Here is a 72,089-nt window from a genome sequence, read left to right on the forward strand (position 1 = left end):
TTCTTGCTAAACGAGTCACTTTCTAATTAGAAAAACAAACAGGACGTTCTAATGAGGGGTTCCGGAGTGCAGCGAGCCCAGGCGCTCTCTGGCAGCGGGGCCGGGGCTGTGCCTGTCCCTGCTGTCCCCGTGTCACTGGCCAGGCTTTGTGCCGCCGAACCCGCCGTGTCCCCACAGCCCCTCACCTCCCCCTTCCCAATTAGCAAATTGAAAATTAGCAAAATACAGCCCCTGCTTTGCACTTTAAATTTAATAAGAAACAGAGACATCTCTCTCTTTCTTCTGCTGTTCCTCCCTCTCCTCCAAGAACAGAAGGCTGCTGGTGAAAGGAATGAAAATCTGGAAAGAATTTGGGGTGGACTGGCCAACCCCCTTTCATTTCCTTCAGATGTTTACAATCTAGCACCTTTCTGAAGACAAAGATGGGAAAAAAGCTATTTTTTCTTTTGACTGAAGGGTGAGACAGGGGGGTATTAAAAACTGATCAATGTAATTTTTTTCACAGAAGTATTTGCACATCTGTGAAATAATGTAATTTATGAAAAAAATCTTTTTATATGACATCCATGATTATAGCCTGATCTGGAGAATTATTCAAATATAAAATTAAATACTCAAAAACTCGCTGCACTGTGGATGACTGAGCTTTTACCAGCTGTGCATCACACTTCTCTAATTCTATTAAAAGTATAGAAGTAAGGCTTCCCAAGGATGTCTGAATTCCTTGTAAAAGGAATGTTACATTTCTAAATGCTTTATGATCAGTTGCGTTTTGTTTTTTCTTGATTATCATCCCAGTTGTTGGATGTTTTATCTGACTGTACCAGAAAAAAGAAGAGAGGAGGAATGCATACCCGTGGAGAGTGCTCTATAAATTATATTGTATTTTATTATCACAGGGCTTTAGGAAAAATTGGCCCTTAAGAAAGGTTAAAAACCTTTAAAGTGAATTCTTCTGTTTGGTTAAAAGTACTTTTGATTTAATATGATCCATCTGCAATCTGGGCCCGGCCTCCTCCCCCTTGGGGAACGGGGCGATGCCCGCGGGAGCAGGACAGGGCAGCGAGCGCTGCTGCACAGGACAAGTCTGGGTCACCCTGTGCCAGCTTCCCTCCCAGCAAGGGACCAGCTCCCTCTCTCCTCACACAGCAGTTCCCAGGTTTTCAAACAATTCATCCAGGGGAAAATGAGCGGCCACAGGAGCTCCCGGGGGGAGTTTCACAGCCCTGCGTCGCTCCGCAGGAACAGCCTTCCAAAGGAAAACTTCAATCCTATTTTCCAAGCTTAAACAGAAGCTCTGGTAGGGATCCTGCACTGCTTGGACATTATCCACAGGTTACAGATAGAATCACCGGGAATCCACTGTGCCTTCCCATGCCACGAGCCAACATTAAACTCAAAGGGAAAATACGATTCCCCAAAGCAAGCGAAACGCCGCGGTACAAAGCAGCCACCGAAAGAGCCCCAAAATAGGCCACATTAGCAAAAGCCACTTGGAGTTTAGCAAAGAGAGAGACAAAATAAGGGCTAAGCCATTGTTTCTGCTGCCGAAGACAGACGGACTTTAATAACACTTAACAGAATGATGCACATTAACGATCTCAGAAAGCACTTCTTATGCCTCATCCATCATGCGGAGGGGAAAATGAAGCCTTCGACAGCATTAGGAATTATTCTAGATCTTGTCAGTAATTCGCAGCTTCTCGGTAGTATCGTAACACAAATTTGTGTGGATGAGACACTGACCATTAATCTAAGGGGCTTTTTTTCCCTCGCTGCAGCGTGTGGAGAATGTATCAATTGTTTCATGGAGAAATTTCACAGCTGAAACCTTACTAAATAAAACAGGGGTGAGGAAAGAGATATAGACAGAAACATAAACAACTGCAACGTGGAGACAAATCATTATCTTTAAAACAAAACCTACCATAAAATCTCCATATGTGTGTTCTGTGAATGGGCAGTGAGCAGCCTCCTGCTCTGAAAATCCTCAGAAAATGCTGATTATAAAGTTATGTTCATACATACAAAACACACTTAGATTTCATTTTCTGGGAGGCTTTTTTCCCTTTTTTTTTCTAGAGTATAGGCAAAAAAATCCCGATTTCTCTTCCCAAGAGAGCCCTGTATTTTTTACAAATAGTAGCAAAACAAATTTCAAGACAAAATGCCACGCAACTAAATAAACAACAGCTTTTGGCAACCTCTTCCCTAAGTCGCAAGCTGCTGTTCGTCGTGTGATAGCTGTTGCCACTGGAATCTCTACTACAAAGGAAAAGGTCCATAAATATTTGTACAGCAAACTCCACAGAAAAAAAGCCTCCCCGAGTGAGCTCAGAATTCATTTCTATACGTGCGATGTAAAGATGAAAGCTAATGAGTTCTGTGGAGTTTATGATAAATTAAAAGTGCGGGGCTCCCCGCCCCAGCCGCGTGTTTACACGGATCTGATCCGCTGCTCCCCAACAAAACACTTGTCAGACAGAATGAGGCGAATTCGCCTCCGGATGTGGAGGAGCTGGATTGTCTCAGGGACAAAAAAAACAGATAGGATTTGATCAAATACTAATCAGGCAGAAATAATGTGGTATCCTAAAACACACCCTATTTTATCTCCAATGAAATAGTGACATCTATCCAAAAAGTCCTCAAAAAAACTTGGGTTTAGGTAATATATTATGATTGCAGCAGATAGGCAGGATTAAAATCAGGCTTGATCTTCAAAGAGAATAAGAATGTATAGTTCTGTTTACTGCACACATATTTGTATATAAAAGATATGACAAATATTTCGAGTTCTTTAGAAACCTGTATTTCTGTATTTTGAATTTCCACAGACCAAGTGCTGAAAAAGGGATTTGACAGTCCCAGGTAATAGAGGCAAATTAGAGATTAAACTCATTAGAAATTATAAACACTCATATAGTCTGTTAAACCCCCTGACAAAACCTGGAAATTAGAAATCCAATAACACAGCATCAATAGGGTCTTTAACGGCTGGACAGATGTTTAAAGTGCGCGATGCTTGTGTGAGGAGTGAGATGGAACAGTCGGAATCGAGGTTTGCATTAAATAACACGGCATTGATGTCGGATCAGATCATTTATGAGAACTGGTTTGATCCCTTTTTTTGCCATTAATTTCCATTCTCCTGTTACGGTCTAAATTTGTTATTCATTTTGCATAGTATTAAATGTTTTCTTATTTGCAAATATGCAGATGAGGGAGGCAGCTCAGGAAGGCGCCGCACAGAGCAGGGCTGTGTCCAAGGGGCCACTAACCCCTGGGGCTGCCCTCCACATAGAAACACTTGGAAAATAAAATATTATCTGCAAGTTTTAATTTTTTTGGCCTAATTAATTAAATCACAGAGGGAAATACTGTGAAAACAATCACCTCACTAAACAGAACTCAATAAATCCCAAGGAATGGGCACTGGGATAGCAAAAGCAAAATTGTTTGCGTTCCTAATGTTGGGTCTGACCTGGAAAGGATAACAAAAGAATCTGGCATGAATATGTATTTTTTTTAGGGAGTGCTGCTGGTAAACAGACCGAAGAAAAGCGAGGGGATTATTTTAAAATAGTTTCTCCTAAACTCTCAATATGTTTAATCTGATGATATGAAAAACCATCCATAAAGCAGAAACACAGTCAGTCCCTACAAAAATCTGCACAGAGAAGTGGAAAAGATTTCAGCAGAAGAAAACAAACAAACAGCAGAAATCCAGCAAAGCTGCGGCATCTCCCCACGCCTGCCTGCTCTCCAGCGCTGAGATAAAGACCCAATCTGCTCATCAAACACCTCCGGGCTCGGCCATCTAATAGGAACAAATTGGCAATGACTGCCCAAGCAAGTAACACAGGCCCACTGATTTGTAGATTGATACTGATGCCTAATGATCCCCTTGGGCAGATCAATAGCAACAATCCTCATCCCTGCCTTTCTTCTTTATTGGCACGGCGGAGCGAGCAGGGAATCATGTGTGCGCTCACGGCTGCAGGTGCCGGACGAGGCCCGGGCACCCCAAAGGGCCCCAGTCCAGCTCTGTCCTGCTGTGTCCAGGGCTCGGCCTGCCCACGCTGCCCCCGGCAGCCACACCACCCTGGGCACGCTGCCCTTGGCACCAAGCTGTGCCAGGGGTGCCCCAGAGCGCGGTGCAGACAGGACGGGCCTCTGCGAAGGAAAGCACAGAGACCGGGATAACAAGAGAAAAGCCAACAGCGACCAGCTGGGCTGTCTGAGAGCTGAAGGCCAGAGTGGCATTTGGGTGGCAGAGCCACGCAGGACACCGGGCACGCTTTGGAGAGCAGGTTTGTCCTGCTGGAACTGGCTTACACTTCTCTCCTGCTCCATCTCTCGCCTTTTCCCTCTTCTCCCCTCAGCTGACTCCTTGTCTCTTAGTGCACTACACTATGATCAATCAGGCACTATCAGCACAGGGGTTTTATTCAGTTACCCTGGAGTCACTTTCATCTGCTTCTTTCAGCCCCACGCCTCAAAAGAATTAGGTATTTTCTATTTATTTATCAATCTAGTGAATACGGTTATCCCATTAGTAGATCCTTTTAAAGTCCCTGGCAGAACCTAAGAAAAACTAATGGAGTTTATTTGCATTTGTTTTTTTCCCCAGTGAATTAATGCCAGTGATGTTCTGCAGAAGCACACATGGTCACTGCCACCTCGGGGTGCTGGCAGACATCCCCAGCAGCACTCCACTCCCCTGGAACTCGCTTTCTCCACAAAACAACCACATTTAAACCCAAGACGTGATCAGGCATACCCAAATCACCAGGTAGGCAAACAGAGGGGAAGGAAAAATGTACCACAAAGTTTGTTCCTCCTGAACATGAACCATTAATTTTGCATTAAGGTGTGTGTCGTCAGCACTGCGTCCCCCAGCCCGGGCGCACAGCCGGGGGTGCTCCCCGCCAGGCGCAGGGAGCGCAGGAACCGATTTTAAATCCTATTCAGACTCGAGATCTGCTTTGTTCAGCAATCACCTGGCTACTCTTATTCTTCGTGGCTCTTTTATTAAAATGTGGATAAAGCAAAAGGCAAAAGATAAAATTAAATTCCATTGACTGTAAATTTCTAAATCATCCCTCCAATAAAGGATTTTCCTTTAATAACAAAAACGCCTTTCCCATCTTTTTGCCGATCTCGCGTATACTCGCAATAAAACGGGGCTGCGTGAAAACCTTTGTAACCCGACCCTTCCAGCGCATAAATTAATCATTTTCCAAATCCTGTCTTTTCTTTCCTTAAGTTCCCGGGCGCCGGGGTCGTGCCCCCGCCCAGCCTTGACCATCGCAAAATTCAAACTCCCACTAATGATGAGTGTAATCATCGCAATCACCATCACCATCTTCACGGCCAGGAAAGCCGGGTCCCGTTGGCCCCTGACATCAATCAGCGCCGCGGGGGGAGCCAGCCCGAGCCCCCCGGCAGAGATCGCGTCCGCTCCCCGAGCCTCGGGGCCACCCCCGCTCCCATCCCGGCCTCGCACCTCCGCCGCTCCCAGGGCGGGACGGGACGAGTGCGGCGGGACGGGCGGGCCGGGGCCGGTGCCCCCAGGTCCCCAGGGCCCCCCCGAGAGCCGCGGGTGGGAAAGAAGGAGCAAGCGAGGGAGGGGAGCGAGGGGAGGGGGAGCAGCCGCACGTGTGACGCGCCCGGCCGCGCATTTGCATATTCACATCAGCGCCGCGCCCACTTAAACAGCGCGAGGCGAAGGTGTCTCCTCCACCCACCTCCACCTCCCACCACCCACCTCCCACCTCCCACCACCCACCTCCAGCTTCCCCTCCGCTACCGGCCCAAAAGCGAGGGCGCGGGGGCCCGGCAGGAGGGTGGGCGCACGCTGCCTTACCTCCGCTCCCGCGCTACCAGGGATTCCCCGTGCTTCCGCCAGCAATTTTGGAGAGCCATCCTTCAAGGGTTTTTAGTTCTGGCTTTCTCTCTCTTCCTCCTCCTCCTCCTCCTCTTCCCGTGTTGTGACTGGGTTTATAAAAAAATAAAAAAAGACAACTCCATGTAAGCTCGCAGCCAGGGCACGGCGAAGTCTGGGGCTCCGGGGGGAGGGAGCAGCGGAGGGAGGGTCACAGCTCCATGCCTTACAAAAGGCAACCCAAAGCCTGAATATTTTTTTAATATCGTACACAAAACGCCGCCGCACACGTACACGTACCGCAGGCCCCAGACCTGGCGCTAATTAGGTTTTTGCCCCAAACTGTGGAGGTTCAGCGTATGACACGAATAAACGCCAGGGGCCGGGAGTCAGGAGCCCTCACCTGGGCCGAGGTGAGGCCTCACCTGCCCGCCGGGGTTTATGGGATTTATGGGGCGCGTCGAGAGCGGGACCGGGGCGAGCCGCGAGCACGCGGCACCGAGCCGGGATACTTCAACCTTAGCGCTGTTCCGGGGGATTTTTACACAAATTAATTTTACTGTTTCACAGCTCCACTCACAATGGGGGAAAGGAAAAAAAAAATAATAAAAGAATCATGGGGGTTGTGTATCCCTTGCAAACGTCACGGAGCGGCGTGGCGTGTGCCGGGCCGGGGCTCCAGGAGCACGGGCCTATTGTTCTGAGGACACGGCTTTTGTGAGCCGGGCAGCTCGGCGAGGAGGAACGGGGGAGGGAAGCCCTTGCACGAGCACACCGTGCTCCGCTCTTTCACACCCTCGCCTTAGATGTTTGCTGAAAACACACGGTGCACACGTGTGGCACTTTTTTCCAAACGTGTCATTACCGGGAATGATTAAGGGCTTCGCTGCTTTCCAGTGCAAGGTCTCAGCTTGGATTGCTGACTGATGGCTGAATTCCCCCGTACACCTGGCAGCATGATTTTAGTGCGAGGATGGCTGGGGGAAATGCACTTTCCTGAATGTTTTTTCATACGCGGAATATTTAGGAAAGAGTCAAATTTAACTTTGCGACTGGCAAAAGCAAATTTGCTCCTAAGCCGAAGCGTGGCGAGCGGCGTTTGAGCCTGGAGAAGGTTTTAATGGAGAAGTTCCAAAGCCCTGGAACAGGCGTGGTGTGGCAGAAGGGCTGGGATGCTCCAGCGCACCAAGCCCGTGTGCGAGGGCAGACAATGGGAGCTGGAGGCGAGCGAGGAGAACAGGGGGCTCTGGCCGTGCCCCCCGGCCAGGAAAGCAGGTCACTCCTTATCAACTGGGGAAGCAAACGCCAAAACAAAGCGTGCCGCTGGATTTTGACGAGCCAGACACTCTTTCTTCAGACACTCTTGTAAAAAATAATTTCCCTGCCTTTGTTTCTCCTCTTCTCCTTCAAAGCGAAGGGAAGAGCGGGCTGCTGTGTTCACACTGGCTTTCCAAAGGAAAAAAGATGATTTTTAAGAATCTGCCCACCAAGCATGAGTTACTTGTTCTCCCCCCTCCAAAACGAAAAAAAGAAAAAAAAAAAATCCTCAACAAGACTCAAAGGATTCCTGAAATAAAGAAGAAAGAAAAACATCCAAAACATTAGACATAGAAACATTATATTTCAATATTATCATATGAATTAAATGTAATCCTTGAAGCGACTCATCCCAGGGGTCACATATTAGGCCATTTTTTTCTTTTTTTTTTATTTAATAGAGGTCACCCAGGCTGAAAAGCAGAACCCAAATGAAAAGCATCTTCAATGTGGTTATAACATGAGCTGGACGAGGTCAGGCAGTGTCTTGTATGGCCTCATAAAAAATACATAACCAGACAGCCTAATAGTATTTCTTTGCATTCATTTTTGGATGGGAGCTGGCGCTGGGGGAGGGGGCCGGCAGAGGGCCACGAGCGCCGGTGCATTTCCATAATGGGCAGCTTCTCCTACCTTCAGTTAGGGGAAAATGAACATTCGTTCTCACACATCCCTGGGTGAGCTCACTCGGAAGAAACATCCTACACACAATTGCTGTGGCCCTGGGAAACTGAGAGAGGAGAGAAGCATTGCCTGTCTCTCGTCCTCTCTCTCTCACACACACACACACACAGACATACACACAGTGCGCACACACACACACACACACACACACACAGTGCACACACACAGTGCACACACACACACACACAGACATACACACAGTGCACACACACACACACACAGACATACACACAGTGCACACACACACACACAGACATACACACAGTGCACACACACACACACACAGACATACACACAGTGCACACACACACACACACACACACAGACACAGTGCACACACACAGTGCACACACACACACACAGTGCACACACACACACACACAGTGCACACACACACACACAGTGCACACACACACACAGTGCACACACACACAGTGCACACACACACACAGTGCACACACACACAGTGCACACACACACACACACAGTGCACACACACACACACAGTGCACACACACACAGTGCACACACACACACACAGTGCACACACACACACACACACAGACACACACACACACACACACACACACACACACACACACACACACACACACAGTGCACACACACACACACAGTGCACACACACACACACACACACACACACACAGTGCACACACACACACACAGTGCACACACACAGTGCACACACACACACACAGTGCACACACACACACACAGTGCACACACACACACACAGACATACACACAGTGCACACACACACACACACACACACACAGTGCACACACACACAGTGCACACACACACACAGTGCACACACACACACACACACACACACACACACAGTGCACACACACACACACAGACATACACACAGTGCACACACACACACACACAGACATACACACAGTGCACACACACACACACACACAGTGCACACACACACACACAGACATACACACAGTGCACACACACACACACAGACATACACACAGTGCACACACACACAGACATACACACAGTGCACACACACACACACACACAGTGCACACACACACACACAGACATACACACAGTGCACACACACACACACAGACATACACACAGTGCACACACACACACACACAGACATACACACAGTGCACACACACACACACACAGACATACACACAGTGCACACACACACACAGTGCACACACGCAGACACACACACACAGACATACACACAGTGCACACACACACAGACATACACACAGTGCACACACACACACACACACAGTGCACACACACACAGTGCACACACACACACACACAGTGCACACACACAGTGCACACACACAGTGCACACACACACACAGTGCACACACACACACACACACACAGTGCACACACACACACACAGTGCACACACACACACAGTGCACACACACACACACACACACAGTGCACACACACACACACAGTGCACACACACACACACACACACAGACACACAGGCACACACACAGACACACACATGTTCACTGCAGACATGTTACAGTCATGTTTAATTGGGAGTGCAACCACCTTGGGCTTGCTTTCATCAACACTGCCTTATGGGTGTTGTTATTTGTCCATACACACTCCCAGGCTGATTAATTTGAATAATTTCTCTTCTGAAGAGCAGCAGAGGAACCCCCCATTCCAAGGAGTCCCTCTATCCACACTCACCAGGGAGGGGTTTGCCCACCACCAGGATTTACACAGGTTTTGGGTGGGAGAGGGGGCAAGAGAAAGGCAAGGAGTAGAAGGGAAAGGGAGGGGTGTAAATAAAAATAACCAGTGCTAAAAATGCCGGGTGAGAAGAGAATCTGTAAATCTGGCTTCCCTTCCCCCTCCCCAAATGCCGCCTGGAGCCGGGTGACCCTGCGGGGAGCGGAGCCGCAGAGGTGACCCGATGCTAACCAGCCTGTTAGAACTAATAAGGTGTGCGCCTAAGCCAGGGGCTGACACTGGGGCATTGTGGAAATAACTCTCCTTGTTATTGCCCATCCTCAGCTTGAAATTTACTGCTCCTTTGCATTATTAAAGAGACAGCTTGCGTGCGCGATGGGGGAGAGGCTGGGCAGGAGGAAGAACCGCACACGCTTTTTTAATGGTATGTTTGTGCTCTCTCTAGTCTTTAGATTCAGATTCGGAGCATTAAAGCATGCTGGGTTAATAGGTTGTTATTTATTATTTGAATAAAATCTGGTTTAGAAAAATAAAAAAAGAATATTTTTTCCCCCACTATGGCAAAGGGTCAGAAAAAATAAAAGGTGTGAAACATCTCAGATAAGATCAGGCTGAGGCCTTGTGGGACAAACCCTGCCCCAAACGTTTCCAGTAGCACTGCTCCACATTTTCATCAGATGTGAGCAGAGCTGAAAACACCCGGCATGGTGGATAAAGGGACTGCGTGATGGAAACACAAAAGGACCTGCTGCACTGTGGGGCCATCAACAGCAGGACCGTGTGGAAGGGCATCAGAACACCTGAAATCATTCCAGGACTCTGCATTCTGTAAATACATTTTCAGATCATTTGCTATCTCGGGGTAAACACATTGGAAAAATCTACTTTGTCTCAATCCCTGCTCCTGCTGCTCCTCCACAACACACACCCTGCACCCTCTGAGCTGATCCCCACAACATTCCCAGGATAACAGGTGAGACTCCCTGGAGAGGGTCTCTACCAGCTCCCTGCTGGGGTACACACACCAACCCCACCATGTACACCGAGATGCACCTGAGAGATCAGATTTTACAGAAATGGAGCTGAGCTGCTCTTTCAGATGCTTTTGTGTTCTCTGAGTCAGTTTTTATGGACTGGCATTTTCAACTTGACCTTTGAGAGGCTGCAGAGCCCATCTGGCACCAGCAGGACATAGCTTGCAGCCGCTGCTGCCAGGGGAGCCCCTACCAGAATTAGGACTCAAGTATTATTAATTTTCTGCAGCAAAGCAGCTGAGTGCACATGGGAGACATTGCTGAGAACGGGGATCAATGATAAATAACGTCCTCAAGGTAAATACAGAACAGGATTGAGCCGTTCATGGCAATTGGCCGAGCCAAGGGTGGCTTCTCTGGAGCTGAGCTGAGGGGGTGGGTGGTTTATGGCCGGAGATTCCACAAAATCAGCTACTTAAGAGCACATGAGAGCCACAGCAATTCTTGAGCTGTCCAAGGCAACTGGATTGTCCTGCACGTTGAGAGGGATTCTTGTGAAAGGTTAACATGAGCAGCTGCTGGAAGACAGAGGGACTCAGCCCTGGAAATGTGATGAGATACATGTAACTGCCATTACACACTGAAACAATGTCAATTATATACATATATATATAGTCCTCAACGTTCAGGACCAGAGGTGGGGTGTGAAAAGAGACCCCCAGAGCACACCAAGCTCTCCAACGTGTCCCACAGCACCTTGAACAGGCCCCATTGTGAGCATATCCATGGCTTCTGTCCCAAACCACCCTGTCCCCATCACAAACAGCCAGTCAGTGACATCAGTGCACAGAGCAGGTTGAAATACTCACTAAACATCATGGGAACAAATTACAAACTAAAAGCTTCAGAGCAAGGGATAACTGCCAGGTAAAGCAAGGAAACAAAATCTAGGCTTTTGAAAGCATCAAATATAAACAAGGAATTAAAGCTGATACCTGACAAAGAGGTAGAAACAAACCAGAAGCCTTGCTGCCCCCTCCCAGTTATTCCCTTTCTGGCATCCTGATTTTGTGAATCATCCAAAGCAGCCAAACAGATCCTATCAGCATCTCAGATATTTCCAACTCCTCTGTCCCAAGGGATGAAGTAACTTTTATCAACATATTATTACATGGCTGGACTTGCCTATGCTGTATTTGATCATTTTTGCATACACGCATTTTTAATTCTATCCCTCCTATAAGGAATAGTAACAGCAAAAAGCATGATGCTCCACATTTGGTTGGAATATCCAAATGTTTTAGGGTAAAATCAGAGGTGTGGAGACAGAGAACTGTGTTAAGCGGCTCTTGTGCTCAGCCTTCAGGTGGTAAAGCTTAAGTAACGAGAGCATTTGAACCGTGACAACACTCTACTGGATTTAAAAATACAATTTTCAGAGCTGATTGCCAAACTCTGATCTCAGGAGCATGCCCATTTTTTTCAGTTCTACCAGCTGATCCCATATAAAGTACTATTTCTCCTTAGAAACCCAGGCAAAGTCAGGCTGCCAGAGAGGGGTGGCTGGATTGGAGGGTTTTTAATCCCCTGCAGCTCTCACAGCAATGTCCTCCTGAATGGACATCAAAACCACACTTATAAAAACAACAGCCCAAATTATTCCCTACATAGCAGGCTGTATCAGTCCCCCCATAAGGCCCTGTGGCATTTACCTGCCTCACTTCTTAAAACTCTTCAAGGATTCTCTTGCTATTTTGGATTCTCTGGATTATAATGGAATCATAGAATCACAGAATGTTTTGGGGTGGAAGGGACCTTAAAGCTCATCCTATCCCATCCCTGTCATGGGCAGGGACATCTTCCACTGTCCCAGGGTGCTCCCAGACCTGTCCAGCCTGGCCTTGGACACTTCCAGGGATCAAGGGACAGCCACAGATGCTCTGGGCACCCTGTGCCAAGGCCTCCCCACCCTCCCAGCGAAGAATTTTTTTCCAGTATCTAATGTAAATCTACTCTTTTGCATCTGAAAGACATTTCATTCATATGTTATTAATCTAAAGTCTGCTTCTCCTGCCTTTGTGGTGTCTAACACTTGGAATTTTTGGCTGTGAGACCACATTGTCTGTATGGTTTGTACTGGGCACAGAGAAGGTGGAAGGTGCTGGGTGTTACCTGCCACTGAATTCTGCTCTGGTTATCAGTATATCCTGAATGAGCAGGTTCTCGTTCCTAAATCTGTAATTCCGTAATGTGCCCATCTGCAGAGCCCCAAAAGGCAGGACCACGAGTAGGAGGCACTGATCCAACAGCCCTGTGCTGCCCTGGACTCCCTCAGGCTTCTGCCAGAATTCTGGTTCTGCCCTCCCCTGCTCCCAAATATCCCAGCAGCCCAGAGCCACCTAAAACAGCTGCAAAAAACCAGAAAATCCTACAAGTAATCCTGCCATTTTATTATATCCATACCAAATATACAGGTGTATTTTAAGGCATTCTTTTGGGAAACAGAATAACCATATGTTTTGTACAGAGCAGGACTCACCTGCTCAATTTTCTAAGCTGTATCATTCTCAGTTATTGAAAAGCAGCTTGCAAAGCTTTTAGCACCCAAAACCTAATACTTAAATATATGAAGGCCTTGCATGTGTCCTCTGAAAACTTCTGAAGGGGTTTGGGATTTTTGTGCATTTTGGTTTTAGTGCACAACTGGTACAGATGGCCAAGGTCTCTGTGGTGCAAGAGTTGTTTGTGCCTGGTCATGCCACCTGCTGCTTCCCCGGCTGTGGATGCTCCTCAGTGCTCCTGCAGCATGAGGGCAGTGGTTCTCCCCAAGACTCATCTGCTGCAGCTAGTTAAACTGAAACTCCACAAGGTAGTGAGTGAAATTTTAGCTCCTCAGAGCCCATTGAGTTTGGCTCTCTCCTTATAAATACACACGGTCGGTTACGCCAGTTCAGGTGTCTGTGCAGTGAAACCCTGATCCGGGCTGTGGTGTCTCAGTGCTTTTAGAGTGCTAAGAATAAGAATGTGGTGGCATATCCAGGACTACACTGCAGCCACAGAAATGTAAGGTCTCCGTTTTCAGCCATCTGAATGCTGCCAAAACCATCTATTCAGAAAAACACCCAGGCAGCGGTCCAGGACGGGTGATCGGGGAAATGCTTCCTCCTCTCCACTTACAGCCAGCAATGCTGCATCCGTGTGGAAAACAGAGCAGGAAAGCAGAGATCACAACTGGGATTTCAACCCCGCAGAGAACTGAATTAGGAGTGCGAGCTGCAGAGAGCAGTCTTTCAAATGCAGCTGTTCCCAAGGGAAACTGTGGCTTGGAACGCATGGAGGTGAGAAGGGCGAAGCCTTGGGGAGATCGGTGGGAGCAATACCTGCTTCAGGAGAATCCTCTGCCTTACAAGGAGCTCCTGCCCGAGCAGCTGTCAGCTTGCAGAAGGGCCTGGAGAAGACCTGGATTCCCACCAAAGGACACAAAATGAAGCCTATGAATCATTAAATAAATCCCCAAGTCTGGCTACAGCTGGGAGTGATGTGCAGGAAGATACTGAATTTGCCTTGGTGATGAAATTTGCTCCTTTTTCGGCCCATTCCAGGAAGATATTTCAGAATCTAAAGACTTTGTTGTTAAGGGAAAATAAAAAATATTCAGCTTTTTTGTTAAGGATCATGTTACAACTCCAAGCTGTCATAAGCACAAAAATCTGGTTTCTGAACATCAAAATAAAAATAGAACCTCATCCCCCATCAATGGTCAGTTGATGCAGAATAATGGCATTAATTTTTTGTTGCTGTTGCTTAAGAATTTCAGAATCATATAGTCAATATTGCAATTTAAGTATTAAGAGATTGAATGAGTGTGCTTATCTTTCACAATTGAGATCTAGAATAATCTACATCATCTCAATATTAGTGTCACTATTGTTTCTTAAAGGCTGTGGGTGTGGCTCTGCACTGTAAGAGGTGCAGAGTCATTCTGATTGGATTTCCTTCATGAGTTGGGGCTTACATTAATAAAAACCAAGGCATGAACTTTAAACATACACAGTTGTAACTCCCCAAATGCCCTTAATTTGGAATAAGGACATCTTTATTTTATTTCATTTAATGGTTCTTAAAGTTAGGACCAAGAAACCACTGCCATTAGTGGAATTCCTTAGTCACCTTGCACAACCACACAGAGCTGACTCATTCATAAATTTTAGTGTTTAATGGAATTCTAGAGACTATAGTTAAAGAGCCAGTGGTTTGGAGAAGTTAAACTAAGCCAAAAAAGCCAATTATTCTGGATGGAGTGACCATGACTAGAACTATAGTGGTCCAGGAGGTGTAACCTTCCTGCATCAGCTGGGTCTGAACAGCTCAATTCCTCCTGAAGCTCAATGGCTTTTGTGTTCCTAAATCAGACATTTTTGGAGAGACACACATCCAGTTTGAAAAATACCAAAATAAAAGTGACAGAAATAAAAATATCCAAAATTAAATGGGTGAAAATTTGGGGTATGAAGCTATGAAACTGAAGCTACATCCTTCTGTCTCCAACTTGCTCCTCACCTCCCTCTGGCTGCCCAGGGACTGGATATGTATGACATAGGGAATAAACAAAATCTCTTGCAGAGGGATCAAGAAGGGCATTGTAAGAACAGACAGTCAATCAAATATTATCTGCAACTCTTGTGCCACATCTTTAAACAAGAAAGCACAAAGCCCATTCCCTTTACTGGCAGCTTACTCGTGTAAGTGCCAGCTGACAAGTCTCAGGCACGATGAAACAGATATTCCTACTAACTCCATGATTATTCCTGGAACTGTAAATACAGAGGGTGTTGGCACTGTGACTTTAACGAAAACCACAAACTACACACGCGGCACAGACGTTCTGCTGCACAGTTTAGATTTAATCTCCACACTCGTGGCATATGGTGCAGGCAGTTTTTATACAAAGACGTGGAAGTGTACACAAAGAAAATGTACTCCAAAATAAGGCAGGGCAGACCAGCCCTACCCAGGGTACATTTTTGTTCATTAATTGAAAGAGAACCAGCCCAGCCCAGCCCAGCTGCCCCTCAGGGACTCCCCTTCCATGGGACCTCCAGCAGGGTTCCCGTGACCACGGCTGCGACCTCTGGATCCACACCCATGGCCTCAGTTTGGAAGAGGTGATCTTGGAGGAAGAACAGCTCAGCTGGCTCCAGTTAATTATACCTTAATTAAGCTTAAGAGAAGTTCTTTTTCTGCAGAAGAATTAAAAACCTCAGCTGGTTTTCAGCAGAACTATGGATTTTGCCAGGTGAGCTGAGCTCATCTCTCACTTAGTCGATCACAAACTCTGTTTGTGATTCCGATCCCACCATCGGCACCGCCTTTGCTCTCTGCAATGCCTCTGGGAAGGAATTATCCCAAATGTCACCATTGCTCTACTTGATATGGCCAGCTCACTCTCTCAGCAGGAAGCAACAACAGCTGGACTCTCAAATAAGATTTTGAATTAACAAAATTTAATTATTGGAATTAAAATCAATCTCTTCACATTTTTGTACTCTGCATTTCATTGTTAAATTCAGATCTGAAAAGTTTCATTTGCTAGTTTTATACTCTCCTTTTCTACCCTGCTATTCAGAAAGGAGAATGAGTTTTTATAGAAGGCACACAGAATAAAGGACACATGGTTTAGCACCAAATAATTCCCATCTGGAAGTCTGAAGCCAGGGCTTCAGGAACTTTCACCTTTTATTTAACCTGCTTATGCCGATTACAGTTCCAAAGTATGTGGACATGGTATTTCCTAAAGCTAAAAAAAGCACTGAAAACTGATCATAAGGAAGGATTCAAGGGGGAAACAACCCAAGCACAAAAGAAACATATTAAATGTCCAAAAAGACAACTGGACAATGAAGAAAGGTGACAACTTCAGCTGAAAGGCATTTCAGTTTATCAGTGATATAAAGTCAGCAATTAAAACAGAAAACCCAGATGACAAACATTAATGAGGGCAATAGGTAACGAGCAAAATAAACCAGCAGCTGTGGGCAGCAGAATGTGAGTGGGGGAGACTGAAGAGAGCAGGAAAATGGTTACAAAGTTGGGATATTCAGCTTTAAATTGTAGTGGAACACATACAAGTCATAGCTCTGATGTAAAACCACAATGAGATGATGATGATGATAAACTGGAAAATATGAAGTAGATAATGTAAAAATCTTCACAGTTCTTACTTCAAAGGATGGATTTTTGAGAAAGTTACCAAGGAACCATGAAGCACTTGAGGTTCGCAGTGCTGAACTCTGGTGAAATTAAACAAGGCTTTAAGGAGGGAGGAGGAGAATGTTGGTCAGTTCTGGGCAGAGCAGATGTTCTCCAAAACAGCTGGCTGAGGGCAGGAGGCTCTGCAGGGTCCACCTGGGAGCAGTGGCTGGTGGGCAAAGAACTGATCACTATATGAAGAACACAGACCAGTGTCTGCAGGGCTGGGCCAGGCACAGATTGGGGCAAGAGTTTAAGAATCCTGAAGATAATAATAATAATAGTAATAGTAATAGTAAAAGTAATAATAATAATAATAATAATAATAGAAAAAACATTTTTGATGGTTAAGATGACACAGAAATCACAGAATCAGAGAACTACAGAAGGGCTTGGGTTGGAAGGGACCTTAGAGCTCTTCTCATCCCACCCCTGCTATGGGCAGGGGCACCTTCCACTGTCCCAGGGTGCTCCAAGCTCCATCCAGCCTGGCCTGGGACACTTCCAGGGCTCCAGGGGCAGCCACAGCTGCTCTGGGCACCTGTGCCAGGGCCTGCCCACCCTCACAGAGAATTCCTTCCCAATCCTGCCCTCTGGCACTGGGAAGCCATTCCTCGTCCTGTTGCTCCAGGCCCTTGCCCTCTATGTCTTGTACTTTACTGTAGGAAAACAAAGATCTGGTGGTGAAGTTAGAAAATTACTCAAATGAGAATCAGAGGATACAATTCTTACAAGTGTGATTAATCCCTGTGAAATGTTTGGGGAGAAGGGCTTGATTCTCCGTGGGACAATTTTAACCACAAATTCAGTGCCATTCTTGAGCAGAAGCCCAGTAAATATCTAGTTTTGGACTAGAAAAATCAGTAATTAAGAAAAACTCAATTTCTAGAGAGGTTGGGCAGCCCAAGACTTCTTGTGGCTTCATTCTAAGATGGAAAGGGAGAGAAGAGAGAAGAGAGAAGAGAGAAGAGAGAAGAGAGAAGAGAGAAGAGAGAAGAGAGAAGAGAGAAGAGAGAAGAGAGAAGAGAGAAGAGAGAAGAGAGAAGAGAGAAGAGAGAAGAGAGAAGAGAGAAGAGAGAAGAGAGAAGAGAGAAGAGAGAAGAGAAGAGAGAAGAGAGAAGAGAGAAGAGAGAAGAGAGAAGAGAAGAGAGAAGAGAGAAGAGAGAGAAGAGAAGAGAAGAGAAGAGAAGAGAAGAGAAGAGAAGAGAAGAGAAGAGAAGAGAAGAGAAGAGAAGAGAAGAGAAGAGAAGAGAAGAGAAGAGAAGAGAAGAGAAGAGAAGAGAAGAGAAGAGAAGAGAAGAATGCCATCAGAGTACCCTAATCAAACCCAACCATTTCAGTGTCAGGGTACTCCTCTGCCCTTCTTGGCAGTAAAGTACTGCTGGCCACAAGTGCAGGGTCTGGAGCATTTCTGCCGTCTGAAGGACAAAACGAGACTTTTAGCATGTTTGTTTTGAAGCACAGTTTACAGCAAGGATTTGGATGGAAACCACGTCCCTGTGCTGGAGAGAGGAGGAAAGGCCCAGCAGGGAAGAAGGCAATGAAGAAATCATTGCACTAGCCCAAGTCAGTCGTGGGCAGGGCAGCACAAAGGAGGCAGGTGTCCCTCAGTGGGGGCACACACAGGCACAACAGGAACACCACGCAGGGCACAGACACACCACACACGCTCTGCCTTCTCCCCAGCCCAGCTGCTGTCCTTGCCCCTGTCCCAGAGTGCCCAGTGCCATCCCCAGCAGATGCCAAGGCCTTGCACAGAGCTCGCACGGGACAGGACGGCCCCTTGCCCGGTGACCCCCTGCCACCAGGCAGCTTTTCCATCCCTGCCCCTTGGAACACGGAGTGAGAGCGCACAGATTTGAATTCATTTTCATCCTTATCAGCTCTGAAAGATGGAAAAAAAAGAGAATTGCTGAGGAGCTTTGTGCTTACAGCCGCCACGCAGGTTGGCTGAGGACACGCTGGTAATGTCTGCTGGAATATCTCTTTTTAAATGAAGAAAAAAGGCGGGGGGCTTGGAAAACAGGTTTTAGTGTCCCAATGAAAGCACGACAGCAACAATTTATAATTTTCTGCTGTCCAGTTCTCTCCATATTTCTCCCTGGCTGCGCATCCCTCCTCTCCCCCCACATCCATCCTCCATTTCCCGCTGGCTCCTCGGCACGCGCTCCAGCCTCCTGTGAAATGGTGGCTGAAGAGGGAAGGGAGGAAGAGAGGGAGGAAGAAAGGGGCTACGGTGGGGAGGGCAGGGGAAAGAGAGAGATTGAGAGAGACAGAGAGAATGTCAAAGCTCAAGTCTGGCATTTGCCTATTTAAATTCAATCACGCAGCCCTCGCCGAGCTGGAAATGGATGGCCTGCGTTATGAATTTCTGATCAGACGGCTGATAGGTTATGAGCGGGGACGTAATCCCATTGAGGAAGGCTTTTTCCCAAGCAAGGGCAAGCAATAACTGCCCTTCCGAGATGGCTCTTTGCTTTGCCCTTTTTAATTTTTTTTTTCCCTTTTCTTAAAAAAAAAAAAGTCCAAATAAGCATTTTTATGATGATAAATGTGTAATAATGATTCATTCTGCCTGCGTCTGAAATGGGAGATGCCTTGGTGAAGCAGACATGCGCTCAAAATAAACTGCCATCTTTTTTCTTTTTTAAACCTAATTAGAATTCTTGCCTTCGCTCAGCTCAGTTTGTACCAATGCTAGTGATCTAAAAAGAAAGTGAAAGGAATGAACACGTGCATTGAGCCCGGTATTTTTAATACCCTGCAGGGTTTTTAATGTTTTATAGTTTGCCTTTTTTAACATGATGTGTTTACATGAAAGGATACCAAAAAAATTTTCTTCAACTGGCAAGAACTTCTGGCACACAGTGAGGCACGCCAGAAATTAGCTCAGAAGATGATGCTTTCTTACCTCTACCCACGTGACGTGGCCATGCTGTACTGAACTGAAATAGATGAGGACACTGGCAGATTTGCAGCAGCCAAATTCACCAGGCAGGGAAAACACAGAAGCCACGGTGGTGTGTGTCTGCCCCAGGACCTCCACAAGCTCACACACAACTTTTGTACTCATCAAAAACAGAAAACAGGGAGTTTGCTATTTAAAATGCAGGATCTATGTGCTGAAACAACACCCATCCCACTGTGCAGGAACTGGAGCCAGGCCCAGGGAGAAAGACAGGGGGTCAGGACTGCACTGACAGGGCTGGAGCTTCTGAAAATAACCCAAAGAGAAAAAATACATCCTGCAGGCACAGAGGAGGAAGGGAAACACCTCAGTGCTGGTGCTAAGCAGAAACTTGCTCTTGGAGCAGCATCTCTAAATGTGTTTCAAAGTGCAAGGAACGTGGAATCACAGAACCCCAGAATGGTTTGGGATGGGGGGATCTTAAAGCTCACTCAAGTCCCATCCCCTGCCATGGCAGGGACACCTTCCACTCTCCCAGGCTGCTCCAAGCCCTGTCCAGCCTGGCCTTGGACACTTCCAGGGATCCAGGGGCAGCCACAGCAGCTCCAGGCAGAAAGAGTCCCCTGGGACCTGGGATTTAGCAGCCACCTCCCATCTGGAGCCAAGTTTAGTCTCACAAATGCAGCTCATTCAGAAGATCACAGCTACCAAAGTATAGACTTCTCATGGTTTTCCTCATTTTGCTCAAATCCTGGATCATCCTCTAAAGAGCAGAGTGCTGTGGGGAGTCTCCCAGGTGTGCTGGGCCAAAGCACCACGTCCTGCTATAATCCCTCCTGTGCCACCAGCACAGCCAGCATGGGCTGGTGGGGGAGAGGCTGGGACAGCTGCTGACACAACAGCCTGATTTTCTCTTTTAGGACATTACATTGGGATGAATCTGCCTCTGCCACCGAACTGCCAAAGCTTCATGAAAAAGGAAAAATTGTTAAGCAGATAAAACAAAGTGATATTTTTACCCTTCTGATGACATTGTAACTGCAGAATTTCTGAAATTACACATACCTAAAAGGAGGGTCCCAGGAAAACCTTGCACTGTAAAGGGTTGTTTTTCCTGAGGGACATAAAAAGCTAATGATCCAAGTGGTTCCCAGCTTTCACATACCTCAAATGGTTAATTTTGCTCAGTATCCACCACAAATGGGCCAGAAACCTGCAGCTGATAATTATGAAATACCGTGGCCACAGGGGAGTTTCCTCCCCAGCACCATTGGTTAGGGATCATCTTATGTCCCGGAGCTGTCATAGTTTGATTATTTAATTGAAATTACATATATTAGCATGGGTGTTCTCATTAGCCATAAAATAAAACATCTAATATTTTCCATCTTGTTGCATCAACATCTGGTGGTGATGAACTCCGAGGGCTGCAAGCCCAGAATGTGAAAGCATCAGTGTTTACATTTGTCACCTTTTAGTGTCACTTCCTGGCTTCTTGCATTAGGAAAAAGGAAAACAAAAGGGAAGAAGTGGGAATAAAGAATTGCATAATATTAGCCTTCTTTTTCTCCTTTTATATCATAAGCAGAATAAAAAATTTCCTTTAACTGAAGTGGAACTGTTGGTTATCCAGCATATCGCAGAATTTATTTGAAATTACAGTTTCTAGCTATCTTCCATTACCGGATCTTAAACCCCAGTGTTGATATTCTTCTTCAGTTCACAGGACTGATCAGTTCCCAACAACCAAGTGAAACTCCAGAAAGATTATTTTTTTTATTATCTGTGTTCTAATCAAATCCAGGAATTCCTAAGCTGGTGATTACAGCAGTGCCACTTGTATTTGCAATCTCGGCTTTACATGTTTATTTAGTAAATCAAAAATAGAGCACAGATGAAGAAGCAGCCTACAATAATAAAGCATCTTCTTGCAAAAAGCTTTGAGTGGTTTCTCTAACTTATCATTAAATTTAAACTCATTTTCCCCAGTTTTCACTTCTGCAGTTAATAACTTTTATACAGCCATCCTATAATTACATTAACAAAAAAGTAAATTTCCCCATTTCTCACTACATTACCGGTATTACAGCGTTAATGGCAAATTAACCAGTAAACCTGCAAATTAAGTCAACTCATCTTCCACTGATAGGGCAGGAATCTGTAATTTAGGCAGGTTGGAAGTTTTCAGTGGGTTTTTAACTATTGTTGAGCTTCTGCTCTTCCCAGTGTAGCAGTGAAAGCCACCCAGGAGCCATTGCCTTCTTGCAGTCAGCACTCAGCCCTTTGCAGCTGTTTTGTGCAGCGCTCCAGCGGAGAGCGACACCGGGGCACCACGACACCGCGACACACCACGACACTGCCACCACCACGCTGGGTCAGGGGGCCCAGAGGCGGTGGAGCACCACAGCTGCCCCACGGAGATCTGTGAGCGCTGTCCTGCGCTCCTGTCCTGCCCAGGCAGCGCGCACCCTGAGCTTCTCTGGGCACCCTGTGCCACCCTCACAGGGAAGGATTCCTTCCCCATATCCCATCTATCCCTGCCCTCTGGCAGTGGGAAGCCATTTCCCCTTCTCCTGGCACTCCAGGCCCTTGGTACATCTTGTATTTCAGCTCCAGCCATGGTGTGATGGGATCCTCGAACAACCTTCCGTGGTCCTGAGCCAAGGAGAGGAGGGACAACACAAACTTGGCATAAAATGAACAGAATTTCAATAACAACAGTCAAAGATACATCTTTGGAATATTAGAATCATGCAGTGGAAAGGAACCATCAAAACTGTTCTATTTCAGAAATATAAAGGCTTCCTGAGCTAGTGAAGCACAACAGAAACACTCAGTGATAAAGGACATCACAGCTCTTCATAAACTGAACCGGTGGTTTCCCAAATTTAATATGCATGAACACTGCATGTGAGTCCTCTTAAATCCAAGTACCAAACCCTGCCTGTTTAATAAATCTCACCAGTCCTCCACTATTAGACAGGGGATTAAAACTAATCTATCAATCCCAAAACCAAGCACAGAGTGGATTAAAATGCAAAACGCATGAGAGTATGAAGATGCTTAATGCTAAATAACAAACATTTCAATCACAGAAATCATTTTTATCTTCTTGTTTATGCTAAGTAGATACTATTAGGCTTAATATCTGTATTAGCACAAGTGGGGGAAGAAACAGTTTTAAGGAGACCTAAATACTTGAATGCTACTGGATTGCTGTGAGCAGAAGCTCTTGTGGTGGAAGTGAGCACACCCCGGTGTTTGAAATCATGTTTACTCTCTCAGGCCAGCTCAGTGGTGCTTGACCTTTTTCCTATGTTTTTAACCCAAAGCAGAACACCCAGAGGGTCCCAACAAAGCCAGAACTTAAACCTGTAATTTGCATCAGACATGTGAATATCCCTTTTCCCCGACTCCAGTGTTGCCACATTGGCCTTGCACCAAGATGCTCAGGGCTCCTTGTCACCCACCAATGCTTTGGGTGTGGTTTGTTGGGTTTTCTTAGGAGTATGTGAAAAATCTCATCTCAGTATAGGATAAATATAATAGAAGATGGAGATGGAGCTATGTGTGCCTGTATCACATAGGGAATGACCAAATGTGGCTCACACAACAGCTCCCAGTTCACCCAATAATTCACTTTGTCATTCACTCTGAATTTCTGCAATGGGATGATCCCCCTTTCTGGGAGGAAGCTATCCATCTACACCTGCATTTGTCTATCTGCCTGGCAGAGATAAGGATTTGGGAACACTGCACCCAGATGTGGCAGGAGAAAGCACTCAGTGTTTCCTTCAGGATTTTGAGTGCTGGAAAATGCCCAATGTTTGCTTGGATTCACATGAGAGCATCCCAAAACTGCAGAGCTGGATCTTCTTCCTTGGTATCCAAGCAAAAACTATGCCCTGAATCAGAGGAATCATGAGATTTGACATTAAATAATGTCCACCAGAGATCTGTGTGAAGCCACCATCACGCACATGCTGATGTAACACCAGCAGATGTGAAGCTGCTGCATTAACCCCTGCAGTGTCCCAAGTTAATGAGGATGGGGGCTGCCTGGGCAGGGGGAGAGTGGCACACAAGTTCAGGCCATCCAGCTGGAGAGAGAACCCTAACATACAGTGATGGCTACTTGACTGTGGGGTCTTGGGTTTGGTGTGGCAGGAGGCTCTGGTGTTACTTCAGCTGAAAGTGCTGCTGACTTGCATCACTCGTGTTTAACTTCGCCTTGGTTATCAGACAGCTCTTCTGACATCTCGTCATCCAGTAGTGACTGAAGTCCTTCTCTCCCTCAGGAAAGTGTGAAATACAGAGGCAATACAAAGAGCGCTATGTTTTCTAGGGTTGAGATACTTAAATAAGAGATTTCTGCTCTCCTAATCTTTGAATTTTAGCAGAAATGACAAATTCAGGAAAGGAGGAAGGACGCAGCAGTTTGATAGTTTCTCCAGGAGCTGGAAGCAGGGGTTTATCATTTGCCAGGAGGGGAAGGAACCCAGGGCAGCGTCAGCCCCCGTCCCACAGGTAACTCTGCACCGTGCCCAGAGCTCTGCTCTCAGCTGTCCATCCTCAGCGCGGGGCCCCAGCACACCACAGATGTGCAGTGGCACAGCACGGGCCCAGCACCTCGCTTCACAAGGGAAGGCATGTCCAGGCAGCACTTTTCCACGGCCCTCTGCCCTAGGGAAGCTCAGGAGCTGAGTGTATGGCATGGCAAGGGCCAGGTCCCCTCTGTCCCCTGCAGACACCACAAGCCTTTCCTCTGCCTCTCTTCCCATTCATTCCCATCGTCTCTCCCAAGTGACTGTCACTCCCCAAAGGCCCAGAGTGCTTCAATCCTGGTCTTTCCTGGCATTCTCATTTTCACTACTTAATCTAACACTCAGCACCCAAGATGCCAAGGAGGAGGTGAAAAGTCAGGACCATCACACTTGAACAGCTCACAGGTGTTAGCAAAAACTGTGCAAAATAAATTAATGACTTTATTGTCAGTAATTGTGGAAGCACTCATTAAAATGCCATTTAGAAAGAGGAAATACCTCGGACAAAGACAAAATACCTGGGGGGGAAAAAAATTTAGTCTGTGGCAGCGTAAGACTCAAAGAATACCTGTGGGCAGGACAAGAAGGAAAATGGTGCAGAAACTATCTGAACTTAGAGAGCAGCTCTGTAGCAATGGGAGGCGTCTAAAGACCCATCCAGCTTCTCCCAGTCTGGAGCACAAGCACATGTGTCTGGGAAACAGTCATATTCCCCTCTCAGTCTCCAACTTCCATCTTCCTGTTCCTGCACGTGGTTGGGGGCCCAGCTGCCCCACCTGTGTGGTTTGGGCACCGCTGTCAGGAAAGCACATCACCACTCAGAAATCATCCGTGGCCTTCCCAGGACCCGGATCAGCCCTCCCTGCACTGGGCTCCCTCTCCCAGCCAGGGCTGCCCTGGAACAAAGAGGGGCTGTTTGGCGGATCAGAGCCCTGGAAGTGTGGAGAGGTTTATAAGATTAATTCTTATCTCTCTGGGCAGTGGGTCAAGTCAGAACCGTCATTCAACGAACTCTGCGGATAATCTCCCTTTATTACTTTCAATCAAACTAAGTGTCTGCAATCTGCAGCATGGTTACTAATTTAGTGAAAGAAATTACCTGTAGAGCTCGATTATATAAGAGACGAAATATAAAATAGTCTGGGTAAGCAGCAATTCAGTTTGTACATCCCTCGGTGCAGAGCAAAGCTGCACTGGCTGCATCCACACTGGCAGCTGCTCCGTGGGGGAAAACACCCAGAAAGGAGTGGACAGCATGTTTGTCCCCTGCCTAATTAAACTAAGAGAAAAAGAAACTTGTGCTTAGGGCTACACTTGGCATCAAATATAAAAATTTGCTGCTTGCAAATATTTAACAAATGCGTTTTGTGAGAAATCAGATTTCCAGCGTATTCCAGTTAATGGAATTCTGCTGCAGCCCCTGGACAAAACAATGTAAAGCTGCCTGGCTTGTGGAAATCATTCTCCTCCAGTGATGGATAATATAGCATGAGGTTTGCCTTGGTTTGATTAATTTCAGAATATTGCAGAGAAGCTGCATAATCCCTAAGATAGCAGAGAGAAGGAGCAAGACACGATGGAGCAGGATAAAAGCGCGCAGTAACGAGCACAGGCAGTTTCATACATATATTATATAGATATTAGAGCAAGGCTCATGAACTCAGGGGTCTGGGCAAGTGGTGACCACAATAAGGGGCAACACTGAAAGCGAAAACTGCTAAACATTTCCATGGCTATGACCAGAGACAGAACACAAACAAGAAAATTCCCATTTCCTTTTTCCATTCACGACAGCCATTATTTATACAAGCCCTGAATACAAAAAAGGCTCTAACAAATTTTCTGTGGGTTTGGATGGATGAGGATGACGAATGATGGATGAGGGAGGCAGAGGATTCCCTTATTAAAGCATCAAATCTTTCCCTAAATATCAAACAGACATCTCAGCCTCAACCGCTCAGCTCAGACCAAAAATTATGCAAACCAAAGAAGCAAAATTTTGCTTCTTGATAAAAACTGAATTTTTTTCTTCCATGTTACACAATTTTCACTACATAACTTTGCAATTTTTTTTTTTGCTGGGTTTTGTACCTATTTAACAGATTAATTAAAAAAAAAAAAAAAAGGACTAATGTGACAACATAAATCCCCAAAAACATCAATCCATTTCAGTACAAATCAGGCAATTGGGCAATTGGCATAATTACAAAATTGTCCTGTTTGGCAAGGCAGGGAAACAGCTCCAACACCCAGTCCCCATCAGCCTTTCCCAGCAGAGCCACCAGCACAGGGGTGTCTGCTGGGATCCTGCTGGGCACTGGGCAGGCAGAGCCACAGGCAGGGCCTGAGCCTGCAGCCCCATCCCATCCACACAGAGTGGAAATTTATTCACTTCCACCTATCTCTGTGTAGTCTTAAACCCCAGCGTTTCCCTTTTCCCTTTCCTTTTCCACCGGCAGACAGGACACAGGAAAGAGCTGCAGTAACAACAGAGGAACACAGCAGTGCAAACAAGGAGCAATCCCACCCAGGGCTCTCCAAGGTTCTCCAGAGAAATCGGCTCTTCCCCTGTCACCATCACTGATGTCCCACGGAGCCCTGGGGCAGCTCAAACTGGGAGCGAGATGGGGAAAGAGCCTTGCCCTGAATCCTGCCCCGACTGCTGCAGGGACACCGTGGAGAGAGGAGCTCCCAGGACTGCAAAGCAGCAACCCCAAGGTTCATGAGGGAGAGAGAGGAGATACTGCAGGAGGATGAGGAGTAATACAGGAAAATAACGTGTTACACATGAAACGGAGGATTTTCAGCTCCAATGTACAGTAGTGACCGTCCTACTTCCAAAATAATATTGCACAACTAGAGATGATTCACAGCAAACTGCCAGGAATGATCAGGGGTATGGAAAATCTCTTGTCTGACCAGAGTGAAAGATTTTTTTTTGCTAATCTTAACTAGGCAATAAATAAGAGGAGACAAAGCAACAGTGATAAGATAATGAACAACCTACACAGGGGGTAGATCAGCTGCTTCTGGGTCATCTCATAACACGAGTACCTGCCCATCCTCCATGAAATTAAAAGGTGATGCATTTGAAACCAATCAGGGGAATTTCTTTCCACAAATGCAAATGAAACCTGGGGACTCCCTGACACTGAACATGCCAAGCAGAGGAGCACAGACAGATGCAAAAACGGAGTGGACACTTCTGGTAATACTAAAATAGTATTTTTAAAATTCAGAATTATAGTTGTTAATGACAACAATTTAAAAAACCCAACAAAATACTTCATAGAAGTTATGGTTTAATTCACTTTCTAATTACAGGGAATCAAGATGAAAAACAGCTCCATCCTCTCCTCAGCCCCACAGCCCCCCAGGAAGGCTCACACCACACCCACAGAGCTGGTTGTAGATTTTACTCTTTAAAGTGCCCCGGTGTTTCCCTCTTCACTAGAGAGCAAATGCACTGGGTGAGAACCCAGACAGCTCAGGTCCTGGGCTCAGCATCCCAGGAAATGGAATCCACATGAGAAAACATCCCCTTAACTGCCTTTTGATTAAAGCTTGTCACAAAGCGTTTTCTCCCTTTTTTGTGTGGGAAATAAACCCAGCCTAGTCCATTTCCACAAAGAATTGTTTGATTCAGTTTAATCAATAATAAAAACTTTTTTTAAAAAATCTGCTTTCAAAAATCAGTTGTTTTTCATGTTAAAGGTCCAAGATTTTCAATCAACATAGATATTTAGGTGAAAAATTCCATTTCCTTGCTACATCGTTTTTAGCTGTGAAAAAAGGGTGAGTGTAGCTTGCTTCAAACATCTCTTGTTCCTCAGCATAATCACACAATCCCAGAAGGGACCTGAAAGTTCACCCAGTGCCACCCCTGCCATGGCAGGGACACCTCCCACTGTCCCCAGCTGTCCAAGCCCCCATGTCCCTGCCAGGGATGCATGTCCCACCCTTCTTGGGACAATGAATTCACTTCATGTTCTGTGTCCCCAGCATGGGACAGCGGCAGCCTGGGCCCCGAGCCCACAGCACTGCTGAGGAACTGCTGTGGGAAGGGGAGCCGTGTGATCCATGGGGATGGGACACTTGCACCAAGCATCTTTGCACGAGAATTCAGCCAGAGCTTTACTGAGAAAGATACAACAAAAGCCAGGCAAGAGGTAAAACCTACTCCCACCACTTTCTCATGGTCTGTAGTCCTGTCTTTCCATCAGTTGCTAGAATTCCATTCAGTGTGTGTTTTTTTCCAGTGAATGCAGTTTTTTGGCCCCAAAAAGCAATAAATAAATGAATAGTTGGATAAAACTGTATTTGTGCTTAAAGGAAAAGAGGATCAAAGTGAGGCAGCACCAGAGAAGGCAACAGCTACAACCAGATTAGGCTGCAAACACCTTTAACTCTTCCTTTATTACTGCACCAGTTAGATTCATTTTGAATTATTTTTAACCTTATAATTTTATATTTTAAGTCTCTAATAAATCACATTTACCTCCCTTGGGTGGAGTGTTTTGATATCTGGTTATTTATTCACTTTAGTGCCTGAGTGGTTGTGCTCACTGGGGGCACCAGCACTAACACAGGAGCAGCTGGCACGACCTAACAGGAGCCCAGAGTCTCCTGGCCACTGAATTCCACTTCTTTTTTTCTTTTTGGAAGTGGTGGGGGCTCAGTGATGCCTTCTAGTCCCTTCCAATCATTGTGTGTGATTCCCACGATCTAAAGCTGAGGAGTTTTAGTCCTCATTCAAACAGGTCCACGTGACCACAGTGTGAAAATGATGGGCTGATGTCATGTTTAGGGCTTGGAGGAAAAACCTTGCAGCCCATTGGACTGTCCTAAAAACAGGACACATGTCAGCACAAATTCTTCAGGACAGCAAACCCTCAACTGCAGCTCCATGTTTAATTCTGGATGTGCTCCAAGGACACAGCAAACCAATCCGCCACAAGTATCACAGCTTTCCAACAGACAGTGCATCCAAAAAGGCTCCTAAATGCAGGGAAACAAGTCTATAATTACATAATTGAGAAGATGCACCACGAGTTTTCTTTTTTGTTACTCTTTACATTTTTCAAAGGCAACGGGACAGTGCTGTGCTAAAAAGCAATAAAGCACGGGTAATTTAATACAAAATTACATCCATATTGAAAAGTTTACATGAAGTTGAGAGCAGGCAGAGGTCAGGTTTGCAGCGGGACTGTCTTTAATTGTGGCCATCAGGTTTAGCAATCCAGATCTCTGGATCAAAGACAACTAGAAGGCGTTTCCTCACCACTGACTAGTGAAAGCCGACAGTGAGCACAGCACTGTCTTGCACCAAAAGGTCATAAAAATGATTATCTGAGGGGGAACATGTCTCGCTGTTCAACACACACCTTCACAAAGGCACCGTGCATTTTTCTAGCAGATTTTTCAGCAATTAGGAGCATAAATTAAAAATCATACTATCAGTTTTCAGATGTAAAGGGGTTTTCTTGTCCTCTAAAAAATGTTTCATCTTTGTGCAGGTCTTTTTTTAATATTTTTCAGTTGCTTTCAATCATCCTCTCAGCCCGGTGAAACAATTCCTCCCTCCTTAGGGAAGAGATGTGAGCTGAGACACTGTTTCCTTTCTAAGGTGGGGGGAAAAGAAAAGGAAAAAATCAAATGAGGAGTAAATTATCAGCAAATCAGATAGAAACAAGCTCCCCAGATCTGCAGATCCATTGAACAAATGAAGCAATTTCATCTCAGCTCGCTCTGGGGGTGGGATTTTAAGTGGCCAAGGGGGACTGGAGCGGGATGCTGGCAGCCGAAGCATCACAACATTTGCATGCACAGACCACTCAAATCTGCACCAGGAGACTACTTGTGAGAATCCATCTTTTTTCACTTAACAAGATACAAAATATAAAACACATTTGCCTCTTATTAAGCCTCTCTTGTAAGTGGTTCCAGGTCCACCATTTTTAAAGAGGGGGAGAGGGGAGCCTGGATGCTCTCTTGGGAATTTCACAGGAGTGACTGGAGATGAGGTACAGGCTGGAAGCCTTTATTACTCTTTTTTTTTCTTTCTTTCTTTTTTTCTTGTCTCTAAAAGCACAGAAGGAATAACATTTTAAATCATTAGCATTTACTTTAAGTAGCACTTTCTCCAACTCAGCTTCCCTTCCTAGCCCTTGCCCTGCTTGCACAGAGGATGTGCCCCAATGGAACTGCCTTCTGCTTTTGGAAGGCAGAAGGTGCTTTTTTTAAAACTCCAGCCTCCAAACTGAGGCAGCTGTGAAAGAAAGCTTAATCTTGTTTTTCTTTAAAGTGTACTGAGAACAGGGTTCTAGTGTTTATTAGCACCCAGACCTGCAAAGCATTTTGCCTCTTAGATTTCCTTTAGTGCTCTTGGAGTGGTTTCTGGTTTGGTTTAAAAACAAACCAACACAAAAGCAACACCAACCTCTGCAAAAAACAAGGATTTTTAACAGCCTCAACCCAATTCACAGCTCTGTGTCACACATTCCATAGCAATTTCATCGTTTCTATGCTTGTTAAATATTAGATGCAATATTAAAATATTGAAGAGAAAAAAGGAGGCTGGTGGCAACAGCTTGAATTTATAACCCAGACAAAGCAATGGGCACGGTGAGTTATGAAAGGAGTTTTGGATCCTGCAGGTTTGATCACGTTACAGAACAGAGTTACGAAATACCCCTCATTCAGTGTTCAGGAAAGAAGGAAAAACAAGTGGCTCCTTTACCTGGAAATTAGGTGTTAATGATAGCTCTTCAGAGATAAAAATAGTCTAATTTTTACTGCAAAACACACTATGTGTTCTCCCTTGCCATTTGCCTGAAAGAAAACCTGGGCACAGGTGCTTTGTCTTGAAAATTGAGGATTTCTAAGAAAATGGTCTGTATTTCAGGAACAGGGCAAACACTGACCTCCATCTCCACATACAGGAGGAGACAGAACTTCTCTAGAAAACAGCAAAAGGGATGGAAAACAGAGCATCTGTTGGAAGAGAAGAAAACACCCAAAACCTCCTTTCTACTGCATTTGGAATCTAAACCCTTTGGGTATTTCCAATGCATCTTTCCCAAGTCCGGCAGTTGCCACATCTCCCCTAAATCTCCTGGATGTGCTACCAGAGCACGTATTGAAGTTCAGTCAGCAGGTTGGGTCCCTGGAGCAGCTGTGCAGGAGGTTGAACTGGGCTGGGCCCACCCGTGGTTTGGGGGAGCCCTGGAGACGAGAGGGTCTCCAGTTGGGTGCACAGCTCCAGACAGATGTGTCGGCACCACAAGGTCCTCGGGGTGAGGGCCCTGGTGGGGCTCTCAGGTCCCAGCTGAGCCCCTCAGCAGGGTGGTGGCACCCCCAGCCCAGCCCGAGATGCAGAGTCTGACAACGATGGCCGTGAGCAAAGCACAACCTCTGTGTCACTGGTGACAGTGACAAAAGTACACGGGTGACTTGTCTCTCACCACCTCAGCACACACCTTCACCACTCAACACCTGGCCACCTCAGCCACCCTGCAGCCAGAGGGGACACCTACTTTTGGACTCCTCAAACACACTCCCCACCATTCCCTCTCACCACCACCAACCCTCTTCCAACCTCTGTCCCTGGCCTGACATTTTGGGGTAGGATGGGAGGCAAGCCCAGCTCTGACCTTCCCAGCAACAGCCACAGCTCAAGAGGTTCCTGCTGAAAGGTGGGAACCACACCTGCTCAGTGAAGGGACCTCCCAGGCACTCCCAAAGAAGGGCTGGTTTCCCTAATAGTTACACCAGGTCTCAAATTCAAGAGAGGTGAAGCCAGTTACTAATCACTAATTCTGGTGGGACATTTCACCTCCTCTGTAGGTTTTGTGGTCTCTGTTAAGGAAGCTCCCCAGTCAGACCATTCCCAAGACTCCTGAGCAGTCACACTCCTAAGGCCAAAGACTTTCAGTGCTGGGACTGAAGCCCCTCCACAGTGGTGGCTCCAGTGACCCGATGGGTACCACTTGACCTTGATGAAGATGGTAACTAATGGATAAGGGAACAGACTCCAAACAGCTCAGCTGCCCAACAACTGTCTCCCATGTGTCATCCTCAGGAATGCCCAGGACCTGCTCCTGTGACGTCACGGATTCATCAAGATGGGAAGAGACCAATCCAGTCCTTCAAGACCATCCAGTCCTACATTTGTTGTCTGCTGGCATGTCCACAGGTGTCCAAGCTTTTGGGGAAGGAGGACCCTGACCTGGGTAGAAGATACAGGGCTGAGGATTTAATCCCTTCATACCTCAGTCACCTAATTCATAGAACAGGGATAATAATGCTTGCTAAACTCAGAAGGCATTAATTGCTTATTTGTTATGATCATCAAGAACTTAGAAAGAAGGCTTTAATGACCTGCAATGTCAATTAATTATTTTATCATCATTGCTGACAAATTGTATGATTTTCCTCCTTTACCACTGACTTTTAAATTGGGAAGGTTCAAGGTGAACTTCGTGTCTTCCTGCTTGATCCCCTTAGGCCACAACCCAGCTGAAGTCTTGGGGTATTATTACAACAGATAAGCAGAGCTTTATGGGTAAATTCTTCAGTCCAAGGTTTCTGTCTTTCTGTTTATCTCATTGTTATGGAGAAAGAATGAAAACAACCTGGCAGAGCCCAACACTGTGGTTAAGGAGGAGGGGCTGCACTAAAACAGGTACAGTGAGGAGAGCACAAAGTCAAGCGGTGGAGATCCAACCATGTGCCCAAGTGAATCTTAATTGGGCATTGCCATAAAAACCTATGGCTGTTTATCACTGCTAACACCATGACAACTGCATGTTTAATAATGTAATATATGGAATCATATTCAAGCCATGTGTTTGTCTACACATGAGTTCACTGATATGTTTTCTTTAATTCATTTGACCCAAACATCAGTGTAACACACTGCAATAATGTTCATTCTTTATGCACAGACTCTCATTAAAGCACCCATCAGGCAAGTTCCCTGTCCAAGTTATAGACAGAGACAAGGAGTTCACCAGCTTTTTTGGGAATTTTTTCCAGTGGCTAACTGGTATTGTTAACACATCTGCGTCATATTCCCTGTTGGAGTTTGGTGATTAGAAACGGAGCCCACCCCACAAAAACGGCTGACTTCTCTAAAGTGCTTTAGGTGGTTCCTTACATTCCTATATTTTGCAATTTTTAGACCCACAGAATGAGCAAATGCTGCTTGTCAGCAAAGCCAACCCAGGGCAGGACTATTCTGATGCTCTAGAGTAAAGACTTTTCATAGAATCAGAGAATCCTGGAATGGTTTAGGAGGGAAGGGACCTTAAATCCCATTCCATCCCACCCCTGCCATGGCAGGGACACCTTCCACTATCCCAGGTTGCTCCAGCCCCATCCAGCCTGGCCTTGGATGCTTCCAACAATGGGGCTGCCACAGCTGTTCTGGGCAACCTGTGCCAGGGCCTCACCACCCTAACAGGGAAGAATTTTTACAGGATTCTGGCAGTATTAGCTATCAGATTCTGAATAATCTGAAATATTAGCTTGTCTAATATCAGTAAGGTGAGATATTTCATGGCTGGTGTGTTTAGGAGGAAGCACATCCTTAATTACCTTAATTCACATTTCATCTTTTTACATCACAGGTCCAAACTTCTCAGAACAATGGACATACAGCCGAGTGAAATGGTGACAGAGCACCAAGGGAACACACTGGGACTGGGACCGGCAGTTTGCATGTGCACGGATAACCACGTGTGGATAACCACGGATAACCATGTGCACAGATAACCATGGATAACCACGTGTGGATAACCACGGATAACCATGTGCACAGATAACCATGGATAACCATGGATAACCACGTGCACAGATAACCACGTGCACAAATAACCATGGATAACCACATGCAGGGATAACCACGGAAGGCTGTGGGCAGGCGGGGGAAGAGCTCATTTTGTTATGGCCTCAGGACACTGAGCTAGAATCAGTCTAACAGGAAGGTGAATGTTGTTGAGCCACAAGCTTTCTCTCAGATGGTTTTCTCTTCAGAAGTCTACTTTACCTCCCAAATTAAATTTTTTGGTAATATTCAATACCTTTAAAAAAAACCAAAACAAAAAAACCATTAAGTTGTAGAAGTGTGTCCACAGTTATTTATTACCTGCCTTGTGGTCTGAACAAATATGATTTTGTTATTCTGTGTTGTCAATAGAAAAAGCACATATGGTTTTGGTTGACAAAATTATGATAAAATTCACTGTATCCTAAAAAATGATTGAAAAGTTTGCAGATGGTTTCTGGGCATACTAGGGAGGGGGAGGATTGAATTTCAACAAAAGACGTGCCAAATTTTTTTCTCTTCTTACTGTTCACTCTGTTTCCACGTCCCAGCTTTTTCCTTATTAGATATGAGGGTAAAGCAGGTATCCAGCCCAGAACTCATCTGTTTCCCTTTAGCATTTGGCATTCCATCACGCTTGGTCATGTTCACATGATGTTATACCCAGGTCCCTTCACAGATAAACATGAAATGACATCATAAGTCTCAGGTCACAAACAGCAAAACCTAATTATGGTAATCCAAAGAATTTTTCACACCAAAAATGTCATGTTTGATGAATATTCCTGATCTGAAGGTTTCAGTTAATCTGAATCTTGTGAATCTTGTAGTCTTTTTCTTTGCTTTTTTTTTTTAAATCTAATTTCTGTTCTTCTCAGTTTCTTTACTCCCCAAGGGACAAAAAATTGGGGAGAGGGCCAATCTGCCAACCCAGCTCAGCAATTCTCTTGTTTGGTTTGAGCTGATAACCCCTTTTCTTCAGTGCTGTTCACACAGGCAAGGCAAGGCCTTTGGTGGGCTTTGCTGCAGCTGCTTGCTGAGCTTTTGCACCTTCTGTAAAACAAAAGACCTGTGCGAGCTCCACTTTGTGCATTTTATCTCCAAAGCATCTGGATGAAGAGATTTCACCTGTCATTGCAGAAACACATCTTCCTTCTACTTCGTCTTTCTGGGGAAAACCCTTCCTTTAGCTTTCTGTTTGTCCACAGAGGCTGCAGTGACAGGAGACCCGTGAATGTGCTGGCTGGGAGGGCCGGCAGTGGGACCGAGCCCTGGGGTGCTGAAGGGAAAAGGGCCTGGCAACTGCAGGCTGGAGGTCTTGAATTAATCCCCAGGCACTGGGACCAACCTGCTCTGTGAAAACAACTGGTGGGGAGCACCTCTCACCTTCTCATGCTTTCCAGTAATTTGGGAACAGACTTCAACCTGTCATAGCAATTTTTCTCTCCATGATGTTCATGGTAGTTGATGATCTGCTACATCAACACCTCTAACAGCTGTTACCATGGTGTGCACACTCCACATGGTGATCAGTGGGGGCTGGAAGAACACAACCTGGGCAGGAGTCTGCTTTTTCCAGCACAGGGTGGAGGGATGGTGTCCTCACTGTGTCTGAACAAGAGGCAAGCTCTGAACTCCGTCCCTGCTCTTTCTTTTGAGCCACATTAGTGACAGATAACCCCGAACACTCAGAATTGATTCAACTTGCGAGAATATTTCCACCTCTGCCAAACCTGTCAGTGGCCTTCAGCAGCTGTCATCCCACCTGCCCAGGATGTCCGGGGAGCAGCAAGCCAGCCTGGAGCAGATGGGTAATTACTGAAGGGAGAACATCTGGAAGGTGTCACTGGAGTGTTAGTAGCTCTCCCTGTCTATGAGCTATGCCCAAACATGTCGATAAGTTTCCCAACATGGAATTCATTTTTTCTAACAGGATACATGTGGAAGTTCATGTTTCAGCAGTGGCCAGAAGTGGCTCTTTCCCTCTTCAAAAAGATTTGTGACCTCTTCTTCAGGCTACTGTAATGTGATTTATTCAGGTCTCCTCCTGTCAGAGAGCACTCAGGGGGCCCAGTGGAACAGAAGACAGGAGCACAGGCTCCCAGCTCTGAGTTACTGGGAGCTGTGCTCCATGACCTGCACCCTCTGCCCAAGAGCCACCAGCACACTGAGGCTGGCACTGGGAGGCTCCATGCCAGGGGCCGTGTGTCCAGAGCCACCAGGATACGCAGGGCACGCCAAGCTGGGTAAGGACAGCAAGACTCTGTGTGCAGAGCCAGTGTGGGAGTGCAGGACACAACAGAGGGATGTTTCCCATCCCACATCTGCACCCAGCAGCTGTAGCCAGCTCTGAGCACTCTCTGTGCTCCATAAACATCTGGCACATGAAGGAAAACAGGACATGTGTCTGGTACAGCATCAACCACAGAAACACAGGTGTACAACAGTGCCTGTGCCCCCTTCCTAGAGCTGCTTTGATGCTGGAGGGGATCCCTGGGATGTGGGGGGACATAGCCCAGCACCAGGAAATGTCCACAGACACCCAGCCATACCTGTTCAGCCCAAGGGCCCCTGTCCTACAGCACTGACACACCTCCTGCATGGGCAGTTACTGCACTGTGCAGAGGAAAGATTTTGCAAAGCCTTGAGCAGTGACCAGGGAGGGAGATGCTCCCCATGCCCATACCTGCTTCCAGCCAAGAACCAAATCTCATCTAAAACCATTTTCTCATTCAGCATGTCTCCAAGCACGTATTAAAATCATCCGTTTAACGACCACAATGACCCCAGACAAACACAGCAGCTGGAAGATCCATAGCAACAACTCAAACAACATCCTTGCAGAACACGGCACATCACGTGGCTCTTCCAACACCACACCTCCGAAGGTACATTCTCAAAGCAACCATGGGAACAGCTTGGACAGAGAGCAATGCACTTTTATGCCTTGTCTGAGCTGCCAGCCTAAGAGGCAGGGTCAGCACTCTGCATCACTGCAAGTCCTTGGTGTGATGCTTAAACCTCTAACCCACCAGTTCAGAGGGAAGAATTCTGCCCAATTCTTCCTGACATGCAGTAAAATAACACATTTATTTACTTGCTTGAACCCACCAATATGCTGTTCATTTCAGTGATTGATAGAATTGGGTTATAATAAGCATACTTTATTATTGAAAAATTTAATTTAAGGTTTAAACATAAAACAAATGGTATTTTCAAATCTATTTTAATGGAGACTATCAAAACCATTCCATTGCCATAAGGGAAAAATTCTGTCTCCATATCTGTTATGTATATACGCATAAAATCTTCAGCCTACAAGTCAAAGTCGCCTGTCCTTCTATCAATCCATCATTTTGAAAATAGAATACAGAAAGCCTTATTTTTTCACTTAATTTTCATTAGATTCTTGAGGGAATTAAAATAACACAATAATGGGCAAATGCTGCCACCACAAATCCAAATGACAGCAATGAATCTACTCATGGACAGAATTCGGCCAAAACTCCAGCTTAGAGTGCCAAGTACAGAGCAGACACCCATAAAAGTACTCTTAGAGCTCGACTGTGTCAGGTAGGTAAATAATCTGCTTCAAATCCAGACAGGAATATGCATTCCTTTAATGGCTGGTGTTGCCTGGTGCTCACAGTGACAGACTCACCGTGTCCATCCTTACCCAGGCTTTCCCTGCCCAGGTGTCAGCTGGGCAATCCTCACAAGCACTGTGTCAAAGGGCCCAGTCCAGCAACCTGCCAGGACACCTCTGGCCTTCCAGCAGGACAGGAGAGGCACCAGGTGTGTGGGGTGACTGTCCCTTTCTTTGTGCACTTCATGCCATTCACCTCTCCCCACACAGGCACACTTAGAAAGTTACTTGACAATATATTGAGAGGAGACTTTCATAAAGCTTTTTCCTGACACTTTCCAGACACCTCTCCATGTCCAGTGGAGACATCACCTTTCCCATCTTTAAAATAAAAAAATGCAAAAAGATATTGTCATGGCAAGAGAACATCCTGAAGAACACCCTTTCCTTCTCCTTGCCCTCCCCTGTCTTTCCCCATGGCTGCAGATGCCTGCTGTGTGACACAGGTTTTTCAGCGTGGTCCTTCAGCCCCATCCTCTCAGCTGTGTGGTTGGAAGATATCTCTGCCCAGCTGGTGGCCCCAGTCATGCCCACACCCTGAGCTAAAAGCACTCAGGGCAGCATAGCTCAGCACAGCACCATCCTGGGGTCAGGACAGATGCCCACAGCTGCCTATGTTGGCCCTGCTCTCCGCAAACCCTTGCTCTGTTCCTGTTGTTTATTTGTGGACACAGACAAAACACGCTTTAAATTTGAATACACTTAAATAAAATGCCATGGGCCTGCCAGCTTGTTGTTGGTAAGTTCAGCTTCAGCCACGCACTGAAGTTCAGGTGGGAGGAATGTTCTCATTCACATTTTCCTTACATTTTCTTAAAACACCTCAAACCACAGAACCACATGAAAAGCACAAGGTGTTGGCTGGATTCTTTTTTGATAATTTTAAATTACTTAAATGATGGCCTATATGCTAATGGGATTTTCCCACAGCCATGATAAGTCCACAGCTTCACCTCCTCAACAGGTCCGACCCTTGGTACATTTTGCCTTGCTGCAGGAAAGGAATTTATCTTTTGCAATGACTTATTCTTCCCCTGGATGTTCCTTTGATGCAGGTCTATTGTTTCAGGGGAAAACAAATGTATTCCTTTAGCAGGTTTGTGCCTTCAGTGGAATTTGTCTAAGGAGGTTCCACTGCACAAACACAAAAAGCCCTAATAGATGCAGACTGGGGCTGCTGCACGCAGGCACATGTCAGGTTTGATGACTGATGGTACTTACACAGATTTACACAACAAAAAGTACATTAAAAGGACGTTAAGATTGTGAGCCAATGTCACAAAAGCGTGGAAATTCACATTTCAGGATTTAAACTTTCAATATTGACAGGGAATGCTGAATATTAAAATGGGCTCCCATTAGAGTGAAGGCACTGAATAATTTTTAATCTAGACTATTAATTTCCTGAAATTTGTTGTTCTCTCTGCCTCTTAAGGCTTTCACATTTTTAATTAACTTTTTGTTGTGTCCTTGTCTTGTAATTTCTGAGTTGCTCCTCCAGTATAATTACATAATATATGCAGCACGTGTGATAGCTTAATTGGAAATATTAACCACAATATGCATGGAAATCATAAAAAGCTTCATGAAACTTTGAGAGTAAATGTTTCTACAGCTTTAGTGAGTTTATAAATGGTTGCTTCCAGTATTAGTCTTTAATAAAAACAATTACACCTAATGCCAACCCAATCTGGAGTAGAATTAGGAATAAGAATAATTAGTACCTACAGAATCCCTATCACCGCAATGTTATTAGTTTCAGGTGGAAAAACAGATTTAGGCACAGGCAGCCAACATTAACCCCCTTCTCTTTGATCCCCTGACCTCCTCCTCCCAGGTCTGGCATTATTCCTACAAACCCCTTTTGGATCCAAAGCTTTCAGATGTTGAATTGCTCTTAGGAGATGGGGAGCACTAAAATAAATGGGAACCGAAGGTGCTTAGAAATGTGTGCAGCCTGAACGATGCAAAGCTAAAAACAGGAAAGTAAATTGTATTTTGGTATTTTTTTGTAGCATTCAAAAAGATTATTCCCAAGTTTATGCCAGGTCTTATCCTGCTGTCAGCTCTCTCAAGCTATATTACAAGACTTCCATGGAAAAGCGTGAGCAAACCCAACGTGCTGTAACTTTAACTCGCAGCCTTGCTGCAGGAATATGCAAGTTAAACCAGTGGATAAAAAACTCCCCCCATAACGACTACTTGCTCTGCACTGGAAAGGGGCTGGGACAGAGGGAGGGAGAGGAGGACAGGGAGGAAAGCAGAGTGCAAAGAGATAAAGCAGAAACTGCTATTTTGAATACAATTTATGTTTGCTAATTCCATTTCTATCCCTCCAGAAGTGAGGCTCCATCTTAAAGCACGCTGCAGCCATTTTACCTTCACCAAGAAGGAACAGAAAATAGTATTCTTCCTGAAATAACCCAGCATAGTGGTTCATGGGCTGATGGGGCCTAAGCAATGGGTAATGCATGATTAAGGCCAGAAGCAATTAAAAAGAGCAACTTCCTTAATATCTCAAGACAACTCTGGAACTCCAAGGCCAAAGGAGCTGCCTGTCTCCAGAAGTGCCCCCACAGTTCGATGTTAAACCGGGACTGCAATTCATCAGCCCTTAGATCCGTTATTTCAAAATACAATCGTTTACTGGGCTCTGTATTTGTTGAATTTGCTTTCCTGCCTGCAGCAGCTTCACTTCAGACGAGCACAAACAGTGTCTGCCATTCCCTTCCAGAGGCAGTGCCTGGGAGCCTGCCATCCTGTCAGGGCACCGAGCAGCACCACCAAACACAGACCCCAGCATGGGAGAGAGAACAGGGCGGCAACACCTGGAAGAGGGCACAGCCTGGGGGAAACACCTTGGTGGTCAGCAGCCAAGAGGAAAGGTGGGCAGCACGTAGAATATGAAACACGTCTTGCAGAGAAACGTGTCCGTGATGCAGGACGTGCCAGAGGCTCTCCAAGGTGCCAGTGAAAGAACTGCACCGGGCACGTGCTGTCCCCACAGAGGACATCGTTGGCACAGGCCCCTCCCGACGTCGGCTGGGGCTTGGCGAGGCGTTTTCCAGAGCCTGAGGAAAAGCACGAGTACTCATTTATCTGTTCCCTGAGTGGATAATGAATGTACAGGTCTGATGTGCTCCGGAAAGAGTCTCAAGTTCTGAGAGTGGCAGGGAGTGCATCAGAGATAAGGCTGTTGGTGTAACAATGGGCTTTGGCCGTATTTCATGGCCCTGGATCAAAGTCCAAAGACCACTATTCCTTTTCAGGCACCCCTAAAACTGGGGTTTGACAATCAGAAGACCGTTTCTACTGAAGGGAGCTGTTTAAGGAGTATCTCAGGTGGTTGAGCATTTTTTCCTAGCAGAAAGTAAAATGAACACAGGTTATTAGAAGGAATTGTTTTCCTCCCCATAGAAAAAACCACACACACTGAAATTTGGACACACAATAATCCAAGATGTGACAGAAAAGTCAAACACTCCAACTAGACCATCTCATTGCTATATGGCCTTGTTTATTTGCAAGCAACCTGGGAATCCTGACCTGAGCAAATCCCAGAGCTGCAGCCTTTAAGGGGTTGAATTTTGGTTTATCCAAAAAGAAACAGATTTCAGCCTCCACTCTGACTAAAGCCAGCGTTACCAGAACTGTGGTCATACTCATCATACTGAGCTTCAGCAGAAGACCACTATCAGTAACACTAAAAGCCATGCTGTAGCCAACAAATTGTTATGGCAGAGCACGACAGCATCTCCCAAGCGTCCCCACACCACCCAGCCTGAGTCTGGCTCCTTTCCCACACCACCTCCATGTCCCAGCCGGCAGACACTGAGTCGTCCTCCCCTAAAAGGCTGAGAAGGGCACTTTATTCTTTCCAGGTGTCCTGCCCTGGCTTATTTATGGGCTCACTTTCTTCTCTAGTGTGAGAAACACAAGCTTTTAGCCAGCTGGGAAGGATTGGCAAGATGCATTTGGAAGGTGAAAAAAATTAGCGATGCTTTTTTCTCTCCAACCTTTACTCACCTTATCAGCAGGGAATTTTTCAGAGCCTCAGCATCTGCCCCATGAGCAACAATGCACAAAGGCACTGGGTGATGAAACATGGTCACATCTAACAAACCTGGGCTCTGGCTTAGGATAAACCTCCCATGAGGAACACAATGGAAGCTAGACTGGTATTTCTGTTCTCCAGGGCTTTGGTAAAATCACAGCAAGCCCTGCACAGCCCAGGAGCCATCACATCTCCTGCAGGCCTGATAAAGTCACCTTCTCCTGTTCCCAAGCCAGTGTGGCGGGGACAGAGAGGAGAGGTCCCCTTGCAGTACCACATCAACCCAGAATGACATCCAGCAGCTCCCAACAGCCCAGGAGCCTAGTAAACCTCCAGCTGGATGAATCTCATTTTTCAAATGGAAATGGCACAACACAAAGAACCACTTGTGCATCACCAGTGGCTCCTCCAACTGCAAATTCACACCAGCAGCAAGGGGTCTTTCTCCTGCTGGAAAAGCGACACAGTGAACGTGTTGCAGCAGCTTCATGAAGCCCAGAATCCCTGTGGGACCAAACCAAGGCAAACTTCAGCGGTGCTGGACAGAGCCCACAGGGCCTGTCCTCATCACTGAGCTCCTGCCCTCGGGCTCTTGGTCATCAGAAAGGTGATGTGGGAAACGTGCCAGGAGCTCAGTTTTGAAACACAGAAGCATGAAGACCCTGGAGAAGTTGTTTCTTGAAAGAAAATTAATCTTGGGTTTATCAAAATGAAGTGTCAGATACCTTTATGCTGATGTGAGAGAGATCCTACCCTGCTTGGTTAATGGCAGGTTATTCTTTTTCCTATGCTGTCAACTATTGTTACTGATTGTTAATAGCATTAATATTTCCATCACTTAATTTATTTCATTAATCCCATTCAAGTTTACCATTCCCAGCATATGAACTGTAAATAGCAATAATAATGCCATCAAGGTTAATATCAGTGATGCTGAAGGGTATTATGTAAAACACAGGCTGTGAGCGGCAGCGAGACAGGCGCCTATAAAACCTGCCCACGCTAGCGGGGGGTGGGTTAAACAAAGGTCTTGCGCAGATTTACGGAATTGCGTTATCTTCTGGAAGAGGTGAAGATTTAATACCCAAAGCCTCCTTTAAATTTCCTATAATGTTCCCTTCTATCCCTTGACTGTAAAAATACAGCCAGAGACATCCATAAGGAATGGCATTTTTAGCTTAAATTATTAAAAGTCTAATAGTGGTTTCAGTTTGCTTCTAAAAGCAAAGGCAATGGCAACAGACAGTTTTTCCCCTTTTAAATCCCAACGTGCAGGTACTGGGGTGACTCCAAGCAGTGCAAGGAAAAGGTCTGTAGCAGAGCACAGAACAAACAAAATTACAGATGTCCCCTGAAAGCCAAATGCTGGGTGGGAAGGGGGAGGCAGCAACCAGGGGACACTGACCAGAAAGACACCAACTGTGCTGGCTATGAGGTGGTTTCTGGACACTGTTCCCAGACAATTCCATGACACTGCAAATCCAGGGTCTCCCTGAGCACAGCATATGGTTGACTGAGAGAAGCAGCGATCCCATCAGCACTACCATACCTGCAGTATTTATTACCTCAAAAATGAAAAATACATCTGCTACCTAAAGGCTTATCAGCAATTAAAAGGCTAGAATACTTCTACACAAACCACTGTTCTCACAACTGGAAGGCTCGCGGCCCCGAGGGCACGCGGGTCCTACACGCTCATCACCGTCATATCCAGGTAACCCAGCAGGCCAGTGCCCCCTTTCCCATGGGGACCAAGGCAGGAAGCAGAGGGGAACCCCCCAGGGACATTCCTGGTACAGACCCAGCAACCTCAAGAAATATTTGCTAATGTTGCTTTGGAAAAAAAGGGGGCAAAAAAGATTCAAGAATGAGAATTTAAATCCTACAAGAATTTTGGAAGAATAAGGGAGCCGCTGGTAAAGAGACCACTTAAAACAGGGGCTGAGGGAAAAATGGGAAAAGGGCTCTGTTTGCCCCTCTGGGCAAATCCATCCTCTGGGATGGATTTCTGGAGATAAAGAACACGTTGGCTTCCTGCACCTGGCCAGTGGGATTGAGTATTCACACCATTGGATTTGGGAGGAATTTGTAAATGAGCCGGAGCCATAAAATACCTTTCTGCTCCTTTTTCATGGATGCTGCTGCTGAGGGTGCAGGAGTCTGCCAGGGCAGAGAACGGAAAAGGACGTTTGCCATGGAGGATGGCTTTGTCCTGTGCTGGGAAGTGGCCCATCCACACAGACCCTCCTTTCTTTGTTACATCTGCCATGCCTTGAAGAATTAAATTAGATATACAAGGGGGAAAGAGAGAGGGAGAGAGGGAGGGCAAGGGAGGGAGGGAGGGAGAAAGAGAGGGAGGGAGGGAGGGAGGGTGAGAGGAGAAAAAAGGCTCAGGCAGGAATATATTTCCTATGTCTGGATAAGGGGAAGGATTCGAGGTAATTGCTTGCTTTTCTCATTGTTCTCAGCTGCCAAGCAGAGATTCATAGAGTGTCTGCAAAGATCTCTCTCTTTTTTCTTTTCCTTCTAATTCTTCACCCCCCCTGAACCCCCATCTGTCCCGATCCCTATCCCTCCCCTTCCTCCTGCTTATTCCACCCTAGGAGGAAAAAAAAAAAGTAATTTGTCTGTTTTATTTATGATGCAATGAAGGTATGCTGAACGCATCGGGATAACCTGACACTGGTCAAACTATCTGTCAGCAAAGAAGAACTGCCTTCATACTCCAGCGAGTGCATAATTTAACCATTTCTCTCCCGGAGGCCAACGCCAGCCCATCCATTCCCAACACGAGGGTTTGTCACTGCTCCCTCCACGATCAAACACGGGGTTGTTGGCAAAAACCAGCATGTTTTCAATCAATGCTTTATCTTCTCATTTTCACTAGTCATATACAGATTGTCTGCATGTAATAAAACTTCTCCTTGGAAAAACAGAAAATTATTTGAGATATTCAGATGAAAGCCAGGTCCCAAAACAAGATGGAACACACAAATCTGCCAGCTAGGAAACCAATTCAGGATGGATTTAGGACCCAGATAGAGCCAGACAATTGGATGCTGAGTATGGGGAAGAAATAGTAATGCCTCAGGTCTGAGAGAAGTACAGCTAATCCTTTCCTCCTGATGCACGGGGAGCAACGGCTTCAGCTCGGGGAGAAAAATGCAACGCATCCAGTGAGCAGGGTGAGAGGGAAACAGGACCTAAAAGAGGGAGAAAGCCAGAGGAAAAAGCAGAAAATAGTAGCAAATTATATTCTGGAAGATTAGAAATGTGAATCCGGAATAAAAAAAATAAAAATAAATAAAATTAACTGCATATGGTTTTGTTGGGTTTTTTTTTAAATTTTAAAAATTCCAACCAAACAAAAATAATCTACACGAGCCCTGCTGAAATGGGATGGAGCAAAGAGGAGAAGGGAATTGCTACTTTCATCCCACCAGGATAAATTATTGCCGATATCTCTCCATGCCTCCCAGTCCGGCACGGGGGGGAGTTTGGTGAGCACTATGGCTGAGCCGGTGCCAAAGGGGCCATTTGCCAGCACGGACTGTGCCGGTGCTTCCCACCCCCACCAAGGGGACAGGGGATTCCCAGGCAGCTCCCCATATCCCCACAGCTGTGCCGGGACTGAGGGCAGCTCCTGCTATGGGCCAGGAAAGGACTGGGCGAGTTGGAAGGGATTTTTGATCCCACCATAACCGCAGCCCTCGGGATTCAGCCCTGGCCGCGTGTTCCCGCAGCGGGAAGCACTGCCATGCAGCACTGTCTGAGCCCGGGGCTGAGCACACCCGCAGCATTCTGATGTCTAATAAACGGCTGAAGAAAGTATAAAATAAATAAGAAGAGATTTTGCCCTCTAATGCGATGCATGCAAGAGGGATCAGGGCAGAACTCCAGGAAATGAGGGCTTTGACGAATAGCTGCTGCTCAGGATCTTATTTATTCCTGATACACCCCAGCCCTCACCACCACAATCAGGAAAAGATTTTATGAATGGGAAAATCTGTACAAGAGGGAATGTAACATGGAAGGGAGATAATAGGAAGGGTCAGGTGAAAGCCAAGAGGCAGCTCCTGGGCTGGGCAGTGACACGGCAGGACACCTCAGGGCCACTGTCCGGGGCCAGCCGCTTCCTCCTGTGGCCAGGCTGCTCACACGGATCCATTCGGCAAGGAGGGACTGCGGGTTTCAATTCTGGCTTTATTCTGCAGCCCTGAGAAAGCAGCAACTGGAATTCACATATATTCTCCTTTGTGAGATTATTTAGGAGTCAGTCCTTTCAGCTATTTGTGCACTTACCTATCAATATACAGATATGAAACACACATTAAGATAAAAACAAATATATTTGGCAAAACATACAAATAGAGACATAATTTGTATATGGGGAAGCAATTTATAAAGGATGAGATTCTGTAGCAGATCTATCAAAAAGAGGCACATGGTGCTGCTTCTCCTGTCATTCAGGAAATCCCACATCCACACAAAAATGATGAACAATCACATTTTTCACACAAAAATTGCTCCCTAGTAATTAGTATATTTGGGAATAAAAAGGAAGTAATTTTTGCTTCCATGTTCACCTGTATTTTTTCACTAGGGAATGAAGAAATACCATGAAATTACAAGCAGCCACAGTCCTTTCCATTCACAACAATTTTAAATATTAAAATACAAGTAGAGGTCAACCCAGCAGACACGGATTTTACTGTCAAATCACAACTAAAACCAAAATTAGTTAAAATAATTTAATTTTGTTAAGAAAAGGTACAGTGAGACTGAAATATTCTATGCCTGTTTTTAACCTGTACCAGTTCTTAAGGCTGAGTCCTAAACCTGTGAACAGGACACTGATATCTAGAACAGTTACATTTATGTAAAGGCAGGAGCCCCAATAACACCATCCTAATTCCGAACAGCCACCTCCTTAAATCCACAGGAAAAACCTACTGAAATAAAATTCCAAGTTTTTTCCAATGATAAGGAAGTGCACCGTTCTGAACGCTGATTTCTGTTCAGGATTTGGAAGTGTTTGTAATTTGCATTTGCCAAAGCAGCCGGGTTATTCCAGCGGGGAGATGGGATCGGCTTTCCGTCCGCCCCAGAAATCTGCCAACCCCGCTCCACGAGCCCCTCGTTCAGTGACTGCTCTGCCATTTGGGCTTGCTTCTTTTTCACCTGAACCGGCTCCACAGAGCTCAAACCACACATTTTAAAATAAATTGGAATGTCCCAAAACAAATTGTTTTTAACAATAATTCTCCCATCCCTCCTCCCCGTAACACTGAGCACAGATACACGGATAGGAGGGAATTTACTCAAAGCAGTAATATATTAATCAGTAACTTAGAGCAAATTAAAATCATACTTCATAAAAATCATACTTTGTAAATTGTTTGTTAAAACATGCTTTGTAAAAAAATCATCCTTGAAAAAATAAAATATCTCTCATTTCATTTCAAAATGATCAATTTTTTAAAGAAAAGTGGAAAATATTTGCAGAAAAAAAAACAACAAAAAGACTAAAACAGGTAGCAAAGAGAAACTTTAAAAATAAATTCACATTCTCATCAGCAATGTAAAAATTCTCAGGAATATGGATTTCTATGACATCCAGACCTACATTTGCAGAGCTGGCTCTGAGGATATTTTTGTTTACGTGCTCCTTTGCTGTAATAAAAGCAAATAATAAAATGCTAGAGCTATTTACTGGAACACATCCATGAGGGTTTTTCCACCTCAGATGAGTGATGGGCATAGACGGTGCCAGACCATTTCTACCCAGGTTTAAAATAACCCTAAACAATTTCTATAATCTGTTTTCAAGGGCAGCTTGTCGGTAATATGAGATTTTTTTCCACAAACTCCAAAATACTTAATTCCTAAACTGTTTTATCGTTTGGCTGCCGAGTATTTCTTTCTCAGAGACGCACTTCAGAACCTCGCACGGAGAGATCCCGATACTTCCCTGTCTGAGCTCTTTGTAAGTCTGTCCCTTTCCCATACAGAAGCATAGAAGAAGCGCTCAGAATAAAGGCAGCTTCCCAGCACTGTGACAGCCCACGCTTGGGGCTGCAAACCAAAAATAATTCCCTGTATTTGCCCCACTCTGTTGGCTTTTCCTTTTCTGGGATGTTGCCTTAATTAAGGCTTTTGCCTCTCTCATCTCCATTGCTATTAAATTTTAACCCAGACACGCAGCCTTTCCTTTTTCCACCCTTTTTATGATTCCCATTACTGCAGCCCCTGGCCCCCCACGTCCCTTCAGCCTCTCGCCTCCCCACATTGGATTTTTCCTCCTTAAATCTCGGGCTCTTCCCGCTGGCCTTGTGCACTACCAGGGAATCATTTGCTTTCATAATTTACATTTTTTTTCTCTCCATCTCTCAGGGTTTGGCAGGGGATGCTGCCGGACGCGGCCTCGCTGCGGGTGCTGTTCGTGGATTGCGAGTGCCCTCTGCAGGAAAACACCCCCAGCCAGGAAAAAACCTCTGAAACCGGGGAAAACAGGAGCAAAGAACTCCTGCTTGATTATGTTTTTTACTCATTTCATTCTTACACAGACCATCAGCACTGCTGGTCCCTGAGCTGAACTTCCCCAAGCTGCTCCATCCCTCCCAACCCCACGGCCACATCCCAGCCCATTCCATATGGAACCAGATCCAAGAAGGGTTTTCCTTTCTCAGGTAATGTTTTCTGGCAGGCTCTAAAATCTCTGCCACATTATTTCAGAGCACAGATACACAGGATTCCTTCTTTGGCTACAGCAAAGCTACGCAGGATGGATTTATTTTTATTAAGCTCCTTAGGAAATTCCAAATCAAATCCTGCTCAGACCCGTGTCCAGAATGACGGCCTTTGCTGTGGGTGCCCTGCTCACTCTCCTCCTTAAACAGCAAATTCTCATTAGGTTTTGTATATATGTATAGATAAAATCAATGCAAAACATTAGCTGGGAGGAAGCTCAAGTGCCAGATTTAAATCAAACAGAAAATAAAATAATTTTACAAACCCAACAAAGAGAACACTTTTAATGCAGGTCTCTAACCAGGGCCTCCTGAAAGCCTTCTAATCAAAGGGCAGGTCCCACACAGGGACCCCACTGCCACGGCCATCCCCAGCCATGACTCCATCCCCAGCCACTGCCCCAAGCCGTGGATCTTGTGGCAGAGGGTGGGATTAGGGAAAAAACCCTTCTCTAAAGGAAAAGCATTTTGAAAGACCTCATCCTTTCCAAGAGCTAATAATGCCTGTGCAGCACAATAGGCATCGCTCACCGTGCCACGGGCAGACTCCCAGGCTCCTTTCTCTGTCTCCCCCTTTTTTAAGGATATCACTTATGCAAACCTTACCCGGCCTCTGCCTCGAGATTGTATATCAGAGCAGCAGGGGGGCTGATGAAGTGCTCATTTTTTTACATCAGTCTTATAAATTGCTCTCCCCATTAATTGTTTCCATGGAAACAATGCATTTGGCTTGGATGGGGATCCTGAAAAAAATTTAATGGGATTCTTAAAAATGTGCAGGAGGCAGGTGGGGGGTTGAGGAGGTGCTCTCAAACACCCTCGAAATAGATCCAGCCTAAGTTCTACTAACATGTGCTGTTAATTGCTTGTGGCCCAAAGCTGCCGAGCCCGGAGTCAGCTGAGGATCTGAAAACATTATTCAAATGACCAGGAAAAAAAAAGCACCAAAAGGGCAAGTACAGATTACGTGACAGCAGAGATGAGAATTTCCAAACACCTCCTGGCAAAACACAGCCATGAGTCCATGACCAAATAACAATTCTTTAATGTCACAGCCTTAACTAATAATTTAAGCATGAGCAGTCCTTGATAACCCATCAGATCCTCGAACGAACGCGGCACTCCACGCGGAACCGCCGCGCTGACAGGGACAGCAGTAGTGACACGGCCGTGCACACCCACCTTCCCGTTCCCCACTCTTTCTACGCCTGAGAGGATTTTTCTTTTAATTTTATTTTTTTTTCCCCAGCAGGGAAAGTATTTGTATTACAGGGTATGAAACTAGTCCAACATGCAAGCTTATTTAATTTGGAAAATGTGTGGCTAAATGCCACTTGTTATGGGATTAGTTAACAGCTGCAAGTCTGCTACTGTGGAAAGAATTTTTTTCAAGGGAAAAAAAAAGAAAGAAAAGGATTTAAGTGCGAGCTGCTATGTGCTGTCTCCCAACGTTCTGTGTGGATTTTTGAGTTTCATCGGGTGTCTGGGCTGGCGGTGGGGCTGTCCTCACTCCCCCGTCAGCTGAAGCCATGTACACCTAGCCGAGCTCCTCGCAGATAGCTCCTAGTGCTAGCAGCAAGCCCGGAGCCCAGCCCCGGAGCTGCCCGGCAGGTTTGGAGGAGCCAGCCCAGCCCCATGGAGTGACCAGCAGCAGCTCCAGCCTCACCCCGGCACGGCTGCCTGGCCCAGCCACCCTCTGCCTCCAGTCACAGACACCCACAAGCGTCAGGTTACTGGCAGCTCTCAAATTATACCTCCAGCTAATCCCGCAGTGCAGACAGGCTCTAAATTACTTGTTAAAAATCCTGTCCTCACCCTGAGTGTCCTCTGGTGTCCTCCATTACTAAGTGCTGCTAATGAAGGAGCAGATCATCTTTAACACATCAGTCACACAAGCCAAACCCACCAGTCACTTTATTTTCCATGACCTCCCTGCATGACTAGAACAGATTTCCATGCAGATGCCAAGAAGCAAATTCCTAAATTACAACTTGCTCCTCCCAGTCCCAAAGTGCTTCTCATTAGTATCCTGTTGCTGTCCTCTTTCCTACTCAGGAATATCTTATCTTAAAATCATGGAACAGTTTGGGTGGGAAGAGACCTTAAAGCTCATTTAGTGCCACCCCTGCCATGGCAGGGACATCGTCCACTGCCCCAGGCTGCTCCAATCCCTGGGATTGTCCAACCTGGCCTGGGACACTTCAGGGATCCAAGGGCAGCCACAGGTTCTCCAGAGCTGAGGCCCTTTGTCAGCCTTGACTGTTGGGTGTTAACCACAAATCTGGTGCTTGTTTCCGGGCTCAAGGAAGGACACAGAGCCACTCCAGGAGCAGCCACTCCCAGGGAAGAAGCAACCTCAAATCCACACCTTGGAGAGGTGTGAGGAGGAGGATGGCTGGAGGGGTGGAAACTCACTGCTGAGAACAGCAGAGGCTGTTCAGACAGTGTCGCTTCCCATTCCAGGCTCTGCATCTCACTGCTGCTCAACCTACAGCACAACAGTCCAAAAGGTTTTCATGGCAAAATCCGTAACAAAGGAAATAAATCCCTTTGTCACCCCCTGTGACAGATGTGACCCAAATTATCTTTGCAGAAGATGTATCCTAGTGGATTCTGGGGGGCAGGAGGACTTTTGTGCTTCTGGGCACAAAAGGCTCGAGGCATTGGAGTGAGCCACAGCAGGGAGGGGGACAAAGGCGTTGGCATCAAACCCCTGAAAAATTGCCTGTGCCTGCAGCTGTCTCAGATCAGTCATCTCTGAGCAAAAGCCAATGTGTGCTTCTCCCAGGGTTTTGGGGGGCTTTTTCCAGCCCTCAGACCTCTGGAAGTCCATCTCTCCATCTCAGAGCTTCTAATAGAAACCACAAATGGGAGTTTCTTCAAGAATAACCTGAAGAAGGTGCTCTGCAGCCTGTCCTTGGAGCAGAGGAGAGCCTGTACAGGGCCTGAGCTCACTAAACCCCACGTATTAGCTCCAGCCAGTCTCTGCAGAACTGGTGCTATCTATCCTAGCTGAAATTTTGTTTCAATCCTGTATTTATTCCCAGGATATAATTTAGAAACAACACAAAGTTATTCACACCACACCGCAGGAAAATTCCTCTTTGGCTGTTCCTTTTGGATACTATAACCCGATTACTTTCACATCACATGCATACAACAAATGATCACACTGTGCTGACACACACCCCGCAATTACGTGGACACAGATGGATGTCACATGCCATTTTTCTGCTGGAAGTGACACCCTGAAAGGGGGAGGACAGAGGTAACTTGCGCAAGTTTCTTAAAATCACATTTCTGTTACACCAGTGCCAATTCCTTGGCCACAGCCTGAGCCACTGTGCATCTGCTCAGCACAACCAAGATCAGACTGTGCAGGCAAAGCTTTTTCCTCCTGGAGATCAGCAAAGCAGAGGTCAGGGCCAGGCGCCCCCTGTGGCTGCACACGCCTGGGAAGGGAGTGAGTGCAGGACGATGGCGTGTGGTGGCTGCGCCTGCAGCTTTGTGCTCAACAGCCCCAGCAGACTTGTAATACTGATGAGCACGTTGTGCTGAGACAAGGTACCAGCAGAGGGGCTGGTACCTTTGAAAGATCTTTTAAAAACACTGGAGAAAAAAGCTACACATATGCTTTTAAAGTGTATCGATATCTCACTCATAGTGAGGAGCAGCAAACCAGCCCAGGGTTCCTGGCACTTTACAGGGCTGCATAAGCTGGATTTGCCATTTCAGTTGCTTCCTAATAATCCTCCCAATAATATTTAAAATAAGTGGGGCATTATGACTCTTTTCACAAGCAAGGCTCCCAAAGCACTCCCAGCCCTGTGTTCCTGGGTAAGTCTGCACAGGAGAGCCCCTGTCCTGAAAAGAGCATCAGCACATCCAAACTTCAGGCACATCCCCAGCTCCACTGGGACCTGCACACTGCAGATGCTACAAGTGGAAAGCAGCATGCAGAAGAAAATTATTATTTCCTTAATTTCTTTTATCTTAAAAGGGTCCAGACTGAGTAAGCTCTCTTTCTCATAAATCTAAAAAATTCTAGTTTTCTATGATTCCTTTAAAAAAAGACAGAGCAAAAATCCTTGTTTCCAAAGCTGGAGGTCTGCAGCCTCCCTTCCCTGGTGGGGGAGGAGGGAGGCTAGTGAAGGCTTTTTCCATTTGTCACATTTAAAGCTGGGTCCACTTTAAGAGAAACAAGTGAGAATTGGGTTTTACCATTTCAGAAATGAAAGGTATTTACCCTCAAGACAGTAAAAGATCTTTTAAACTTTGCTGATGCAGGGGAGGAAATGGGAAGTTTACAAATGTAAAGCTCTAGCCCTGCACACCCAGCTCCACTTCTGCTCAGGTGTGGAGTTCACTGAAAGCAATACAATTTCTCACCAGCACAGTCACACATCAATAGTTCCATATCTGCATCTTTTATCAGTGCAGAAGTTGCTTTCAAGAGGAAAACATTCTTCACAGCAAATTCAAAGTTTGCCCAGTTTTAAAAATTACTTAATAGAATCATGGAATGGTTTAGGTGGGAAGGGACCTCACAGCCCATTCCATCCCACCCCCTGCCATGGGCAGGGACACCTTCCTCTATCCCAGGTTGCTCCAAGTCCCATCCAAGCTGGCCTCGGACACTTCCAGGGATGGCACAGCCACAGCTTCTCTGGGCACCCTGTCCCAGGGCCTCCCCACACTCACAGGGAAGAATTGTTTTCCAATACCCCATCCACCCCTGCCCTCTGGCAGTGGGAAGCCATTCCCTGTGTCCTGTCCCTCCATCCCTTGTCCAAAGTCCCTCTCCTGGAGCCCCTTTAGGCCCTGGAAGGGGCTCTAGGGTCTCCCTGAAGCCTTCTTTTCTCCAAGCTGAACAATCACAATTCTCTCAGTCCTTCCTCAGAGGGAAGGTGTTCCATCCCTCTAAATATCTTGGAGACCCCCTCTTTTCTCCCACCTCATGAAGTCACACAAAGCAAATCCCAACTGCTCACCAGAAAAAAAACAAGAGCTATTTGCTAGAGCCCTGATAATGTTTAAAAATATATAGTCAAACATCATGCTAAGTGGAGGCCTGATAAATGAAAGTCCACCTCTTACACTAACCTTCGAGGTAAAATTAATAATTAATTAGTAAAGCCAGGACATGGAATGATTGCTATCAATATTTTAATGCTTTTACTGCTAATTTCATTCTCCCTCCATGTTCTGCTGCTGGAGAAGCAGAAGAGCTGCGTGTGCGCTTTCAGTGCAGCCCCTGCCTCAGGGCCAGCGCTGGAGGAGCAGTGTCACCCACAAGGGTGCCCCAGATATCCCTGCTGCCAGACCCCAAACCCAGTGTTCGTGCAGCGTTCGGCACCGGCGCTCTCCAGCCTTCCACGGCATCAACTCCAAGCCAGGGCCACTCCCATGGAGCCAGCAAGCAAAACTAGGAGGGGTTTCATGAAGATAAGCAAAATGCAGCTGAAATCTTCCCCAATTATTAGAAATATCTATTCCCTCTCCCACAACACAGCAAGGAAAACTTTGGCCCAAGAGGAAGACTGCTGGGAATGTTGTGAGGAGGTGATTCCAGGCGGGTGCCAGGGCCCAGGAGCAGAGAGCAGGCGGTGGGCAAAGGAAGGGAAATGAGTACTGCCCTCACTACTGGAAGGCAAAGTGTGTCCTGCCTGCCTTATTTACTCTTTATTAGTCTAATGAGGCTGTTTCCTGGGAGTTTAATTACCATAATAGAGACAATTCCTTTCTTAACCCTCTTTACAGCCTGGAAGAGAAAGAGCCTCTGACAGAGGAATGTGGAACACGAGCAACTCTGTGTTTGCATCAGCCCGAGCAGGGCCCCGACACCTCAGGCACGTGGCCACAAACCTCCCCTTTGGGGGGTCCCAGCCGTGGGGGGGTCCCAGCCAGGCTTCACTGCCCACCCTCGCCCAGCACCCCTGCCTGGCCAGCTGGAAGGCCGCACCACAGAGCTCTGCTGCAGAAAAATTAAGAGCACATGATTAATGCTACATAAAATGTGTGGGTTCCCAGCCCTTTGAAATCATACCTCTTCATCATTTCCATTTACAATTTACTAATGAAATTAGATATGGTAAAGGGTTCCTTTCTTTCTTTTTTCCCTTAAATTGACTGTACATTTTTTTAGAGTTAAATCAACATATTTTCCATTCCATATTCAGCAAGAAATCAGACAATTAAATGTGAGGGGTTTTTTTCTGCTGCTGCTAAGAGATATTTCCATGGTGTTGCCATAATACATACAGCAATTTACTGTATTAGACTCGCATGTCTGTTACTCTGCACAACAGATACAACAGATCAGATTAGAACAAGTTAAAGAGGCAGTGAGGATGAAAAGCACCAGACCTAAGAGGAGAAAACACACAGGCCCTGAAAAGCCAAAGCAGAGCTGTGCTCACACAACCACAAGGCTCTCCCAGCCCACTTCATCCACAGCCACACAATCCAGACAACACCCTGCAAAAGCAAGTGCTAAACCCAGAATAACCTGTGCCAGAGTCCAAAATCCAAAACAAAAAATCCTTGCCTAATTTTCTTCTAACAAATAAGGCAGGAAGTCCTGATTGCTGGGCACCACGGTGTTGATGACAGGCAGCCATTAAAACATCACTGTGAGGTCACAATCAAATTACATGAGGCTGGAGACAAGAGCCATGCTGGTGTGACACGTGCACAGTGTGCAGGTGAGTTACACACGTGCCCCATGCCCAGGTGTGTTACACACACACCGTGCACACTGCAGCCCCAGCTCAGTCCCTCCCAGAACAGCTCTCTGGCACTGCTGGCCTCTGGCACCGCTGTCCAACAACTGTGGGGAGGGAATTCTCTAGCACTACTCTTTAAAAACGTGGGGAGGAATGGATGTTTACACAGCTGTCACCTTAACTAGCACTGGAACTGTAAAATGCAGGTGAAATTAAATAACTAAAGGCATTTCCCTTGAAATTCTGATCGCAGAGTTGCCCCAAGAGCAACAGGATTTGGGAGCCTCACATTCCAACGCTGCATGTTTAGATGAATGCTATCTTTTCTGCAGTGCAGTTTGAAGGTTTGGGCTTGGCAGTAAGAAACTGCACTCTCACTAAAATTCATCCATGGATATCCCCTTTGAACGCTTCTTGGATGGTTATTTTCACTAACATTGTGTTTATTAGCAGAACAGAGGGAGGACTGTAAAGCAGGATCACGGGAGAGTTTGATTTCCAGGCAGTGATGAATGGCGGGGGAGGCCAGGTCACCCGGCTGCAACATCAAAGGGGCGACTGAACCAGCAGCACACTTGAAGTTAGTTAAAATGCCATCACCATTTTCTGAGTTTTGCTTTTTTCTTACATTTAAAGAAATTATATTCCCTAGTGCTGGCCTCAGACATTATTTCCAGGTCTCTGATGATACCCAGGACTCTATAAAGGCATTACCTGCTGGCATGCCAACGAGGATTTGCCACAAGGTTTAATTGTGCTACCATGCACTCCTGTCCTCGCCATGTCATTTAAGGAACTTCAACAATGCACTTTATGCACCTTCCTGTGTGCCTGCTCCATCCTAAGGCACCAGGATTAAACTGCCAAGGAACTTGTGTGGATCTGGCTCCTTTTGGGCTAAAACTGGATAGATTCTTTCAGAGCTTTGCCCTCCTTTTCTGTCAACAGGGGGTGAGGAACCAAGTGTTCTTGGGGTAGCACATGGCAAGAGGCAAGTCCTAAGCCTTGAAGCTGAAGCAGACACAGGCTAAGGAAACACAGTTGTGTCCTATATACACCCTTAGATTTAGCAAAGGTAAAAGCAGTCTCAAACGGACTACTAGGCACAAGATATCCCAGCCTGCTTTGGGTTGGAAAGGACCTTAAACCTCATCCAGTTCCACCCCACTGCCATGGGCAGGGACACCTTCCACTGTCCCAGGTTGTTCCAAGCCTCATCCAGCCTGGCCTTGAACACTTCCAGGGATCCAGGGGCAGCCACAGCTGCTCTGGACACCCTGTGCCAGGGCCTGCCCACCCCCACAGGGAAGGATTCCTTCCCAATACCCAATTAACCCTGCCCCCTAAATATGTGCATTCAGTATACCTAAATAATTAATAAGTGCATGGAATGAACCAAATCTTCAGTCAAGTCTTACTAAAGGTAGGTAGAACTCAGAGAAGCCCTGTGGCAGATCACACACCTCCAAGGGCCTCTCCTGCGGCCGGCCCCTTTGCTGGCTCCTCCAGCCGCCGTCGCTCAGCGGGGCTTTCGCTTCTCCTGGCGTGTCCTTCCTGCAGAAGTTCTCCTTCCCTGGAGAAACGGACCCGTCCTTAGCGTGTCCATCCCTTCCATCGTGACAGGTGGAAACCTCGGTGATATTTGTAACTAGCCGGCTCTCGTCTGCGCCGCGTTCGCTCGGCGAGCCCGCCACCGGTTCCGGCGGCTCGCAGCCCGCTCGAGCCCCTCACAGAGCCCGCGCGACCCCTCACAGAGCCCGCGCGACCCCTCACAGAGCCCGCGCGACCCCTCACAAGAGCCCGCGCGACCCCTCACACAGCCCGCTCGAGCCCCTCATCAACAGAACCCGCTCGAGCCTTCCTCGCGCCCCCTCACACAGGTGTGCGCACAGCCATAAACACACACACACAGGTGTTCACGTACACACACAGGTGTGCGCACAGCCATAAACACACACACACAGGTGTTCACGTACACACACAGGTGTGCGCACAGCCATAAACACACACACACAGGTGTTCACGTACACACACAGGTGCGCGCACACGCACACACCCCTGCGCGCTTGGTGCGGGGGCACCAGGGGGCAACCTCGGCCCAGGAAGCGCGGCCGGGCTGGGCCGAACCCAGGTGAAAGAACACGGAACGAACACACACACACAGAATAAACACACACACACACACAGAATAAACACACACACACGCACATACAGGCGTGTACACACACATACACACACACACACGGGTGTGTACACACACACACACGCACACACACAGGTGTGCACACACATGCACATACACACACAGATGTGCACACACACACACAGGTGTGCACACACATGTACACACACACACACAGGTGTACACACACAGTGCACACACACACACGCACACACACACACACACGCGCACACACACACACACACAGTGCACACACACACACACAGGTGTACACACACAGTGCACACACACACACGCGCACACACACACACACACAGTGCACACACACACACACAGGTGTACACACACAGTGCACACACACACACACACACACACACACACGCACACACACACAGGTGTGCACACACATGCACATACACACACAGATGTGCACACACACACACAGGTGTGCACACACATGTACACACACACACACAGGTGTGCACACACATGCACACACACACACACAGGTGTACACACACACACACACACACACACACACAGGTGTACACACACAGTGCACACACACACACGCACACACACACACGCACACACACACACACACAGTGCACACACACACACACACACACACACAGGTGTACACACACAGTGCACACACACACACACGCACACACACACACACACACACGCACACACACACACACACACAGTGCCCCGGGGTAACTGCTCTCACAGGCTCGGTTGTGCCCGCGGGCCCAGCGCAGCGCTGATGGCCGGGGGCTGCAGGGACACGTGTGACACGTGTGTGACACCTCAGGGAACGAGGCAGCGGGATCCCGAGCAGGGGAGGAAGCGGGGGGAGGCTCAACTCTCTCCCTAATAAATTTTACCTACTTTTCACACGTTGACAATACTAGGAAGAAAGAACAAAAGAAGTTTTTAAAAACCCAACCTCCACTAAAAACGCTTTGGGAGTCACAGAATCCCAAAATAGTTTGGGTTGGAAGCGACCTTAGAGCTCTTCTCATCCCAACCCCTGCCATGGGCAGGGGCACCTCCCGCTGTCCCAGGCTGCTCTCAGCCCCAGTGTCCAGCCTGGCCTTGGACACTTCAGGGATCCAGGGACAGCCACAGCTGCTCTGGGCACCTGTGCCAGGACCTGCCCACCCTGACAGGGAACAATTCCTTCTCAATATCCCATCCATCCCTGCCCTCTGGCACTGGGAGCCATTCCCTGTGTCCTGGCACTCCATGCCTTGTCCCAAGTCCCTCTGCAGCTCTCCTGGAGCTCCCTTAGGCACTTGGGAAGGGGCTCTGAGCTTGCCCTGGAACCTTCTCCTCTGCAGGTCAGTGCACACCCACCCAAAACCAGGCTGGGTTCCCCCGAAATGCTCTGCTTCACGGCAGCTTTCAGAGCATGGTGGGTGCATCACAGGGATGCTGAGTCCCTATGGATGACCAGCTTTCACAGATCACAAGAGGAACACAAAGCCTAGAAGACGTGCCCAGGCCGTGGTGTAATGCTGGACGTTCCTGCGCGTCAGGCTTTCCTAAATTATCTCCTGGGTAAACAACCTAAAACCAGCCTCTGTGCTCTGACGTACACCGGCTTGTTTCCCTGGGCATTTTGCCCGGACAAAGAACACGGGCTTTTGTCCCAGATTTTTATCTGAAGAATTGCATATATTTATCCAGGCTGGTCCAGCCTGACCCGGACTGCAAGGGCTCAGCCCTGCCCCTGCAGCCAGACCTTCCCCCCTTCTCCTCCCTCTCTGCAGTGACAAATCCATCGCCACCGTGTTCACCCAGCATTATCTTATCAAACAGAGAGGGGGGATAATATTGATCCTTTTCTCCAATTTTAAAAAGAGGGTGAGGGGAAAAAAAAGAAAAAACCCAAGAAGGGGAAAGCGGACAAAGAGAGGCGAAATCAAACCCCTGAGCAACAAAGGAAGAAAACCAGGTGGAAGACGGGAATTGTTTTCTGAAGGCCAGCTAAGTGGAGAATTGAAACGAGGGAGGCTCCGCGAGAGGACTGGGGGATGAAAGGGAGCGAGGGTAAGAAACACAAGGGCTATATAAGTCTGAAAATGGCTAGAAAGAACAAGGGAGAGAGGAGACAAGAATGGAAACCTCTGATGTTGGCAGGAAATGTTGTGATTCTAAAGATGAAACAATTTGTGGGGGAAGAAATTGGGAAAAAATACCCCTGTGTATTTCCTAGGGTGAACCCAAGCAGCAAATGAAGCACGGCAGAGGCAGCGCCGGACAGCGCTGGGCAGGAACGAGGCAGCGCAGTGTCCTCTGAAGGAGAATTCGGGGTTAGGAAATTACATCCCTTCACAAGGCCGGGAGATTTCCAAGCCTGCTCCAGCTGTAGCTGCAGATGTGGCTTAAAAACCCGAGCAGGAGGCCCATCCCCTGTGTCAGGACTATTTATTCTGTGGCCATAAGATTATGGCCATGAGGTGAATAAGGAGAGACAGGGCTGGAGAGATCCTTAAAACTGCCAAGCTCATCTGAGACAAGTAATAAGGGACATACGCGGGGTCCAGGAAGAGAAACCCAACGGCTTTCCTACTTATCTAGGAAATTATTACAGAAAAGTTTATTGTGCGTATTTTCACTGTCCCCTGCATGTTGGGGGCTCTAATTCCATTGGACAGGCACCAGTGTTTTAGGAAAAAAATGCTGGGGAGAGGGAAGGAATAGATTTACTAGAAAAAAACTGCATTCCTTCCAACCTTTCTGCAGCTTCTTAAAAACATACAAAAAGCCTCCTTCAAGCTGCTCAGTGCCATACCAATTTCCTGTGTAGACCTGGATATTAGTATATGTTTTTCTGTGTCTCCGAAGTTTCCCAAGTTACCTAATGCACGCTCAGCATGGAGCATTTTTAAATGAGTTAGTCTTTATTGAATTATGATTTCCAGCAGTCACTAATAACAAAATTCAAATTGCTCCAGCAGACGAGGATTTGAAGAATGCTGAGAAGAAACTGAGTTTTTAAGAGACTCTAGAAGAGCCACCCACTGCTTGTGTATAGTAACCGTGAGCCTCTCAACGGAATACTTCAAATAGTTAATTAGATTTGCTAAAAAAATAATAAAAAATCAGTCATTAGGCGTTCCCACTCTGGAGATGCTGAATAAAGGCTGTTACTGGCACACCTACGGCTCTGGCAAAAATGAAGCTAAAAATAGGGAGGGTTTTAAATAAAGTTTCAGGTTTTCCTCACACTGTCCCTGCAGTGGGCACGATGCAATTAGCAACACATCTAAAGGAGAAAGAAGAACTTTTATTCCATTAGGACTTCTTTTTTACCTCAGGAATTTCTTCAGGCTGCTAAAGAGGCATTTTTCAAGCAAGGAATAATAGGGAGGCTCGGAGCCCATCCACAGCACGCGGGGCTGGGAACTGCAGCTCACCTGCAAACTGAATTTGCTCTATTTTGTTAACCATTTATTTTGTCTTTACTGGCTGTTCAAAGGGAAGTGTGATAATCCCACTGTTCCTCACTCGCTCAGCGGGGAGTTTAATCTAATAAAGCTATTACAGCCGAATGGATTAAAGCAACGTGAAGCATTAGTAATTTGAGGAGCAGTTAAAGAATGTTAACGCTGAGCCTCTGCGCGGATTCTTCTCCAAACACGATCCCAGAGATGAAAGCAGAGCTGCTACTCAATATGTCATTTTTCAGGCACAAAATTTAATTCTCTCAGCCTCTTCATCCAGATGTTTATACTGAGGAGCAAGAGGCTGCCCATTACTGAACAACTGCTGAAACCAGAGGCTGACCAGAATGGGCAGGCTTTCAGTCAACCCACTTTTCATTAATCCTTCTGTTACAATAATATCTCTTTTATAAAGAGAGAGATACATGACCAAAGTCGTCTGATATGATGTATTAGGATGAGCTGCAGTATTAAAAGCTGAGGGACTTAATAATGTTCCCTGTCTCAACTCCTTGGTGCAGCAGATGTGGAGCATCCCTTCCAGGATGGCTGAGAGCCATGGCATGGATGGATGGATGGATGATGGATAGATGATGGATGGATGATGGATGGATGATGGATAGATGGATGGATGGATGATGGATGGATGATGGATAGATGGATGGATGGATGATGGATGGATGATGGATGGATGGATGGATGGATGATGGATGGATGGATGATGGATGGATGGATGGATGGATGATGGATGGATGGATGATGATGGATGGATGGATGGATGGATGGATGGATGGGATGGATGGATGGATGGATGAGATGGATGTGGATGGATGGATGATGATGGATGGATGGATGGATGGATGGATGGATGGATGGATGGATGATGGATGGACGGATGGATAGATGGATGATGGATGGATGGATGGATGGATGGATGGATGATGGATGGATGATGGATGGATGATGGATGGATGGATGGATGATGGATGGATGGATGATGGATGGATGGATGGATGATGGATGGATGGATGGATGATGGATGGATGGATGGATGGATGGATGGATGGATGGATGGATGGATGGATGGATGGATGGATGATGGATGGATGGATGGATGATGGATGGATGATGGATGGATGGATGGATGGATGATGGATGGATGATGGATGGATGATGGATGGATGGATGGATGGATGGATGGATGGATGGATGATGGATGGATGATGGATGGATGGATGGATGGATGATGGATGGATGGATGGATGGATGATGGATGGATGGATGATGGATGGATGGATGGATGGATGGATGGATGGATGGATGGATGGATGGATGGATGGATGATGGATGGATGATGGATGGATGGATGATGGATGGATGGATGGATGGATGATGGATGGATGGATGATGGATGGATGGATGGATGGATGGATGGATGGATGATGGATGGATGATGGATGGATGATGGATGGATGGATGGATGGATGGATGGATGATGGATGGATGGATGGATGATGGATGGATGGATGGATGGATGGATGGATGGATGGATGGATGGACAGAGGACTGCAGAGCCACAGCATGGCCAGCAGGCAGGATGGATGGATGGATGGGTGGGTGGGTGGATGGATGGTTCTGGAAATGGAGATTAATATATTCAAAATTCCTCTTCTTTACTATATTTCCCACGAGAAAAAACAACTCCATGCTGACATACACATCCATACATAGCAGCTAGATAATTTGTAGGAAATTCAGGGGGAAACTTGGAAACTGGACTTAAAGCATGAACATAGCTATCAGCTTAACTATGAAAAAATCTATTGTCTCTACATGATGCAAGTTCCACTTAATTCAGTCACTGGTTAATTTGTTTCTTTGTTTAATATGATAGAAACCCCAGGGATCGAATAATTCATAATAAAATTATATTAGTACTTTATTTTTGTCATTTCTGATTGCTCTGAGCAAGCATTATTGAATAGTTTGATCATGGGATACAGAAAGTTACCATTTAATTAATATGAAAGGTGCCTAAATTTTGAATAATATTGAAGAAAAAAGCCTTAGGACGTGGCAGGAGACTCGGTGTGTTATTAACTCTCTTGCTTTCCATGCCGTGTTGGCTGTCAGCTTTGGGTGCACTTCCAGTTAGAGATTTAATCTCTAAAGCCTGGAGTTGCTCAGAACGCTGTGGTCAGCACACAACAGTTGGACTGACACAATGGAGAACATGATGGATGTGGGTGTGGGTGGGTACCAGGGGCTGGCTGCTGCCCACAGGGTTTTGGGTTTGGGAGTCATTCATCAGTGATAACCAGCTACCAACTGGGCGAGCTCAGGAACCATCAGCTTGTGACTGAGACTTTGACAATGACCACCAACACTGGGGCCACATGTTCACACAGAAAGAGTCACACAGTGTTTTTTTATAAATGTTTTTTTAACTGAAATCAGCAAAGTCCACCTGTCTGACACTACCATAAGGCAAAAAGAAATTTCAGGAATTAAAGGGGCTCTGGGAGCTCCCTAAGCAGAAAAAATCAAAATAAACTTGTGAAAGCAGGAACAAGTAAAACCTGGTCCATAGAACCTTTAGCCAGGAGGTTTCACAGCATCCCTAAATCTGTGCCCACCTTTTAGCACTCATATAGTGGGAAGCTTTGTGGGACACACCGGCCAAGTCGTCCTTGACACGAAGTAAGTTTATGCTCTTTAAAATGGTTGGTAGAAAAGGTAACAGTTAATTAGCACAGGAGAGGATACTGAGGAAAGAAGGGAATTGGCAACACAACTGACAATGAAAATCAATGTTAATAAGCAGAAGGAAATGTATACTAGAGGCAAAAACTAATGTATTTATAGACTCAACAATATGCTAGATCAACAAGTCAAAACAAAACATGTTTCTGTAACACATCCTGTTGGAGTATCCCAAAGGAAGTCGCTGCAGACACCAACACAGCCAGGTTAAATCAACAAGATTTTCTAATTAACTCCAATAAGTTTAGAAGGATTTTAGACCTTGTACCCCAGGGTTCCTGTCAGTCTATTTCTACTGGAGCAAAGTAAGAGACACATTTTGGGGCAGGATTGTGGGGCAGCAGTGTCCTCTGAGGTTCTCAGGTTTTCCCCTAGAAGATGCAAGAACCATTACAGCCAGTGATGAGGATGAACAAGCAGAACAAAACAGGCTCTGCTTTCCCTCAGCACAAAGTCACATTAGTTTGAAATCCCAGTCCCTGATTCAATTTGGGAGCTGCAGTGGCGTCCCCAGCAACGTGGCTCATCCATCTTACACTGTTTATGCTGCTGAGCCTCTTTGTGGCTTGTGCACCACCCTGCTCAGCTCTGCAGCTTTCATCTCACTGTGCACGCTGCCCAGGATTCCCACACAGGAATGTGTAAGGAACCTGTGTCTTTCTACTCATATTTCTTTAAAAATGAGGCTTTCACATATCCAGATATTGTGATTTGACATTCTCACAGAAAACTCTATTTTCTCCCCCCAGGAACAGGCCACTGAAGGTATTTATAAAGGCATTAGAGCTCATTCTGCTGCCTTCTGTAAAGACTGCACAAATTCCTGTTTAGTATAATAATTTCAAATGCAAATTATTTGCATTATTTGTTGATATGACCATAGAGTGGGAGCTGGGATGGAGCCTGAGAAGTTTGCACAAGTTTCTCTCTGTCACTGCTATTTCCAACATGCAAAGGCTTTTTCATTGCTGGGAGTAACAGAATAGATGTTCAGGTTATATCTAATCAACTCAATCCTCATTTTCAGGTCCTAAGCAGCTCGCCACTACACTGGCCAACAAACATAGGACATTGCCATTCTCCACCTTTCCTACCAGATACAGAAATGCTGTTTGCTATCAATCAGCTCCTTAAAGAGAGGCTTACAGCTTAATAGTTTTCATTTCCAAATCCAGCTGAAGCATTTTACAAAGTCCCTGGTGCTCATTACCCGTCACTGCCCAACAGCCATGGATGTCTGCTCTTCCCAAACCCTCTTTAACCCTGATCTACACACAGAAGGTACTGGAATGGCACCATGAGAAAAGCCAGGACAAGCTGGTTAGTTTAATTCTTCTCTTGGGACAGTTTACCCAGTAGTCCCAGTACTGTTAAATAGGAACACCACCAAGGGGAGTTCCCGTTTGGCTGCAGGAGGCTGAGCTCCTTTGCTGACCCCAGCATTTCCACAGCCTCCCTGCAGCACTGTCAGCCCTCCACAGAGAGCCAGAGGAGAGCCCACACCAGTGCTGCCTAACTTAGCACATCTTCTGCCAGCTCCTAGCACTTGATAGTTTGGTTACTTCCCGAAGCATGAGATTTGGATGCCTTGGGATGTTTATTTAACGTATTTGGGAGCATTTAATTATTCTTCCCAACACCTCCACTTTCTTGTTTTGCTGAAATGTTTGGCTCCAAAGCGCTTCAGGACACATTGTCCCTCGGCAAAGAGGGAAGGTGAGAAAACAGCCGGGGCCGGTTCCCTTCCCCCCTTCTCCCAGCCCTGCTATTCCTCCGAGACCTCCAGCATCATCCAGCACAGTGTGGAGTCAGCCTTGTGCTAATTCTGCACTTACTGCTGCCTCATTTAATCGCTCCATTTCCAGCCCTGTAACCAGAAGAAAGTGTTTCTCTCCGCTAGAATAACCTTCCTGCTCGGCCTGGCTGCAGCGCCAGCTCCGGCGACACTTGCTGGGGTGTCCGGGCAGAAGTGCGGCCACCGGGCGGGGCCGCGCCGAGACACAGGGACCGGGAGGGACAGGAGGAGGAGGAGGAGAGGGAACCCTGGAGGGGAGGAAGCCCTGGAGGACAGGGAACCCTGGAGGGGAGGAAGCCCGGGAGGCTCTCAGGGGTGCCCGCAGGTCCCGGAGCCGCGGGTGGAGATCCCTCCGACCCCGGGGACTGTCCCAGCGTGTTCAGCATCCCAGCTCTAATTCCTCTGGCTCTCCTTGGGCCTGGGGCGGGCAGAAGAGCTCGACCTTCCAGCCGCAGCTGTAGCAGGAGCTTTGGGCTGTGCTCTGTAGGGTGATCAGGTAATACAGGGCCATGGGAAGAACCCACTTCACTGCAGAGCAGGCACCGAGAATAAACCTGCCAAGTGTTCCCTTTCCACTTTCTCCTGCTCCAGCGTTACCTACGATCCTCCTCCAAGGGGAGCAAATGCCTTGATCTTATCTAAACATTTATTTTACCACCGTTCATCACCTTCTGTAGCTGTGCTCCTTTGGCAAGTCCCCGTTGCAGCTTGAACAAGTGCAAAACCAAAACCAACCAAGAAGCACCTGCTGGGAAAATAAACAGAAACTGACTATGTTTGTAAAACTTTTCTCCTTTGTTTTGCAAGATATTCACAACAGGGGATATAACTATCCTCCTTGCAGGTCCAGTGTAAATAGTTCTTTCTGTTAAAATTAAAATAATCAGTGTTTTTAACGCCTGTCAAGGCTTTGCAAGTACAAAATGCTGGAGGCTACAAAGGACAAAAAATAAGTCTACAGCTGAAAACATATATTATAACTGGTCCCTTAAACCCTTTTATCATTCCTTCATTCCAAGGTTAGTAGGTTATTAACCTGTATCCTGAGGGAGAAAAGATGCACATCAATTATATCAATTGAATAGACAAATGAAAATCAAATTAAAAATTTAACACGTGCCACCATAATTACAATACAGAGCTACTATAAGGAATTTCAGCTGAGGAATGAAATGGAGAAATGCTTCCCAAGTGCAATTTGCAGGAGCAGGAAAAGTAGCCAGAGACAGGAATTCTACTGAAACCAAAGCCCATACAGGAGAAAAATTATTTTCTAAATCTGCCACCCACTGAGAACTTTTGATTGCAATTTTAGACTAGGATGCAAAAATATTTAGTTCATTTAAGCAATTAACTGTGTTTATATTGCATAATTATATGTATTGACATTGGCATATTGAAACAATTAACTAAACAATCGCAGCACTTCAGCCTTTCCCGGTATTTACACATCCCAACAAGTTGCAGCCCCATGAAGCTTCCAGCTGGCAAAGTGCTTCTGGGAGCACGGGCACGAGGGGTCCCTGGCCACAGCCGGGCTGTCACCTTCCCCACTTGCAGGGGGCAGCTGCTGTGGGACAGGCAAAGGCACAGTCAGCTCATTCCAGGATCTCTGAGGGATGGCAGAGCACAGAGAGGAGGCTGGACAAGGTAAAGCACCTGGAGGAGGACAGGCAGAACCTGTGTGCCTATAGCACGCATCAAAGGCACCCTTCACCCAGCCTTCCCAGGGCCCGAGGATCACGGCTGGATACAGGGCCAACAGCTGCTTTAAAATGCTAAAAGAGCCTTTTGGAGGCTGTAGAAAGATTCTGCCTAAGCTGCAGCAGTGGAGCCCTCCAGGCCTCCCTTGGGGCAGGCAGACCCTTCCCTTTGGGGAAGGCTTGGCCAAGCCCCTGTGCCACTGCTCCCAGCCCTTGCCTGCTCCTCGCTGCGCCAGCCAGAAACTCCTTCCCACCGACGGCTCCCAAACTTCCCAACAGCAGAGCTGCGGGAGAAGCTGGAGGCTGCACTTCCCTCTGCACATCTGCCTGGAGCTTCAGCACTCCGTCACTTGTGGCTGAGTCCAATTCCTCAGAAACAAACAGGGAACAAAGGCGGCGCCGCACCAGCGCGCTGCCATTTTAAAGCTATTTCTGTCTGTAGAAAATCTTCCATAATTTGTTTACGACTACCAGATTCAACAATCGTGTGCAAATGCAAACCCACTTATGTTAATGTCCTCTATCGCTCTCTTTCTCAGATCAGATTCTGAATAAAAATTAGGTAAATACTCTGTTTGAAAATATATAAGATGAGAACTGGTTGGGGAGGGAGCAAGAGAACCTCCAAATGCACCGTCCTATCAAACACATTATTTTTTTTACTTAATAACTTAAGTGTACTGTTAGTGAAATTACAACCTGCTTGTGACACAATAAATTTACAACAAAACTCATTCCATAAATTATTCAATTCGCTGACTCCAACGATGCTGGGAAATATCACCATGAGCAGATGATTAGCATGTGAAAGGAAAGCCATCTCCAGCCTGAAACAATCACTGTCACACCTCCATTTGAAGATGCCTGGTGGAGTTTTGTAAAATTACCATTAGGAATACACATTTAAGGCTTTGTAGTTTCTATAAAAGCATTAAGTATTTGATTTACATTAGATTCATTTGTTCTTTCTTCAACTGTCTCTTTTTCCTGCAAACCATAACCGTTTGGATAAATGCTGGCTCAATCAAGTGTGCATTAAAACAAAAGAATTTAAGTTCAATAAAAGTGATGAATCAGAACTAGAAGCCATCCTTCCCCTTCCCTTCTCTTCCCAGGCCACAGGATTGCTCCAGCAGGAGAAATGGGCAGGTTTGGGAGCCTGGAGAGCAAAACATTCTTGTCCCACATGGACATATGTTCCAGGGATATCTGAGGGATAACTCAGGCCCTAGGCCATTGGTGTGGAGCTGTTGGATCAAATGCCAAGTCCTCCTCAGTGGTGGGAAGGAGAGAAGGTTGGGGATGAAGAAACATTTCTCTGCAGGTAAACAGTGCAGCGCTCAGTGGCCAAAACGTGGCATTTCCCAGCCGAACCTGATCCACAGCTTTCTGGGGAGAAAACAAATGAAAATGTAGCCAAAATTCAGCAGTGGGGCCAGCAGGTTCCCAACTCCAGGGAACGAGAACTCAGTGTAACTGGTGCCCAAGTGTCAGGAGCAGGTACCACAAGCATGGGGCAGATCACTGCAGATGTCCTTCTGCAGTCATCCCTTAAAACTGTTCTGATAGAGCAAGGAGAAGATTAAACACTCCCTCTCTGCTCTACTTTCAGCCTAATGGTTTGAACAATTCTCTTTATTCCATTCTGTGGCTCTGCAGACACACGTGACACCGCTGGGGAATGACCCACACCCAGCCACGGCCACGCTCCACCAGGGACAGCAGGCTGATGGAGGAACTTTCAGCACAGTTTTCTCAGCTGACATAGATGAGTTATCAAAATGCCTCCACACAAAAGACCCTTCTGATCCAGGCCTGTGTAATGTAAACATTTTACCCACCAGAGGTGTTGAAAAGGCTTCCACCATCTCCTGCCTGCTTTATTTCCCAGGCAGAAAAATTCAAGGGGTATAGGTAAACAATTTATTTCCCTGGAAAGGAGGAGGAAGGGTTCTTCTTGTTCTGAGAATCAAAATGTTAAATTATTTATAAAAATAAATAGTTAAAATATTTATTCTATTATTTATATTATATATATTTAAGTATTATTATATATTTAAATATAACACTTTTTTTATACTTTAAAAAAGAAGTCCAACAGCAGCAACCAAGTGATTCAAGAGTCAATGCCATGAGAAAATCCTCTTTCACAGACAAGAGTGTTTTGAAATAAGAGCTACTGGTTTTAAGCTGCATAATGACACCACTGTGTCAACTTCCTCACCAAGCCTGCCCCTTGTATTACACAAATCAAAGATTGTTCTAGAAGTGGCGGCTGCAAGAAGAGGAATTTGGGCTCCTTTACCACGAAACTTTACTGGCTGTATGTGTGCACTGCCCCATCCAGTGACAAACTGCTGGATCCCGAGTTCATTACCAGCACTCAGACTCATTCCCTAGCTCCTTCCCGAAGCCTCTCCCATCTGAAAGTAAGAGCTTCCATTATTCATGAGGATAATCACAAATATGCAGGGAGCTGTAGACATGTAATGGAGAGGCTGGCTTGTATCCCATCCAAATTCCAGGCGCTTCATGGAGCTTATGACTTTCCCATAAATTTTTGCATCATGGGACCTACCTCCATTCTCAGCCACTCCAGGGTCCCAAAGCAGGGACAGCTTTGGGAAAAGTTCTCATACTTCCCCGTGGAGTTTTATTACCTCTGAAGGAAGGAAATCAAGTTAAAATCTTGTGCCACCTTCCTGTGGGTTCTCCAGGGGATGTGCTTGCCTACACATGCTGACTGCACAGAGAGGAGGCACAAACAGTGCTCCTGCTCTGAAAGAGCATTCTGGAAATTCTGTGAAAATAAATATTTTCAAGACCACAAGAACAGCAAAATCGAGTTACTGTTGTTTGCACTGCCTCCATGAAAAAGCCAGGGAAGGCTGTGCATGGCATGGGCAGCTGGCAGCCAACAAGAGAACAGGTCTTCAGGCAACTTCTGTAGGGACGGTGATGTGGAGACATTTCTGTCTCATCTGCCTGCAAGAAGCACCTGAGGCAGGCACGGTCCTGTGGCAATGGCTGTGTGAGGAAGGAGGGAGAGTCAAAGTCCAGTCAGCCTAGAAGAAGAAAATTATTAAATATGTCTAACTCTGGGAGTTGAAATGATGTTTGCAGGAGAGATTATGAAATTAGGACACATAGGAAAGGTGTGGGACCCTCATAGCATGTGTTACTGGAAATATCCCAACTCCTTTAAAACAAGATTATTAAATATCAGTAATAAAGTAATAGATTAAGAAAATGGAGGTACTTCTAAATCCCTCAAATCTAAGACCAAAAAAAGATTCTTTCCCTTAAGCTTTGAACCCATCCTGAGCAGATCCATGTCATCGGATGCAGTTTAATAAGGAAGCAAGAGACAAGGCATTCACAGCCACATTAACAGTAATAACTGTAACTTCAGCAGAAGACAGAATTATGGAGACATTAATAAGTGATGAGATCACAAAACATCTGGAGAAACGTGAGCTGATACAAAAAGTTGCCAGCAGAGTCTTATAAAGGGCAAATCTTGTTTGACAAATCTGCTGGAATTTTTTAAAGAGGTAACACAGACTCCAGACAGGAAGAAAACATGGGACATAATCTGTTTGGATTTTAAAAGGTTATTTGACACATCACAGCTCACAGGCCAGTGTATTAAAGTACATCAATCAAAAAATCCACCAGCTTGGAATGGATGAATGAAATGAAGGAAGTTCACAGCCTGGTGGTATCATCAGCACAAACCAGAGGGAGCAAAGTAGAGCCAGTTTTGTTCTGGGCATGTAAGATGGAGAAGAGAATTTTATAACACAAGCATCCCTCCAGATGGATTACGTCCACCCATGCCATGGAGGACGTCAGTTAACACACTCTAATGGCCATGGCATTCATTTTAACTGGAAAATGAGGATTTTTAATATTAGAAGCCTTAATATAATGATGCCTTTGGAAGACATACAACAGAAGAAGCTGGGAGAACCTCTAGGAATAGCTACAGAAGGTTTCATGGTGGGCAGGAGGCTGACAAGACTGATGGAGCCACACCTCACAGGAAAAAACTGTCTGAGCCCTCCCTGAACGATGTGGTGGAGAAAGAACAGCCACCACTCCTGCATGGATGGCCAAGCCAAAGGCTGACCCAAGAAACAGCCCAGATGTAGGTCCTTCTGAAGTAGATCCCTGGCAGCAAAGGATGTCTTCTCCAGCCACTCTGGGAGCTGCAAATCAACAGCAAGATAAGTACTGAGCAGCCAGCAGCAAGATGTTCTCTTCAGCAACAGGTTCCACATTTATCTCTGGCAGAGGGAAGCCATTACCCCTTGTCCTGGCATTCCAGTCCCTTGTCCAAAGTCCCTCTCCAGCTCTTTTGGAGCCTCCTTGGGATGTGACCAAACTGGTCCAGAAGTATTATAAGACACAGCACAAAGTTGGAAGAAAACATGGCAGTGAGAATGTGCCCCTGGAAGGGGAGGCAGGAGCTTATTGTCAAGTATTAAATGTTTTCTAACTGCAATACGGAGACTTAAAATAATTTCTACATAGGCTTTCTGGGTAAAAAGCACAGTCAGGGAAAAGTTACACTAATTTAAACAAAATTAATAAAGAAATGTTCTGCTTCTTTTTATCATCTTTCTACCTCTCATCATTTATCATGCAAATTAAATTGCAGTAATAGAAAATGTAAAGAAAACAAACTCTGCAGTATATTGAAACCTCTATCCAGCAAGAGATAAGGTTGAGTATTAGAAGGAAAGGTGCAGAAAATTAGCTGTCCAGACAATAACTGGGAGGGAAACTGGTTTATTTAGCCTGGAGGGATTTTTTGTTGCAAACTGACTAAATTAAAATCCAGACTATTATACCCAGTATCACACCAGAAAACGCCTTTTCCTTGCACTTTTA

This window comes from Pseudopodoces humilis, chromosome 14, assembly GCF_049639895.1.
Source record: "Pseudopodoces humilis isolate 2021_Gansu_Grassland_sample_001 chromosome 14, ASM4963989v1, whole genome shotgun sequence".
NCBI lineage: Eukaryota > Metazoa > Chordata > Aves > Passeriformes > Paridae > Pseudopodoces > Pseudopodoces humilis.